The sequence below is a fragment of the Diadema setosum genome, chromosome 5, assembly GCF_964275005.1.
Source record: "Diadema setosum chromosome 5, eeDiaSeto1, whole genome shotgun sequence".
NCBI classification, from domain to species: domain Eukaryota; kingdom Metazoa; phylum Echinodermata; class Echinoidea; order Diadematoida; family Diadematidae; genus Diadema; species Diadema setosum.
Window position 1 is genome coordinate 30,373,438 of NC_092689.1, and position 72,089 is coordinate 30,445,526.

General features: G+C 37.8%; 4 protein-coding genes and 1 non-coding gene across 5 annotated transcripts; 2 read left to right on the plus strand and 3 right to left on the minus strand.

Annotated features, from left to right (window-relative positions):
- Positions 1-22,217: 22,217 nt before the first annotated feature.
- On the minus strand, positions 22,218-23,991 carry LOC140229277 (uncharacterized). The gene is made up of 2 exons (XM_072309553.1): positions 23,580-23,991; positions 22,218-22,771 (listed from the first exon to the last, which is right to left on the minus strand). The coding sequence occupies exons 1-2, from the start codon at positions 23,989-23,991 to the stop codon at positions 22,218-22,220; spliced, it is 966 nt and encodes a 321-aa protein (XP_072165654.1).
- Positions 23,992-28,426: 4,435 nt separating this feature from the next.
- On the plus strand, positions 28,427-36,514 carry LOC140228376 (uncharacterized; the record flags this gene model as incomplete). The annotated part of the gene is made up of 9 exons (XM_072308600.1): positions 28,427-28,515; positions 30,160-30,292; positions 30,824-30,993; positions 31,565-31,670; positions 32,263-32,433; positions 33,878-33,913; positions 34,480-34,597; positions 35,718-35,804; positions 36,390-36,514. Coding segments are annotated over 9 exons (1,035 nt in total), but the record flags the coding sequence as incomplete, so codon positions are not given.
- Positions 36,515-40,749: 4,235 nt separating this feature from the next.
- Positions 40,750-50,915, minus strand: LOC140229278 (uncharacterized). Its single transcript, XM_072309554.1, has 8 exons — positions 50,798-50,915; positions 49,620-49,796; positions 48,974-49,014; positions 46,559-46,687; positions 45,035-45,164; positions 44,086-44,262; positions 42,808-42,848; positions 40,750-40,896 (listed from the first exon to the last, which is right to left on the minus strand). Exons 1-8 carry the CDS (start codon positions 50,913-50,915, stop codon positions 40,750-40,752), a joined length of 960 nt encoding a protein of 319 aa, XP_072165655.1.
- A 1,462-nt stretch (positions 50,916-52,377) lies between these two features.
- On the plus strand, positions 52,378-52,451 carry Trnaa-agc (transfer RNA alanine (anticodon AGC)). The gene has a single exon. It is a non-coding gene; the product is annotated as a tRNA-Ala (tRNA).
- A 10,722-nt stretch (positions 52,452-63,173) lies between these two features.
- LOC140228831 (thialysine N-epsilon-acetyltransferase-like) lies at positions 63,174-65,432 on the minus strand. The gene is made up of 4 exons (XM_072309104.1): positions 65,385-65,432; positions 64,672-64,833; positions 64,139-64,265; positions 63,174-63,367 (listed from the first exon to the last, which is right to left on the minus strand). Exons 1-4 carry the CDS (start codon positions 65,430-65,432, stop codon positions 63,174-63,176), a joined length of 531 nt encoding a protein of 176 aa, XP_072165205.1.
- Between the last annotated feature and the right edge of the window lie 6,657 nt (positions 65,433-72,089).

Sequence of the window (72,089 nt, forward strand, 5' to 3'; positions counted from 1 at the left end):
GTGCTGCACATAGTACCGTGTTGGGAAAATCTCTTCATCATCAGGATGTTGTCTATGTTCTTGACAGAAGATATGAGCTGGATTTACTGCAAAAGACGAGCGAAAATCTGACTAGGTAAACAAATAGAATGTATACAGTCTATGATTGTCTATTCTCCTCGAATTTTGTGCAGGACGCTCGATAAGGAGTAATGCGCCCATTACACAGCATGACCCGATCAGTGACGTGTACAATGACGTGCAAAGTGACAATCTGTGTCTATATCTATAATGTTTTTTTTTTTTCAGGTGTCCTTTCAAGCTGCTTTCATCTTCGTTCGAAAAAAAAAGCAACAACAAGCAAACCGTAAACTTGCCTCACTGAAGATCTGTGGCGACGTGGCAAGATCATTGAAAATTGATGTCATGTTTGTTTGTTTGTTTTTGTTTTTGTTTTTGGCTGGAACGATTTCTATATATTGTTGATGAATTATTGTTCGTTTACAACAGCGAAACATTCGATGTCGCTAGGTGAGGTAGTACAATATTTCATCTTGTCCAGTAATGTAATTAGATCCATGTTGTTAAGTCTACCAAGGCCAGCGTTCACTTGACAGCCTCGATCTCAGTCCAGGGTGTTTTTTGATTGTTTGTTTGTTTGTCTTTTTATGAGGAAATTAAGTGCATACACATCACACCAGGTCAACGTACATTTTGTATCTCTGCGAATTGTGTCTGAACATGACTTTGTCAATTACATGTACATGTACAGTAGTATACATGCATCTCCCTGGGAAGTGTACTGTCCTATATGGTCACACGTTTCTTTCGCTCCATCAAAGTAATATCGCCTTTTTCAGCTAATAGAAGATAATTTCAAACACAGGAAGTAGCCAAAAAGAGTGCTGAATTATACTTAAAGGAAATCAAAGCCAAAGTATGAATGTTAATTGAGTGAATTAAAACAGCAATATTAGTAGAACACATCACGGAAAATTTGATGAAAATCAGACGATTATTTCAAGAATTATGAATTCGTCAAGTTCCAGTGCCGCCATTCCTGGATAAGAGGATTACTCCAGTTTATGACATTATTTTGAACAACAAAATAAAGAAATAGATACAAAGCTTATTTCACAAAATCTCATTTTTCATGAAAAGTACGCGTACATGTACATGTACACATTCTAGCGACTTGTATACTCACTTACAAATTGTATGTTAATGGTAATGATAACCTTATTCCCCTTGCGTTGTGAAAGAGGCAAGTCGAGTGCTCTGTCATTATGCTAGTAAAAAAGATCGTGAAAACTTAAAATGTGTTGAGTTTTCTTCATATTTTCTTTATATTTTTGGCATATAATGACGTCAAATATATATTATTGTATAAAATGACGTAAGACTGTACATTGTAGTCTCCGTATCCATCGATGATGGCACCGCAACTTGAGAAATTCATAATTACTGTCATAACTGTCGATTGCCCAATTTGCCCAACTTACTATGTATGTGTTCTTGAAATATTGATGCTTTCTTATATTCCTCATTTATATTTGGGCTTTGGTTTCCTTTAACCAATATTGCACTTGCAAGATACAATGTACAGGAAGGTACAAGGTACATGTACAATTGTATATACATGTCCTGCATGAACAGCTGTACATATGTGTAAATGTACATTATGTACACCAATGTGCAACCCTGTATATTAATATTTGTATATGTGCCTGTGTGTACAGCTGTATATGTGTGTTCATAAATTTCCTCATCAAAGCAGGTCAGGCATTCATTAACATGCGTGTAGGCCCTACACATTATTACACATTTTGAAAAGACATGAGCTCCATAAATGTTCACAATACAAATGAATACCTACAACTTGTATGTAACTATAAGAATGGCCCAAGCCAAAATTTGGCTGTATTGAGACCCACTTTCTACATGTACATACATGTAATGCAAATATTATGTAAATAGTCATTCAAATTACCATTTTTCTTTCAATTGGTATACAATGTCCATAAAATTTCCATAACTGAAATATTGCAAATGTTAAAGGCATAATTTACCATTTGCAGATGAAACAAAAACCCAGCATTAGTGCTTTAAAATGGTTCTAAAATGTAAGTTAGGGATAGAAACAACCACTGTAAAAATTTGAATCCATATAATCAACATTAAGTATTGTTAAATACACAAAATGTAAACAATATATATGATAAGAATGCTTCCACACTAAACCGTCTACAGTTATGGTTTATTGAGAAAAATACTGATATCTCCTTATATTTTAGGCTTTATTGCAAAAATTTTATATGGTAGGATGTTTTGTGATACAACAGACCTACACATGCACTGTATGCATCAAATGTGATATCTTGAACATTTTTAAAATCACTGCTCCCAAAGGTAAACTGGACCTTTAAGATGTCATTGGTAATTTTGTTCCATTTTCTCGAAATTCTCTGTAATGGACTTGAGTCTTTCTAAGTATTCAATAGTGATCCTCCATTGTCTTGCAATCATTTTTTCCTCTTCTTCCTCTCTCTATTGTTTTCTCTCTATATTCCTTTTCACACACACGCTCACATTCACCAATACACTATCTCTCTTTCTCATTTGAATTTTTCTGTATTTATTTTTTTAATTGGACGATTTAAACGAATTGCATTGAAACGAATTGCATTGAACTGAATTGAATTGAATTGAACACGTATACTGCACATTCACATGCATACTGTCTATACCATAATTATGTTTTCCTGGCATAACGTCGTTTCCTACACAGTATTTGTCCTTCCAATACCGGTATCTTTCTCTGCAGGCAAGATGAAGGTCTCAGCGCCGTCCAGGAATATGTTGAAGGTGAAGCGCTTCATTTTCTGGACTATCGCTGGCGCCGTGACGGGGGCCGTGTTTTTCTTCATGGTGGTACAACCTCCTCACCTGGGCACTATCAGCTACGAAGACACGGCCCACAGTCAATCTGTTGAGAGGGACTCCCCCGTCGCCGTCATCCAGCGGCAAGAGAAGTTCCTTGCTAAAGGAGCCTCCGGGGACCTGGAAATCGGGAACAACGATAAGGAGTTGACCAGTTGGCTGGAATCGACAGCAAAAGAGACTGACGAGTCGCCGTCCGGTTGGTTAGACATGAAAAAGGACGGAGAAGGTTCCGCCTTTTTTGATCACGTGCCAAAGCCAAAGCCACCTGCTGATCCCAAATTAAACCGACTAGAAAAGACAAAAGACAACGGGATGGCGAACAACGAAGCCATCAAGAACAGTGACGAAAGCGGACAAGCAAAACCCGGCCTGCAGAATGGGATGAATAACAATATCCTGCAACCAGACGGTGCTCGACAATTACCACAGAAAGGCCAGCCTGCGCAAGTGGTCCAAAAGCAATTGATCACGAACAGTTCAGGAACTGGTCCACGTGTTATCAACTCAAAAAACCCTGCTCAACCTCAGGTACAGCCCACGTTTCAATTGGCCTGCTCAATCAAACAAATTTTTAGATGTTCTATTGTTTGTCATATTTACAGTGGAAAAGATATTACAAGTACATGTTTGTTGATGAAGCATATCCAAAGTAAATCTTTTACGGAAAATTCTGGACCAGAAATAACTTGAATTCCCCCCCCCCCCAAAAAAAAAAAAAAAAGGAAGAAACAATTTACTAGCAAAATAATGACAATTAAAAATGTACCAAAATCATATTCAAAACAAGGAAATGAAAAAATGTTAAAGATGACTTTTTCGATAAAGTTCTAAAAAAAATTTATATGAATAGCTAATTGTTTGATAGAATATGTCATCACCTTACTATTTTCTATTGATTATGTACAAAAACTGACGAAGTTCAAGTTTTCTACTCTAAAAGTGTGAACAATAATGTCAGTCCTAGCTGAATGACTTTAGATTATGATCCGTCTGATATACAGCTGTACATGTACATTGTATTTGGATTCCATTCTGGGGCATAAAGTGTTAAAGATTCTTTTTTTTTTTAATTTCAAGATTTTGGTGTGCAAACTACACGTATTGTTGGGCGATGTCATCATCAACCCACTGATTTGCATATTCATATATACTCTTAGTTACTGATTTTTCCAAGATCTGTGTCGTGAAAATTAACGAAACTTCACAATTTACAGCGTCCCCTATTCTTATCCCATTTTGATCAAGGTTTCAGTATTGTGCTGTTAAGACTTTTCTCTTTCTTTTCAAACTAACCGACGTGGTATGGATTTTTTCATGTGTCTCATTGGCTACAAACAGCGCGGCAATGGGTGAAAGCGCGAGGCAGTTGAGATGCTATACACCCTTTTAAACTTTTTTGAACATTATTGAAAGAAAATGTATTTTGCCCCCGAGGGTATACAAATTGTGTAAAGGTTTAAACATACATGTGTAAAAAACAAAGAACAAGATATATATATATATATATATATATATATAATAGATAGCATGTATAGAAAAAAAATATTATAAAGACATCATTCGGCATGTAGGCCAGAAACAAAAGCATAAATAATCTTCTGTCATGTGTATAGATAATTACAAGAGGCAGTAAGGTAAACTCATACAGCGACTCAGGTGTATTTCAATCAAGGATTTTTTTTTCATCAAAATTATGGGAGGGATACAAGATGAGTGCGGGGGAGGTGAACCGAGGGAGGCTTTGAGCGTCTGAACTTTCCAATAGTAACATAATAAAAAGAGATGTTGATTATAATTTCTCTTTATTTTATTATTTAGCAGCTTATTCATTTTCAAATTGATTTGGGTGTCTGTAATGATTATTTGAATGACAAGCCCTGCTTCTGAATACTGAAGAAGATACCTTCAAACATGGTATCGAGGCGTCACCAATGTTATTTTGATTACCTAAATGTGCACTTTCTGTTGATAGCGTTCTTTTTGCTACAACTGAAAAATTTGATATCAATTTTTCTAGCCTAAATTTAGTAAATTTAATACCATGTTTGTCCAGAAGAATCCAAAGATTTTTTTTCAGATTCTTTAATCAACACATATGTTACTTCATGCAACCGTGCTGAACGAAGACTAAATACTGTAGATTGATAATAATCTATTCTTGACACGCTTTTGTTTCATCAAGACATACTGCATCTTTAAAATATCCAATCATAAGTAAAACCACTAATGCTTTCTGTGTAGCAGACAGCCAAGTGTGATTGAAAATCTTGCTTGTCCCGAAGAGATACGCAGCATCAGGATACAAGTACGAAACTTTTGTCATGGAGAGTATACAATGTAGGCTATTAAGGAACACTGTCGGTTAAGTCTGGTTTAAAACAAAACAAAACAAAAAAAAATACCGGAAGTTTGGAGTAGAGACATGCGTTGCAGGAAAGTTTTGGCCAGTAACACTTAGCTTGTAGTCCGGATGGTAGTACAATGTAGGTCCACTCTTGTTCCTATACTTCTATGCGGGAGGAGCATGCAATTCGTTTCTGGCACATTTGCAAATTGTGACGACAAAGGTTACTGCCACTTCAAAAGTACAGTTGTACGTTGTATGTCTTATCTTTCAAATTCTAGTCGAACATTAATAAACCCTTGTGCCATCTTGTACAAAGACTTTACTCTTCGTTTGTGGAACACTTCAGTCACTACGTACAGTACACGAATGTTCCGCTGACTATTAGGGAGAAAAAACAAACAAACAAACAAACAAACAGACAAAGCACGCATAGAAACACGTTCATTGAGTTGTTGGCTCCTTATCAGGCACATTATTTTAGACACAGTGGCCCGAATTCACGAAGGTGGTACAAATGAAACCATGGTTTAAACCATGGACAAAACCATGGAGCGCCTAGTGTCGCATGGAATATATTGTTACGAAATCAGTCATTTCGTCAATAAAATGATTATTTTGTAACGAAATGACAACATTTTGTAACTAAATGGGCATTTTGTGTTCGTTGACGAAACGGTCATTTTGTCAATGAAATGACCAATTTTGTAACGAAATATTCCTTGCGACACTTGGCGCTCCATGGTTTTTGTCCATGGTTTAAACCATGGTTTCATTTGTACCACCTTTGTGAATTCGGGCCTTTAGGTCTAATCATTGAATCTTCAATATGAAAGTCCTGCTTTACTGATTCAAGAAAAAAAATCCTTATGTTGCTTTCAGGGTTGGTCAAGACGTTCAGGCCTCAATCTGAAATCAGTGTATGCTTTGTGTATGCGTGCTATCGTTGGTTGGCACACTGACTTATTCTCAAGCGCCGTTGACCTGCTCTTCCCAAGTCTGGAAGAATGGTGGGGGAGATTTGCAGAGAGAATGGGCATCCAACTCAAGGCTAAGCGTTCTTTGTATTGTTCACACACCGGCCGTATTATATAGGGTGTGTCGTAGGTAGGATCAATCCGGGGTGTATACTGAATAGCTCTTGTCATTCATCCGCATCTTGCATGCTACGATGCATGACACGGCACATCACTTGCACCTGTATATAAACAGCTACCCTGTATCCATAATAAGACGTACAGAATGAGGAAATGCGTACACATCGGCTCGTCGCATCTATACAACGTATAAATTATATTGACACAGTGTGTATGACTGTACAGTGCAGGGTATTATAATCTCTGCAGTCGCACATAACCCTCAAATGAATGACTATACTAGCTTTCTTAAGTAGGCCTACATTTTAAGTAGCAATGGGATTGTGAGAAATCACACGAGCGAAGGGGTAAAAACAAATCAAGCCCACCTACAAATATGCTTATTTCGAGCGATCCGACGGTTCTGCACGAACAGTTTAGGGATAACAGCAGTTGTGGAATATGTACGCCTACAAGTATATTGCATGTCGTTTGATAGCAAGCGAGGTCGCTACATCATCTCGGAGGCTAAAATTCTGAATCGTTTTCTTCCGCCTTTTTGGAAATAAAGCTGGCTTGAATGTTACTAAAATATCTATTGAAAATATGTTTTGGAACTCGAACGTTTCCCGTGTTGAAGTGACACGTGTTTTTGCGAAGCATATGTCATGATGAAATGAAAAGGAAAATCATATATGACGATATACGTCTAAGATGTCTTTGCTGCTTTCCTTAAAGGACAAGTTCACCTTCATTAACATAAGGATTGAGAGAATGTAGCAATATTAGTAGAACACATCATTGAAAGTTTGAGGAAAATCGGACAATCCGTTCAAAAGTTATGAATTTTTGAAGTTTTTGTGCAGTCACCGCTGGATGAGAAGACTACTGCAGTGTATGATGTCACATGCGTACAACAATAATAAGGAAAATATAAAGAGAATTTCACAAAATTTAATCTTTTGAAAACAGTACACATTCCCTTGACTCGTTACTGACATATGTTATGGGTAATATTATTCCCATTGCCTTTAGAAAGAGGCAAGTCAAGTGCTCTTTTATTATGCGAAAAAAGTTAAAATATGTTGAATTTTCTTTACATTTTCTTTATACTGTTGTACTCATATGACATCACGAGCCTTAGTAGTCTCCTCATACAGCGGTTCCAACACAAAAGTTTTAAAAATTCATAACTTTTGCATCGATTGTCCAATTTCCCTCAAACTTTCACTGATGTGTTCTACTAATATTGCTGCATTCTCTTAATCCTTATGTTAATGAAGGTGAACTTGTCCTTTAAGGAAGATCACATGTGCACATAATAAACCGAATTTAAAGGGAGAGACGAACCCCAAACTTGAACCCTTTCTTCGTCTAACTAGACAGTAGTATTACACCAATTGAGTTGAAGCCAGTTCATGACAGGAATAATCTTGAACGATGACCCAAATGTTTCACTCATTGTTCATTCTCTGAAGGAAGAGATGTCTCAATGATAAAAATGAAGTTTTGTGGACAGAGTATTCAACTTCAAATTAATGTTAAATTATATACTGCACACATTGGTTTCAAAACTATTCTCACATAGTGATACATCTACTGAAGGGTTGTTTATAAATTCAGCTCAGATGGGAGTATAATCGAGGGTCATAATGAAGAAGTGCAAGTTGTGGTAACAACTTTGTAATCACAGCCTAAAATCAGAGGAATCAATATATCGATACAATTATATATATATTGAGATCGATATTTTTGTGCTGTATGTCAGCCCTACAATGTATGAGTACATTAATGTATCAACATGATTATTCAAGATGTACAAATATTGCGATAATATTGTACGTGCTGAACACAACATTTAAGCAACACTCGTGGAAGCTAGTACAATATACTACTACGACATTGTCTGTCGGATGTACGTCCGTTCATCATTCTTTTTGTAGTTGTAGCCTTGTTCCCCTGAGATCACAAGAAATTTATGACATTTTAAATTTTGTCAAGAAAAGTGCATGCTTGCTCACATATCGGAATTTTAGTATCGTGGTCAATTGAGTTAGGAATCGAGCTAGCTTGCAGAAAAAAAAAACAATGCCATATACTGTAATGTATCTCACGACCGTGAGAGCGTCATACATTGTATCTACACATAATGTTACTGTGATGACCTGATTATTATATAGAGAGATATTGTAAAGATACCAAATTCTCCCAAAACAAACAAACAAAATGTTCTAAGAATGAATTGAGAAATATTTATGGTCTAGCATATTTTTTTCTTGTTTCTCATATAATTATTATAACATCGCTTGTTCAGACAAGACATGTTGTCCTTGTATAGGGCTTCTCATGTACATCATATTCTACATTCTGCAGCCACTCAGTGACTCATTCATTCCACCATTATCGTGTCATTTTCCCATGCTGCAGGTCTCGCGGCCATTTACCTTCCTGGCCACAACCAACGAGGGATTTATCATCTTCGCCAAGAACTGGCTGGAGAGCCTCAAGCGAAGCGGCGTCAAGGAGAACATCACGCTCATCGCCGAGGACATTGCTTCGTACGAGGAACTGCGCAAGCGCAATGAGACCAATCTCCACGTCCGACTCGCGCCTCAGGCCAAGGCCAAGGAGAGCATTCTCAAGTTCGGCTCGACCGACTACAACAAGCTGGTCAACAAGCGGCCCGCCTACATTCTGGACTTCCTCGACCACGGGATCGACGTGCTCTTCTCCGACGTCGACATTGTGCTCCTCCAAAATCCGATGCCGTACTTCCGGGAGCGGTTCGACTTGTACCTCCAAGTGGACCGGTACGCGGCGGAAATGGTTGGCCGCGGGCGGGATATGATCTGCGCGGGTTTCGCCTACTACAGCGCCACCGATGCAACGCGAAGATTGGTCAGGCGCTGGATAAAGTGGATCGACAAACGCCCAAGCATCCCAGACCAGCAGCTGCTGAACATGATCCTCAAGGACCGGAAGACCTACCGATCCCTGAAGATCAGTAAGTTGCAAAGAACCCTGTTTGTGAACGGGCTGGATTATTTCAATGCCACGTGGAGGGGAAGTTATATCACACGGATGCCAGTGATGGTGCACAACAACTGGATTAAGGGTTACGACATTAAAATGGATCGCTTCAGAGGAGTGGGCATGTGGTACGTTGGTGAAGATTCCCCGAGAAATGTCTCTCAAGAACAAGATGACAGTAAACACTGATTTTTTCTTTAAAAGAACAGATTACCTCATTTTGTGCTACAGATACGTTAAACAGTTGGGATGTGACATATTCTACGCCAGGAAAGTTCTTCCAAACAGCTAATCTAAAAAATATGAAAGAAGCAATTGTGATCGTAAATTGTAGACATTTGCAGCAATGGATGGCTTAGATGTGTTCTAATGTTTTTTTTTTTTTTTCTGATATGAACGAAAGACATGTGTTTTTTACCATGTATTTTTATGGACAAGCATCTAGATGAAATGACCGATTCACTTTGCCTTTTACAATAATATTGTTCTCTTTAATTGCCTTGTGCCAATAATCTCCACCTATAGGCCTACGAAATGGTTTGTACACGATATCCGCCATTATTTGATGATGTTACAAATGTATAAAATTTATGCAGTCAAAAATGTTCATAGTCAATTGGCTGTTGTGACAATCTGCGATTATTGATTGTTATCTAGTGGTATATCATCAAAACAGTTGATGATGTAGGAAGAAATGACCAGTACATAAAATTTTAGTAATCACACCACCTAAAATTATAAATACCCATCACTGTCTTTCTTATCTCCTCGCTTTTCCTTCCGAGTGTCCATCTACTTCCAAAATTGAAAACAAATAGCATTCATGTTGTATAGGATTTGTAAATGTGTGGTCTAAAATCATATCTTGCCTCCATAACTGATGTGAAAATGATGTGATACAATTTCCAGTTCGAACAGAAAATGACATAAAAAAAAATCAAAACAGCATGCGTCACAAAGTTGCATGGACTAGGGCCGTACATACCGTCAGCTACGTAGACCCTACATGACACTGTAATTGCTAAAATGAAGAAGAATTGTTAATTTTTCATTTTCGCTCTGAAGTGATTTCTTCAGAATAGTACAAGACACGTAGTCCCCTCTTGTTTATACGCCTTGAAATGTCGAGATGCTTCCATTACTTGTTTTTGCATAGTGGCAACACGTTATGTCCTGTTGTTTGTCCAGTGTACTTCAATGTGATTATTATTTTGAGAGATAAAGATGTCTTTGGGTTCTTTTTATTCATATTATTAAAAGAGAACGATGTACACTTTTTATGATGCATAACTGTAAACCTAAAGAGGGGTCGTGCCAAACTTAGTCAATTGAGTTTATATTTCCCTCCTCTGTAACCCTGTGGAGATGTACTAATAATAATACGGATGAAATTTACTTCAGTACTTTGTGAATGTCTTATGAGCTGCTTATCAAAACACTTTCATTACAACAGTGTTATAACTATTCTGCACTAGATGCACAAGGGCGTTTCATAGTAGTAGTCCTGAGTCAGATAACAGGATTGTCACTGTTGTAGGTTGCAGGCGATTTGATTTAGACCCGAGGGATTTCGTCTTCAAGATGTGCATTGATGAACCGACCCTCGTAGAAGACCATGGACTCATCAAACTATACAAAGTCTGGTCGAATTTGAGTCACAACAGTACGAAGGACAAGACACTTCGCGCACATTACTCATCTCCAGGCCCGATCGTCATAACGGGTAAGCTATCATCTTTGTGCCTCCACCACGAATTGGCGCCTGAGGCATCACGTTTTAGGGTCGTCCATCAGTCCGAAATCGATTTTGTGGACGACTTACAACGTAATTTTGGAACCGTTTGAGGTATCCATGGGGAAATTGGCATATACATAAACAATGTATGAGTGGACGTGCGACACTGTGCCTATCAACTTTCGGGCGTACATTCTGAAGGTCAAATGTTAAAGGTCTAGGGTCAAATGCTAAATTTCACTACTTTCTCTTATCTATGTAATGCCTGAATGCATTTTATGAAACTTAATAGTCATGTACAGATGTACTAGTATTACCAGTTTAAGATTCTATGTGGAATATTCATTTGGGTCATAAGGTCAAAGGTTAAGTGAAAATGCTAAAATTTCACTTTTTTGTCCATATCTCAGGAAATGGCTCAGGGTATCCTGGTGAAACTTATAGTACATGATCATAATGAACATGTATTCCTTGAAAGCGATTCTCTTTGAAGTTTAGGTCATGAGCTCAAAGGTCAGGTAAATGGCTATTTTCATATGCTGAAATTCACCTTTTCTCTATTGTCATGGAAATGATTGATTGTATACTCATAGGCTGGCATGATATAGCAGTGTAATTAAACTTGGTGTATACAATTTTGCTCATGAATTACCGCACAGTGATTATGCAGGAAAAGTCAAGAGTGGGCCATGGGGTCAAAGGTCAAGTGAAAATACTAGATTTTCACCTGTTTTCCATACCTAAAAGTGTAGGCATAATCGACGCTGCTGGTATTAGACGATGACTCGACAAAACGATATTTTACATGTACAAGTCTAACATTGTTGAGTGACGTGGGTATATTGTGTGCATGGAATGTACATTGTCTAGTCTTTTCATACGAGCTCCAACATAAAATGCCATTTGTAATGAAGGAATGAGGGAACAGACAAACACGATTTTAGATTCATTTATATCAAACAGAACAATCACGATGAAACTACATAATCTCAGGAATCATTTCGTGATTCGTATTGCATGCGGTGGTAACATTTCTTTATGCCTCGAAGTCGCAGATAGAAGTTGGGAAATGAAATCTATTTCATTTTTCATGCCATTTATTTGAACATTTTGATTGTTACAATGCTATTTCCTATAGTCCATGATACGGGGGTCATAAATATTGGTCCGTTGACGAAATTCGAAAAATATCAACATTGACTTGAGAAATTCTTTCAGTAAAGCTACAGTACAGCGCATGTAATCACAAGTTCGTCAATATGTTTACACAGTAAGAAGTATCGTAATGTACTTTACATAAATGTGTGTGCTTTTTAGACCATTTTTTTTTCATTTGTTCAACTCTCGTTTGTTCTCAGTCTTACTTATGTAACTTCTGACAACTTTACATTCCTCTTTAAGGTATGTATTTACATAATGATACTTTTTATGGCAATAAAATTCTTTTATAACAAAAGAATAATATCTCGTGCTTATTTTCCTCTCACATATCTCGTTCATATTCTGTATGATATTCTATATCATACGGGTATATTTTTCATATTGAACTCTCCTCTGATCAAGATGATTACTACTTTTCTTAGTTTCTCTAAATATTTCCTTCGTCAAACAAAATTACCTTTTACAAACACTTGAGGGCGTGCGTCAGCTGAGAGCCTCGATAAACGAACCATCAATCATTGTGGCAACAAAAGTTGACCCATCAGTGTTTTAAAAAGAAACGGTGTGGAGTACAGATAAATTACAATGATTTTTATGCATAGGTCGCAAATTCCACCCGCCTTGTGTACAGTACGATACAATGTTCACGCTGCTAGTGCATGATCATTCAATATAGTCACTAAACAATGCTAAAGCTCAGTGTCGATTCAAATTGTTGGTTCAAAATAGAGGGAGATGGGGGCTCCAACTTTCGGAAAATAAAAAAGAGAGATGATATCATGCAGTCATACTATACATGCCATCAATTTCATTGGCCATCCCCTTTAGTTACAGGGTTTCCCCGGCCAATATCGTAAAAATTGTAATCCGTTTTCATTTTAAGCGCATTCAATTTTTCAAGCGATGGCGCGACTTTGGTCACACAATAACTTTATTGCACGTTTAGTGTTATCAATTTTTTTGAGGCACCCACCCGCATGGTGGCAAAGTTCAAATTCGGATGTAATCATTTAATATCATGTTGGGCATGAATTTCCAAGTTTGTGCATTCAAATTAGTGCGAAGGACTGGGTAAACACTTAAAAGCACTTTCAATTTCATTTTTATGCCTCCGCAACGAAGTGGCCGGAGGCATTATGTTTTCGGGTCGTCCTTCCGTCCGTCCTTCCGTCCGTCCGTCCGTCCGTCCGTCCGTCCGTCCGTACGTACGTCCGTCCGTCCGTATGTCCGTCCGTCCCGTTTTGTTTTTGTCGATATCTCAAGAACCGTGTGGTGGTTTTACATCAAACTTGGTATGAGGGTATATCCTTGGGGGATAATACTTTGTGTGGATTTTAGGGTCACAGGGTCAAAGGTAACAGGTTATTTTGTGAAAAAAAAACTGAAATTTCATGTTTTTCTCCATATCTCGCAAATGGTTCAAGGTATCTTCATGGAACTTAGTATATATGCTTGTATCGATGGGCAGTGATTATCTATAGAAGTTGTGGGTCATGGGTCAAAGGTCAGGGGGGTCAAAGGTCAAGGTCAACTTCTCAAAATATCACTACTTTCCTTATATTTATGCAATGAATGAAGGTTTTTTTTTTTAACTTGATGTATACATGTATTACCCAATATATATTCTGTGGGAGGTTTCTTGTCAAAAGGTCAAAGGTCAAAGGTCAAGTGAAAGTGCTGAATTGCACTTTTTCCTCCATATCTCAAAAGTAACTCAAGGTATCATCATGAAACTTACATATTTATGCATGTTCAACCTAACAGTGATTCTCTTTGGACCTGTGAGGTCAAAGGTCAAAGGCCAGGTTTAGATAATGCTATTTTCCCGTTTGATACTGAAATTATACTTTTTCTCAATACCTTGAAAAATTACTCGATGCATAAACTTATAAAAGGGTCAAAAGTCAAGTAAAAATCATCAGTTCCCCAAATACCTGCACTCTGACATTTTAATCATTCATCCAATTGAACCTAGTTAAAGTGAACATTCAGCACATTTGTGTCAAACCTGTCATTTTAATATTTTGCCAATTGTTTGAAACTGTCATCACACATTGTCAAGACATTGTACTATAGACCTATTAGGAGAACCATGCATTATGGCGGAGGCATATCAGTCGCCGTAGCGATATATCTAGTTTTATTTATCTATTTTTTTTTTGGGGGGGGGGATCGATATTCACAACTCAGCATTCTATTTCGTAATTGTATACATGCACACTGTAAGCAAGAGTGATTTTGTCCATTCACTCATGCAATGTGACATTTACTTCTTATCTTTGATATAATCATCATGATAAGTATTTTCTTACACAACATATTTCTTTTGCTTAACATAAAACGTGAACTTCCATATAAATCCTTCTTTTCATCATGACCATCACATTGTTTTTGTAATCTTTAATTCACATTTTCATTTCCATCACGATCATCATATTCATTGTGTTTATAATCTTCATTTGAAATCTTTATTTTTACTATGATTATCATATCGCTTTCGTGATTTTCATTTTACATATTTATTTCAGTCACTATGTGCAATGCGTTTAAAGACGTATTTTAACATTCACTTTAAAATACAGTACTATAGACTAGTATACTCATGTACGTTGTTAATGGATACCCTGCAGATTTTATTTGAGTTGTCATATGATGAACTTGTTTCCCTGTATGAAAATTTGAATATTCGGCATTCAATGAATTAGAACGCCGAAATGTGAAATCGGTTGCCACATTCGTTAATTTGAACGAATAAAAACGATTTTGAATGACGATATTTCGATGCATGAACATACTTCACGAAAACGAATGCTGACAGTAATTTATAATTGAATGACAAAATTACGAAATTGGTTGGAAAACCCTAAACTAGAAAAATTGTTTTCTATCCTCCGAATGTTCGGGAATGAGTCCTTGTAACTTCAAGCCCTGACTTAATGATATGATTAATGTTGATGTTGTATTCCTTGATATTTTCTCGCTGTTCACTTTACTTCTGACTTTGCCAGTAGTACAACGACATTTGACGGTGCTGCTTTACGTACGGTTGTATTATTTTCATGGACCACGCTTCATCAGTTTAACCAAACCGTCAATAAACGTCCGACTTCCACTGTAGAATCCGACGTCCAGTATCCTACAACATATTCCCCGACGTCTCCTATGATAACATTAGAAAAAAAAACAATAATGTCTAGTGGTACAGCTGCTTAGTAAGTTCGTTTCCTCTTCTCGATCACCCTGTGCACCCTTTGCTTTGCGGTAACATTAGCGGAAAGTGCGACATCAAAGAAAAAAAAAACAAAAACAGACAAGTACATGCGAATGCGTATGTAAATAATCCAAGTACTGTTTACACTGTTCAGAGACATTGCCCCACCAAGCACCAGATGAATTCATACTAGAGATGTTTGGGAGTTACTAAAGGAGAGAAGTTAATTGTTGGCTGTGTCTAAAATCCGGGCGCGAGTGTGACGTTCAGATTAAAAAGCCATGTTTGGATTCGGGAAAACGCCCTAAACCCGGCCATTCAGGAATCAGCCCATCTTACCTTTTCTGTTCGTATCGCCTAACAAAACTGCGATGATTGCATAGTAACCTCAAACCCCCCCCCCCCCCCACTATCGCAGATAGGCGACAAAGGTAATGAAATGTAAACCTCGTCATGCATTTTGTTGAAGTCCTTGCGGTGATCCCCTTTACAAAAGCATGGTGAGACCTGTATTCCACGCCCCATCATTAATCTTTCTCCGTCTGTTTTTCGTCTTATTTTTTTTCTCTATCTCTTTCTCTTTCTCTTTCTTATTAGTCATCATCAAAATTGCTTGTATCAAATTTCTTCACCTTTTCTTCTCCATATTTCGTCCTCTTTTCTTTCTCTAGCTTTTCTTCGGTATCTTCAACTTGTCCTTACTCCTCTTCTCAGTCCTACTTCCCTTTTTCTTCTTCTTCTTCTTCTTCTTATCCTTATCCTTCCGTCTATTGATATAATTTTCATCTTTTCCGCCTCCTTCCCTTTCTTCTCCTTTTCCTCTCCACACGCATATTTGTTTCTCTATTATAGCTTTACTTCACCTTCTTCATCTTCTTACTTTTCTTATCTCCTTTTTCGTCTCCTCCTTCTCTTTACTCTTTCCCTTCTTCTACTATTCTATACTACTTCTATACTACTACATGCATTATACTTCTACTACTACTACTATATTATTACTACTACTACTACTTCTACTATACTACTGCTACTACTACTACTACTACTACTACTACTACTACTACTACTACTACTACTACCACTACTACTACTATGGTACTATACTACTACTACTACTACTACTACTGCTGCTACTACTACTACTACTGCTACTACTACTACTACTATACTATTACTACTACTCTTACTACTTTTCTTCTTTCTTTTTCTTCTGTCTTCTTCTTCTTCATCTTCTTCTTCTTCTTCTTCTAATTCTTCTTCTTCTGCTGCTGCTGCTGCTACTACTGAGCCTTTTAGATCGAGTCCTGTAAACGCAATCAATCACAAACTCCAATGTGAAATCGCGGGCAAAACTGAAAAAAAAAAATCGCAACCTGTATTTTGAAGACATAGTATAGATAGGGCCTAACTTTTTATATTCACTCTTACACAGTTCTTTACACAATCGAATATTCCAAATTACAGTCGTCAATGCCCATCAGTAAATTATTTCAACTGAGGGACAGATTTCTTTGAAGAGGACTCAAATGGCATGTTTGATAAAGAGTTTATCTTTCTTTGCCTACATGCATACAAGGCGGTAAGAAAAAAGAGAACGCCCACACAAGGACATGTGCAGTGAATAACAACGACCTACACGTCCACGATGGAAAGTAAACCCAGTTTGCGTGACACAAGTTATTCCTCATGAATACTATCGCGACAGAGCCAATGTATACGTCTTAATGTGACCAGCGGCTTTTTTTTCTCTCTCTCTCTCTCTCTCTCTCTCTCTCTTTCTTTCTTCGTCGTCGTCTTCTTCTTCTTTATACGAAGAAATTACACAGACTCACACTGTTGCTCCGGCAGAATGAGTCCAGGCAAAGCACTGCATGAAGTGTGTGTGTGTGTGGGGGGGGGGGGGGGGGGGGGGGGAGCGAGCCACTTCTTCAAAATAATGATTGTTCGTTGAACGGCACCAGTTTTTGCGCCCCATTCTTGTTTTTGCTCGAAAAAAAAAATATGATGCTACGACCAGAAAAACTTTAATGAAGAAATCTAATAGATGCTGAAAATAACAAATACTGGCAAAAAAAAGAAAGAAAGAAAGAAAGATCCATTTAGTTTTCAGCCGAATTAATCAGTGGTGAGACAGATGCCACTGTTTCAAGTTTAAGCAATAACAGTTTGTAAACCCTAAAGACACGAAATGAAATAGCTATGTGTGTAGACAGGACAAACGATAAGAATGAACAAATAGGGTATGAAGACCTACTAACATGACAATTGTGAACACTCAATTCGTCTATTTGCCTGCATTTACAGGCTGATAGCAGTGAGTCTTTGGGCAAACTTAACGTTTGGAAGGACCTGTTTACATTGTAAACAGACTTTGTAGTTGAAGTGTCTTGCTATAAACTTCGAAAGTTTCTCCACTTGACAACATTAATTTCCTCCATTCCTGTTTTTCTGCTTTTTAAAAACAACATTATTTAAAATGTTAATGACGTCTTGACAAAAGACTCCGTTAACAAGTGGCTAACATTATTGCGCGCTAATTTTAACATTGCGTGGGACTCGCTCTAGTACAGACTTCAAAGGAACGCGATTTCACGGTAACACTCACAAAATGCTAATGCTCTGCTTAATCTCGAAAAGGTGGAAGGTCGTCCATAACTACCCCATTTTCATTTTATCGTGTTAAAAGCCAACGTTCATCGAAATGTAAATAATGACGTCTTGACTAGACTCCGTTAACAAATTGCGCGTGAATTCTAACGATGCGTGGGTACTCGCTGTGATGCAGACTCCGAAGGAACGAAATTTCAGACGCATTCACAAAATAAAAAATGCTTTGACTAATCCCGAAGACAAACTGAGGCGGAAGGTCATCCATAATGACTTCATTTCCCATGAATCTTGGAAACCGGAACTCAACAAAATACCTTCTCCTTTTCTAAAGATCTTGTTTTGTTTTATGTAGCTTTGGTAAGTGCTCGTAGAAAGAAAGAAAGAAAAACAAACAAACAAACAAACAAACAAACAAACAAACAAACAAACAAATAGACAATAATGAAAAATCCCGGATTCCCATCTTATGCTAAAGTATCTTATCAAAGTTGTTTTGCTTTGGTAATTTGTTCTGTTTCTTACTTGCGTTCTGTTTCATTCTTTCTTTTTCATCTGTCAGGCCTAAGTAAAAACTAGCAAGGTGTTCAAGCTGCACACTGCCCACAGAATGATAAATCATCTAAAATACAAAGCGTTCTGGATAGCACGCAAGAAACCTTCGTAATAAGTAGGTGCCTATTAAATGTGAAGGAGTAGAAAGAATGAACGGCTCGAAGGCCAGAGTTCAATTTTTGATGTACATGTACAATTTGGACGCCACTTACATTGGCACATACTTCAGTATTTCTTTCTTCTTGAAACTCATTTATAATTAGGAAAAAGGTCTGCACCATCAATAATCCATTCATCAGTTTCTCGGGGTGGGGTGGGGTGTTATACACTGGATTCAGGTTGTTTTCCCCATTGTTCACTTATTTATGAGGAGCACATTTTGTGAAAGCAGTTTTATTGTTATTGTGATTATAGTTGCGTACGTGTCTCCTGAACATGATTAGCATGTGTACCTGTATATTGGCGTCACAGAGTACAACATACCAAACACTAGTAAGTCGACTGTAATGCATTGTCTATTTCCATTTTTTCATAGGCCGTTATTCATAGGTTGTTTTTTTTTCCTTTATAGGTTTTCCAAGAGAAGTGAATTAATCAATGTCCTTGTTATCACTGCATACATCAATACTTTGAGTCTAGTTTGCATGCATTAGTTGCCATATATGTCAGGCAAACCTTGGGCAAGTTTCCTTTCTTTTTTATTTTTTTTTTTACAGGAACACTCACTATCCCCAAAGCTTTTCTCTCTTCATCTCTCACTGTATCTCTCTCCGCCCCTCCCCTCTCTCCTGAAAGTTACAACTAGTCTAGGCAGGATGTCTAGCTACTTTGAATATTGATGTTGAGGTTTACGTAATGATTATTCATGAAATCTGCACTCATCTACACTCCTTGAGCCCTCCTGTTGCAAGGACTTTAACACATAATGACAGATAAAGAAAAGTATATATGCATCTGAACTTTACTTCAGCATCTGACAAGATTTATTAGTCATTCTTTTTTACAGAATAAAAAATTACATGTAGATAAATTACAATTCAGCCGGAATAAGTTAATCTTTTAATACTGACCATAAATACATCAATGGTTTTGCAGTGATAAATTACTTAAATCTAATGCCATACAGCATAATATGCTGTGTACCCAAAATCATTTGATGCCCAAGTGCATTAATGAAAAATACAAGTACAAGTATAACATACAAATGGTATAAAAAGTTTAAGAAAGTAGAAAAATATGAATACAGTCAACCATGCTTAAGTCGACCCAGCTTAAGTCAAATAATTGTCTGAGTTAAAGGTCTTTTTAAGTGCTCTTCTCTTTATATTTTATTGATTTTAGTCCCTTATAAGTCAAATTTTCTTTGAGTTGAAGCTATTTCTTCAGTCCAGATAGATTCGACTTAGTTAAGGTTGACTGTATTTCACCCACAAACAGCAATTCTAAGCAGCCTCATTCATAAGTCACAAGCAGAAAATTGATGGTGCCAGCAGCACCAAGGTAATGTGCATGAAGACTGGTCCACGACACCCGATTGTCAAGTCTATGAAAAGTTTGACTTGCACATAAGCATACACACACACACAGACACACACATACACAATTTCCCCTTCCAACACCACATATTGCTAGTGTTTTTATCCTGACATTGGAAGCTACATGTAAGACAGCTTGGCATGAATCCATATCTCCATTGTCTATGACAGTCCCATGCTGAAGCATCACAAGGAAAACTTGATAACTATCATTTTAAGGCACAGTCGAAACTTTCTCCAATGACTGCTCAAGAGAAAATGTACTTATTGTACACTCGTTTTATGCAGTGGCCATTGTTACAGATATTTTCAAGTCTCATAATCATAATTTCATGGACACCACAATAAAACAAATGTATACACATACATAAAACCATTTATATAAACTAAAAAGCAACAAATGCCCAGTACATGTATTCAAAGACCACTTTTGTCTTTACACTGTCCTTCATAGACATGCTCACATTCAAAATACCTTGTATTCCAAATCTAGAAACATATCGCATGTGACATATATTTTTATAGATATGTTTAGCTATTGTGTGTTTGTCCTTGTTATTTGCTTCTTTTGTTTGCATTTGTGTGTGTGTGTTTTGTGTGTGTCACATGTCATGATGTTTTTCATTTCTGAGTTGACTGAGAATAAGTCAAATTGGATAAATGCATTACCGACACTACCATGGGGATGTTTCTCACGCAATATTTCATGTGAGTCCTGAAAGGGACCACTGGGTTTGCCAGCCCTGACAAGGACCAAATTAATTAGTTAAATGGCTCTAGAAAGGGTCGTCAGGGTTGAAAGGCACTAAAAAGTTTTGATGGGGTGATAGCCCTAAAAAGAGCAATTTGGGTTTTTTCTTATACTTTTTTGAAAAAAACAAAAAACAAAAAACAAAAAAACCCAAAAACAAATCTTACAGTGTAGACCAGGAGCAGATTGAGGAATTCCGTAAAGGGGAGGTGTCTTTACCCCCCCCCCCAAAAAAAAAGGGGGGGGGGAGACATGTGCCCCCATTTTTTTTTCTTTTTTTGTTTTAACAAAAAATAAAGAGGGGGCACGTGCCCGTTGCACCCCCCTTTGGATCTGCCACTGTTGACTGTCAGGCTGAATGGTGGTCCTTGAAGGACCGAGTGGTCATTGTACATACTGGTACTTTAAGATTATCCAGTGGATATCAAGCTGTGTTTCAAGTTGCATTAGGCAGATGGTCACTATACATAGATCCTAAACTATATTTTTTTTCCTGCAGGGTATTTTCCATGTGGTTGCAATACGCAGATGTAATTGTCAGCATCTTTGGCCTATTAACCCGTTGATGCCTAGTCGGGCAAGTGTCTATGGGAAATGTGTGTTGTAGCGAAATCAGCCTGTCCTCAACAGGTTAACGAGATGATTTATCTCTCATGATGCAAGCATAGCAAAATATACTGAGTATCAAGTGAACAACTCCCTATTCAAAATGAATACTAAAAGAAAAAACAAACAGTATTATCAAGGGAATCAATGGTTTCAATACTTCATGACATCAATGGTATAAATATACTTGTAGCCCCTTGTAAAACACAATTCTTGTCTGAATGCTTTGGGTCATTTCATCTTTCCATTAAGATGTTTACATTTATTGTAATTCCTAAATATTGCAGTTACCATTATGAATTTTACAGTGACAGCTGGCAAGTTGTTTTCCAACTATTGCAATAGGAACTGCAATTGGTGCATCGATAATAGCAGGTGCAAAAGCTGTTCACAAAATGGGACCTTGGTGGGATCATAACAAGCATTTTCAAAATGGACATATCAGGTATGTCTGGATCAGAGTACTTTCGATACAAAAGTCTTTCCCCGACTTTGTGTGTTATAATATAAACCTATCCACTTTCCTCAAGATTGGTTTTTCCACGTACAATGGCTCCATGTCTGGAACACATCCTTGATGAGCAGCATGATGGTAGGAAGACATTACCATGCAATTCAGATTGAAGAATGTATGAAACTGAGGTAGGCCAGTGCAGAAGTGCTGATATATAATCAATTTCCACCTTAAATTTGATTTTCAATACTTTTCTTTTCACTCTTGCTCAAAACTGGCCCTTTGTGAGAGTGTGTTGATCCGTCCACTTTCTCTACATATCTTGCATAAGTGTACCAGAGTGCTCCCGTGATGTTGAGCGAGGTGCCGAGCACGAAAAAAGTTGTCAGCGTCACCCCGCCAAACGTGAATATTCCAATGATGGTGGTGACCACACCCTTCATCACCCCAACGATGCTGGTCGTGAGCGCCGAGTTCATCGTCGTGCACAGGAACATGGAGTAGTTCAGGACACTGCCCGCAGACACGACGAAAGCAAACGTTGTGTAGAACTCCAACGACCCGCCGGCGAGATGGCTGGCACAATCGCGCAGTTCCAACGTACACAGCGAGTAGATTAAGAGAAATGGAATGCAGTTTAGGCTGTTCACGAAGAGGATCCCATTGGTCGACATGTCATCTTTGAGTTTCAGCCTCTCGACCATCGTGAGGTAGACGCCCTGGAGGAAGATGCTACTGATACCGCACAGATAAGCCCTGGGCTCAAAGGACAAGTCACCAAAACCTGGTATGGGGTACAAAAGGATGTCCACGCGTTATTGAATATCACATTCCATTTTCAGGACCACTCTGGCAGGTCACTGGAATTTTCATCACAATTTACTTTAAAAATTAGTATCTTTGAAACAGATGTATAAATTCTGTTGATGACAATACAGCTATCCTAACAAAAATGGCAAAGATTTCACTCCTATAGTAACATACAACTACTGATTTGATTATGTGAGCTGCTCTGGCTTTGAGATCAGAGGGTGACAAAATTAATATTTGAGAATAAGGAGATTTCATACCACTGAAGGCATTTGTGTGCCGAAATTTGATACAATCAACCAAGAAGACTTCAAAAAGGTGTACGGTGGGCATAGGGAGCCAATAGCAGCTTAATGAAACAATAAAGCTTTGTATGACATGAACATATCCGTTAAAACAGAAAACAGTGGCAAAACTTAACACCTGTTGTCATAGAAACCCATCACTTCCACTAGTCTTATTCTGTAGTCACTGTTAATGTTATAATCCCTCGTTTACAATCATTAATTTTCATTCATGAACAAACAGTACATATCATTGTAGCTCACAAAAGGTTCAAATCATCTGGAATTCAAGCGTTATCTTAATAAGGAAGTACACATACAACAAATATACAATATTTCTTCTTCATATATGACTTATTGATATATCAATATTACTGGTAATATGCAAAAAAAATATAAATGAACATAATTACATATGTTACATGAACATATAAACATATGCATAATATACTTCTTAATATTTGATAATCATGATTGAATTATTGTACGCTTATTCACCAGCAATGACGCAGCCCCCAGTTGTTAGTAAGACTGCACCTATCACCGACTTAGAAGGCCAGCCTTTCTTGAGCAGAAACACCGCCAGAAATATGAAGAAGAGAGGGCTCGTCCGCTTCAGCACGTTGTACATCGGGATGTTCATGCCGCTGAGGGCGCTAAGTGCAAAGGTGGAGTTGAGGATGTAGAAGAGGGACGGGAGAAGGCAGCGCCGCGCGTTCTCTCCGCCGTATCCAGGCAACTCCAACCGGCCGAGGACGTGGAGGAATTTCAGTATCGCCACGGTGAAGCTCATTTGGCAGAGCATGATGACCACGGGGTAGTTGAACTCGTATGTGTTCATGAGCAGCTTGTTGAAGAAGGACATGGAGCCAGAGCAGACCCCGTAGAACAGCGCCGCCGCAGCACTCATCGTTATAGCTGGTGGATGCACTTAATCTGTTGAACTGGACAGGGACACAAAGGAAAAGTAATGCATTGAAATACAAATATATAACAGTCCTTCTTTTGATGGTCTATTTCACTTTCTTTTGTTGACATATATGTTATAATGAGACCAGTATTTGGAAACTATTTCCACTGGCAGCCACAGCTACATAACATTGATTTTTTTTTTCTACATTCTGCCCCCGACAATGTGACATATATTCAGCATCAAGTGCTCTGCTCTGAGCTATTTGGTATTGTCATTTTGTTTTCAGACCTGGCAGACAAAAGGGACTATTCTCATCAAAACTTTTCAATTCCAACTAATTACCACTGAAGTTTGACCAGGAAATGAAATGATATTGCCAGGTTTCATAAATTAATGCTCTAGACTGCACTGTCCCAATGACAGTGAAAACTTAAGTTTTAAAGGGACTGTACAGTACTGGTTGAGGTAGGGTTTCATGTTTTGAACATTCCTAAGTGAGATAGTGAAAAGCCTCTTATGAAATATATATGAGAGAGCATGTAATTTTAAGAAGGTTTCAACGTTTATTTGATGAAAATTGGTTTTCAAATGGCTGAGATATCCAAAAAAGTGCTGATAATAAAAGGCGACATGCCCCAACTTTATTAGTATCTCTTTGTTTCACTTTGTTCTTGGATATCTCAGCCATTTCAAAACCGATTTTCATCGAATAAACTTTTGATACCCTTTAGAACTGCATGCTCCTTGACATCTCATAGAGTGGTTTCTGAATATCTCACAAAATGTTAAACGCTAAATCTTCACCTCGACCAGAACTGTACACACCCTTTAATAACTTCATTTACAAGTGCCATGTGAACTCATAATTGACAATAACCCAGGGGGTGGGGGTGGTGGAATTTCATGTCAAACCGCTAACAAGGATGGAGAACACTAAGTTCATACACAGCTACAACGATGCTAGTGTTGCTGTATCATGTTATCTATCACTACTTGCATACCAAACTGTAGAGGTAACTTATTGTATCAGTGTACACAGCTACATTGTATTTAATTGCTCCTTTTGATGCAGACTACCTGCATTTTAGAAAGCAAGAGACATATACATTAACAAGAATGTACATATATGCAAACTTGGCATTTTGTCAAACATGTTTGTAAATGGGCCAAGAGTATAGTGTGTACATCACACACTGAACTGTACAATAATGTGCCAATTGTATTATTCATATGATATCACTTGTCAATGTGTATACATTTAATCACTCATGACATCACTACTAATTAACCTACATGTATCCTTGTATACTTGGCACATGATGAGTTGCATTCCATTCAGCATTGCCAATAAATTTCAGAAATATCACCACCCAAGTCATATACTTTGGACAATAACTATTTTCTACATTCATAGGTCTACTCCCCTTCAGAAATCTGAGTGTTTCTGCCACAGGTTGATAAAATTACAAGCAACTACAGCAAATTTGTTGCCTATCAAATAAGATTTTGAGCAAAAAGTGACATTGATATGGCAGACTTTTTATACATCGACAAAACTCAGTACAGTTAATATTATCAAATGGTACACCTGCTATTTCAGCAAGTGCCAATATCTTTTCACAATAGACAAACTATTTTGTTTTCAAACTGTGTAGACATATTCATATGATGTATAGATCTATATCTTATCAGCAAAGGGATATCTTCTCTGCATCAATTTACATAGATATTTTAACAGAACAATGCTCCTTCCAGAAACACAAACATTTAAACAACAAGCAAAAGCAAATAAACTAACTAGGCCTAAATCTACCAGATATAATGATGTTTAGACACCTTTCTATGATCTAGTAGACACTGATCACATAGAAATATGTGTACATACAATCAGCACTTCAGCAAAATTGTACATTACTAGAATGTGCAATATCAAATATCAAATCACTCACAAATTATTTACTCCAGCATGAAAGTCGGTTTCACACAATCATCTCGATGGGACAAGCTCTTGATATCCCTTTGCAACCGGCGCAGAGGATTTCCTGTCAAAGTCCGGCGACTTTAAAGAACCGCTGGCGCTGTCAACCGACTACGTGGCAGCATTCATAAAATATTAACACAGGTGCGATGAAATCGAGCGAGTAACAAGCTGAATCTAAGTGGAGTTCCATTTCCTTCTGTCTCCTCTATTAAACAATCTCACGAGTTCCAAATGGCCAGGTTTATGACGTATTAATAGTATCATATTAATCAATACCCAAACATCAGCGAGGGACGATTGTAAATCAACTAGAAGCTAAACGAGGCATCCGGAGCGAGCAGTAGTCCGTCGATTGTCCCAGTCCCAGCCAGAATTCTGAACTAAGGTTCTTTTGAACTTCTACGATCTCACCGGCAGTTCTGGAGCTGGCTGGCGTGGCCACTGAATAAACACCTGTTGATTTTGCTGGCTACAATCGCCTTGAAGTGTCAAGTGCTGGCGAGATAAAAATAACCAACTGAAAAATGCAGCTCCATAACCACTTTTTCAGAGGCCTTGGCAGTGGTACACTACCGGGAGGCTTGCCCCGTACCTCCTTTGGCACACCTGCTCCTGTAATTTACTGTGCAACGGACGTCTAGCTCAGGAGCATAGAGGGTCTTTCGCCGTCGCCCACAAGTGCACATATTGGAACACCACACAAGTACACCGAAGCGGGGGCGCGCCGTACCTTTCATCAGGCTCTCTACAGTCACGTGATATTCGGGAAGTACCTGTCGAGTCCACATATACATGTGTCACATGGCTTCATTGGTTACCGGTGCACAACCATATTGTTATTGTTATCTCTCTCAGTGACAGTGGTTATCTCTCTCAGCGGAAGTACGTGTACGTACCTAGATCGCTCCCGCTAAAGCTACCGCCATTCCGGCCGCAGAGTACGAGTGGCTTTATCAGTCAGTGGGCTAGGCATTCAGAGAGACTTCAGTTCAGTCATGGAACTGTTGATGTAGAGCCTACTTTAGCTGTACCGCCGATGTTCGCGATGCCAATGGATTCTAAAGATGAGCAGAACTCAAGGTATGTTTTAACCGCGACCCCAATACGTTCGTGTTGCTGGTTACTAGCCCCCCCCCCCCCAACTCGAGGGCTCCTTAAGAGTATTAACCAACAAACATTTAGACAAATTGGTGTGTATGTTGGCACATAATTTAGACCAGTGGCAGTGCGTGCAGATGATCGACCATGACTCGGTAAGCGAAATGCATGTGTCCATCTAAACCAATCGTAAGTATTAATATTATACAAATAAACATGAGAAAGGATCGAGAGAGAGATGGAGAGAGAGAGAGAAAAAAAAAACACCTCTAGACACAAGAAATAATTATGTATAAATTTAATTGCTTCAAAATTGAAAACAATTCTCTTAATTGTTTCCTGTTTTCTTTTGTTCACAAGTGCAGTGCTATAGCTGGTGGAAACTGCCAATGGCTGATATATCCAAAACAGAGCAGTCCTAATAAAAAGTGGGTTCCACCTTTTAATACAATCGCTTTGTTACCTCCGCCAATTGGGAGGAGGTTATGTTTTCGTTACCGTTGGTTTGTTTGTTTGTAAGTTTGTCAGTGTGCAAAATAACTCAAAAAGTAGTGAACGGATTTAGATGAAACTTGCAGGAAAGGTTTAGAATGATACAAGTAACAGATAATTAAATTTTGGTAGTAATCCGAGAATTTTGGGAGAATTTATGAAGGATTTTTGATATTTTGGCAGGTAGGGTCAATGAACTTGTGAGTTCAGGCTTCGCATATTTGAGGTTTGCATGCGCGCACTAAAGTGCGTGCTCCACTTTTTGCTAGGGCGAGGCACGCCGTGCAGCTGAGGGTTTATGACGTAACAAAGGCTATTGGGGAAATCGGGTGATTTTTCAGCATGTATACCTATGGGTGGAAATCAGTGATCTCTATGGAAGAGCCCAAAGAACTTTTCCCCAGTGGTGGAGAGGAGAAAAATCTCTTTGGGAAAAGATCATCATTTGAAAGTAGCTGCTTGGCGGAGGTCTGCGCTCTCAGAGTGCTTTTCTAGTTTTACATTGTTTTTAGATGTCTCGGCCATTCCAAAACCGATTTTCATCAAATGAATGTTGAATTTCTCTTAGACTGGTATGCTCTGTGCTGTGTGGTTTCTAAGTATCTCGCAAAAAGGTTAGCAGCCCTCTTCATCTCCACCAATACTATACCATCCCTGCATGAACCAAAATATTTCTTTAAAAAAAAAAATAACTATATTTCAGTGTGTTTGATGCCTTGAAAATTTCCACACGTGATATGAGTATGATGGCAGTCACTTGAGTAGGCCCTATAACATGTAAGTGTGTATGATTTATAATTATGTTTGTTTTTTATGCAAATGCTATGGATTTTCTTGTCTATTTTGTGTTTTCTTGTGTGATCACTTCTATATAGTCCACGTAAAATAGCTGGATTCGGCATCCCACTGTTGGACTTCATTGCCGAGGTAGATGAAGACTTCCTAGCAAGGTTCGTTCACCCTACTATTGTTTTTGTGAATCCATTTCTCTTTTTGCAGACCTGTTGGGAAGAATTCCTATGTCCCCAAGACTCATACCCCCCATCCCCAGCCCCCAGCCCCCACTTGCAAATGTGTGTTGGACTGTGAGTGCATGCATCTGCGCATATAAGCTAGCAAGTTTATGGTATTGTAGAGTGGTATAAATGGAAAAATTAGTGGGGGTATAAGGAAATCTTTCCGATTTCCAATCTGTTTGCCTCTAATAAAATCACTTATGGTGCATGATCATGTGTGTGTGTGTGTGTGGATTTTTTTTTTATCTGTGTTTTTTTTTTCTTAAATTATATGTATGGATTATCAATCACTAGAGGTACAATGCAGGTAATCTGTGGTACAGAAGCCCTAATGTTGTAAGAGTATCTGTTGCTGATCGCAAGTCTGAAAACTGAGGAGAGTTTACCATGAATGGAGAGGGTCAGAGTGCTAGATAAATTGTGACTTGCCTTCCCAGTTCTTGCATATGTAATCTAACTGTGAAAGGCAATGATGAAATACGTGCTAGCTTTATTTTATTCTTTGTGCGACGCTTTCACAGGGAGTTCTGTTGGAAGAGGACTGATAGTGTGTATAGGAACATAGCATTTTGAGAATAGAAGGGTTAATGCTCAGTGCATGGGTGCAGGTACAGTGGGTGGGATTGAACCCAACACCAGATACTGTACAGTAGACACATATTAATTGATGGAAGCAGTGATGTTGGTATGAGGGCTTAGAACACACTGGCAGGTAAGAAATGTCAAAGTGTGGTGATGGTAGATTATTTAACCCATTGAGGACGAGTCCCGTGTATACTCTGGCAAATGGACGAGTCCTGAGTATACTGGGGCAGTGTCATAAAGCGTGGTGATGCTAGATTATTTAACCCATTGAGGATGAGTCCCGAGTATACTTGGGCAAGCGTCTATGGAAAATGGATGTCGTAGCAAAACCAGTCCATCCTCAATGGGTTAAAGGGGAAGGCTAGTAACTGATCAGTGGGAATCAGTGGAAATGCTGGGAGATGATTGTTCCAATCCTTATGGGATTCATTCAAGAGTTCATTGTATATCTATTGTTGTGTGAAAATGATTTGCTTCAGAACGGTCTCATATTCAAGTAATGTGCAGATTAATGCCCCGTCACTGACCAGGGACGCTAACCTGGAAGCATTAAACTGCACATTACTTGAATATGAGACCATTCTGAAGCAAATCATTTTCACACAACAATAGATGTACAATGAACTCTTGAATGAATCCCATAAGGATTGGAACAATAATCTGCCAGCATTTCCACTGATTCCCACTGATCAGTTACTAGCCTTCCCCTTTAAAATAGTTGAAATTGATCACATTGATTTAGAATGAGTTTTGACATTCACAGTAGAACACATTTTATGTAAAAAAAAAAGAAAAAAAAAGTAGATTTGCTGTAACTATGTGTTGTTGGTTTTTTTTTTGTGTGTGTGTGGGGGGGGGGGGATCTGCAAGTGATGGTGAACAAAGTTCTCATCTTTGTTTCCATTTGGAGCTAGAAGCTTCACAAAATAAAGCTGTAGTTGTATGTACCTCTGTTGTAGTTCATTTTACCATGGATTTTTTATGTATCAATAGATATCGTCTGGACAGCAACAACTCCACCCAGGCCACTGAGGACCAGCTGGGTCTCTATGAGGAGCTTGTGAAACATCCAGGGGTGCAGATTGTACCGGGTGGGGCAGTGCCAAATGCTCTCAGAATAGCCCAGGTATTTCAAACTCAAACTCCTGAACAAGAGATGGGGCATGGAAGATCACTGGAGGATGTACCCTCCAAACATTCTCTAATGATAAAAGCTACATGATGAGAGAAAAGGAAATGAAACACTATAGGTGGATAAAAAACTGCCACAAATCACATTTGTGCTTATTTGTTTTCTCCCAGGCGCAAACTTAGAATAGGTTTTGTAAAGGGGAGAGTACATGTATATATGTGTTCTGGTTTTGTGTTTTTCCCCACATTGACATCTGAAATATATGTTCAAGTTACAACTGATATAAAATGTTTGTTTTCAAATTCAAGATCTCAAGAAGAAGGGAAAAAAAAGAGCATTGCTTTCTCAGTGTTAATAGATGCATGCAATGTATGTTACTATAGACCTTTGGATTAAGTGACTTCTATGGGAATAAGATGTGTTATTGATATAACAATAATATTGGGTCACTAAGCACATGTTATTGTTATGTGGTTTTCCTGTGTGAACATATAATCTTGTTCCTTTTTTTTTTTTGGTGCTTAGTGGCTTCTGAGGATTCCAAAGCTCACCATTTCCTTTGGTTGCATCGGCGATGACAACTTTGGTCGTATACTCACCACCAGATCGGAGTCTGAAGGGGTGCATGTGCAGTACCAAGTCCACCCTACCGTCGGTACTGGATCCTGCGCTGTGCTGATCACCGGACAAAATAGGCAGGTAGACCTGGGAGAGGATGTAAGGATAAACCTTGGCGACTTCTCTCCTGATATTGTGTGTGACTGTGCAGCGGTACTAGTATTCTTCCTGATGCTTGGTAGCTTCTAGGGCAATTACCCCCAGGACGATTACCCCAGACCCTTCCCCTGACCCTAAACCTAACCCTAATCCTAATCCTGAACCTAATCCTTACCCTAATCCTAATCTTTACTCTAACCATATCACTAACCAGTATTTAGCTGGGGGGGGGGGGGGGGGGGAGGGTAATTGGTAATTGTCCTTGGTGGTAATTGGTGGTAAATATGACCTTGTCTGATAAGATTGTTGAACTGTTCAAGACTATCAGTTTTGTTGGTATCATATTACCTATCTTATGCAAAGCAATTTCCCCTGTAATGTGAAGTCTTGGTTTTCTACATCCTTCAGGAAATAAAAGAAATTTCTCGTAAGAAACACAAATTAGATTACCGTATCTGGATTTATTATCATTTAATTCCGAGAACTACTGTTTGATTCCAAGGACTTACTGTACATCAAGTGAAGAATCTTTTTTGTTTTGTCTTCCAGATGTTTATGTGCAAACTTTGCTGCAGCAAAGCAGCTGTCTCAGGAGTTCATTGAAAACCCAGAATCAGTCGAGCTCATTCAGAGTGCATCTTGTCTATATGTTGTCGTAAGTATTCACTGTGACCTTTAGACTATGCCGTTTGTGGATGCCATTATTTGGTATATATCTAACTGTTTTATCAAAGTCTTACATTTGATTCACTCGGGGTTTGTTTTTGCCGCTCACATTGTGCATGTCACCAGTATTTTCACTGGTAGTTGCACTGAAAATCAAATGCTGGTGTTTCAGTATGATTCATATGTACACTGGATTACCATTCTATTGTCTGCTGTTATCCTGTGATGAAAATGTTGATGAAGGCCTTCACATCTTGTAGGAATAAAGACCTTCATGGGTTGTACTCGTGTCAGATGTTTTGTTTCCAGTACTGGCACATAATTGCTTTCTGCAGAACTTGAAATGCATCATTGTTTTTTCTTTTGAATAAAATAAAACAAATATGGAGATTGGTTTTTCTTGATCCCACATTTACAGGAAAATCTCATTTCAGTTATCTTTTGTGTCTGTAATTTTGTGTCAATTTTAGTAGATGCAATACTTCAGTATAACAAACTATTTCATCCTGTCATTGGAAATGATCCAACTCTTGACGTCAGATTGCAATGTATAGTCCACGCATTTTCTTCTTCATCCGTAGGGCTATTTCATCCACACCTATCCAGAGATAGCCAGACATTTGACCAGCATTGCAGGGCGAGACGGAAAGACCCTCGTGGTGAACTTGTCGGCTGTGTACGTCTGCCAGCAGTCCACAGGCCTCATGCTGGAAATGATAGAACATGCGGACATCGTCTTTGGCAACAAAATGGTGAGCATGGACAACACTAAATTTCTATCACCAAAGAGTTATGGGAATGTAAACTTTTATGTGTTCAGTTATATCATATGTGACCCGCTACAACAAAATGATCCTAAAGTCGGGCAAGGTCGATTATTTGAAAATTGTATGATACAATCCCCTAATCTTTCTGCTTTAAATTGATATATAACACATTTTATAAAAATAATCGGCTGCTGAGATATCGATGTTTAAAAGAGAGCATGTTGAGACGTCTGGAAAATCACTGTTTCAAGAAAAGCGCCCTAAAAGTCTTCCTTTCGACGCAATCGCGATCAAGGTACACGCAAGTCAGTTTTCACCTCTGGACAATAGAAGGTAAGCCCTAGCAACCCCCGAAGAGTTCATTCAAGCACATCAGCGCCGGCGGTCTCCTCACCAACCAATCAGTGACCAGGATGTGAGAAACGGCTGAGCATAGCGCACCCCGCCCGCACGCACCAGTCGACTGGGCAGTGTGCAAGCTTCACGCTTCGGTTAGCAGCAAGCAGAAAACTGACCAATGAGATCACTCTGGTCGTTGTTAGGGGCGGAACCTATCTGTGGCGCTCAATCCAAATTTTCGAACCAGTTTCTGCTTCGTTGAAACGCCAAAAAACATGGCTCAGAAAAATGCTATTTTTTGGTCTTTCCTTTGATCATTTTGCTTCAAAATTTCGACAGATGATAGAAGACATGTTAGACTCCACTAATATATCAAAATCAGAAAATAGTAAATTTGGACTAATTTTAATGCTCTGACTTCAAACTCGATTTTCACGGCTTCGACCGTGCGCGACTTTAGGACCTTTTTGTTGAAGCGGGCCACATATCTTCTTGTCAGATGCTTACACAGAAAAGAGGGGAAATACAATGCAAATAGTATATTCTAAGAAGACAGAAATTGTATTCAATCTTGGGTGATGATGGTTGAGGTTTTCAATAAATGTCTTATATTTTTCAGTGTGCTTTGCCCCTTGAGATTGCATGTACATGATGGATGAAGGAGGTTTTGTTTAAACATTAATCTTATCTTTCAGAGTAGTATTGCCTAACCACAACCCTTTGCAGCTGTGATATATCTTGTGCATGCTTGGTAGTGGTCTATTAAATGGTGACAATGACAAAACACATGAATTATGTCAGGCTTATGCAAGGATTTTTTTTTTTTATAAGACCTAAACTGTGTTTCCACTTTTGTTTTGGAAAACATCTCCCCCCCCCCCCCAAAAAAAAAAAAAAAAAAAAAAAACGAAAAAAAAAATGAAGTGATTGCTGGTGATTACAGTCATCCCTTTTGATTTATGACATTTACAGCCTTGCATTATTTTGTACAGTTATACCTCTTCTTGTCAGACAGTGCATTTATTATTGTTTATTTACCATGATGTTGCCCTATCAATGTGTTTTTGTCTTAATTTTTTCCCCTGTGTAGGAATTTCAAGCATTGGTGGATGCCCTAGGATGGAAGGTGGGTATCCATTATCAATCAATTTATTCATCAATTCCTGACTTCATTAATTTGATAAATCTATGAATACTGGTACGATTATGCAATATCTGCGCACAAACAGCCAAGTTTTCTTTGAAGATTAGAGCTTCATCTTCTTCACTGTGAAGGGCTGACTTCACAGTTCAAAATGTTGTCCTGCCAGTCGATTTACAGGCCATATCAGGTGTGAGTGGAAACGATTTTAAGATGCATGTACAAGAGATGGAATTTTGCTGCATCATCCTGCAGTGTATGCCATTGCAGTTGGTGGTGATGCTGGTGTTGGTAGTGGTGGTGGTGGCAGATATGAAATATAGCACTCTATGTCACCCTGAGAATGTCTGCCTTGGAGTGTGTATGCCACTTCATAAATTAATGTATAGCAATAGTCAGCAAACGGTATCAACCAGACACATTGTGCCATATGCTTGAATGAATTACTGAGTTGAGAGAAATTATTCGTAAAAATAATAGAAAAAAAAATCATAGAAATAAGTGAATTATTCCTCAAAATCGTACTCATTCTCTTCATTTCCCTTCTGCAGGTATGTGATTCACATACAGCCATGCAGAAGCTGAGTAACATTCCCTCCAAATCATCTCCTTGCAAAGACAGGCACATCATCATTACCCACGGACCTCAACCTACTGTCTGGTGTCAGGGTATGTTGTCCCCCATTAATGTGGCTGGCTTGTAGATGTATAGAATGCTACCAGAAAAAAAGAGACTCCTTGGTAGAGATGGAATTCGAATGAAGGAAGGAAAGAGTTGGGGGGGGGGGGAGATGAGGCAGGCTCTCATGAGATGTGTGATTAACCGGCATATATCTGCAAGCACGATATTTTCAAGGCATTAAATTGTTGCGAATTGTAGCTGACGGCCTTTCTTGCATCATGAAATTTTTGCGAATTGTCACTAGCATTCAACACATCTAGTGTCGACAAGAAGTTTTGAGTGCATTTCAATTCTGCAAATCTTGGCTCTTGCGAAATTGTTGAAATTAAACTGCACGCAAACATTCCTCATTTTACAGTATCAAAATATAGTAGAATTTGAATGACATCTCTTGTAGAAGGAGAGAAAGAGATGGGGGGGGGGGGTCTGTGTTACTTCTTTATAAACAGAAAAACACACTCAAATATCAAGTATCAATCAAAAGAAGAGGAGAATAATAATCAGTATTTGAGTTCCCATCAGATATATCCAATACATCTATTGCATCAGTTTCAAATTAGAGATCTGTATTTTTGTGATAGATCACTATGGACAGGTAAAAATGAGTGGATACCTACATAGAGACTGGGGAAAAAAAAACCTCATAAAGGGCCCCTGTCTTAGCGATTGATTGTAAGTTTGTTGAAAGCAAGACAAGTCCATGTGTTGCTTATGGTATTTACCTTAAGTGTCAGTTTGTAATGTGTGATATACATCCATGTCATGATTTGGGGAAAATATGACAAATACAAGTGTAGAGGATTAAGCCTTTCATGTCACATAATTGTTGATATTTTTTTGAGCACATAGGGACATGTATATGCACTATGTGTTATGCGCTATATAAACTGTGGTAATTATTGATATTTATATAATTACTATTGTCAAGCAAGGCCGAAACAGCTCAAATAAGCTTATATATAATTTTGGCCCACAGAATGAGTAGATAGGGCTTATGATGCATATAATTGAAGGCATAAATAAGTGAAAATATGGCCCGAGAAGAAAATGAATGATCCACTTTATATTAGCTCACTTTATATCAAGAGTAAATCATTCTTCACTCAGGGAACCAGGTGAAAACATTTGAGGTGCCCCAAGTGGATGAGAAGAATGTAGTGGACACATGTGGAGCTGGTGATGCATTTGTGGGAGGTAAGTCTGTAAACTATTCTATAATTTAAACTATGTCATGTGTATTTTCCCCACTAGCTATCCACACAAAATATGTTCATTGTTAAAGAGATGGTATAGTTTTGGTTGAGAAGGGGATTCAGGTTTTTAATATTTGCAAGATGATTAGGAATCGCTTGTGTGAAATATTACAAAGCATCCAATTCCAAGAGGAATTCAATGTTTATTTGATAACAATCAGTTATGAAATGGCTTAAATGTGCTACTACAAAGCAAAATAAAGTGGTCCTAATAAAAGGTGGGTCCCACATTCCATTAGGACCACTTTTGTTTTACATGGTTTCTAACCATTTCAAAAGAGATTTTTATCAAATAAACTTTGAATTCCTCTTAAAATTGTATGCTCTTTAATATTTTGTATAGATGGTTTGTGATTGTCTCACAAAAAGTTAAAATCTGAATTCCCGTCTCACCCACAACTATAATATTGCTGAGCCTCATTGTAAATGATCTTGTTATAATAGGGTTTCCCTGTTGTATGAAATTCATCGATGCTCTAGTGTAAATTTGTTTTACGTAATTTCATGACTATATCACCCATTGCAGGATTTCTCTCCCAGCTGGTCAAGAACAAGGGCATAGAAGACTGTATCAGATGTGGTCACTATGCGGCCAGTCAGTCCATCCAGCAGAGGGGGATGACTATTGTTGGATCACCCGACTTCAGATGACCCCTGCGATGCTGCCCAGGAGTCATGATTTGGAGGGTAAACTTGCCATGGACTTTAACCCGTTCCTTACGGGAACCTGGTATACCAGGTTCCCAAGATGAAGACAAGAGTGCCTGCTTTTGTGGCCTAAATTCATGTTTCTTTGTGTTATAATGCCATGAAAAATGGGTGTGATAAAAAGATAAGAGTTTATTCTATCACCATATGTTTTCTTTCTATTGGAAAAATGCGAGTATCACAGTGTTTACTTTTTTTCTGAATTCTTTTCCGCTTGTTCTGCCATAAAACTTGTATGAACATGTACATAGCCATTGAAACTGAGCTCAGTAGATATCTGTGTTCGCTGACCCCAGTCATCCCATTCAAGTGCTCATGTAGAACAAAAGAGTTTATGAGCCCATCAGCACATGGTCTATTCATACCTCGCACCTGATATTATTTTCATTGTTTTATATGGCACATGTACCGCTTGACTGCTTTTGCAAGGGTGGATTACCAAGCTGTCTGTTCTCTGTCGACGGGCAAAAAGAATCTCGTTTCGGGGCATTTGAGGCGCTCAGAAAATTGCGGAAGAAACGGGTTAAGTTTGTCAGTTTCTAGATCTGATGTAATCCAAATCATAAAGAGGTGCTTGTGAGAGAATTAATTTGGCTCATCAGTATCCTTACACCAGTTGATCAGTGACACAATGGTTAGTAAGATAATTTAAAACTTAGGCAAATCATTCCAAAAACACAGCATGGTAATTATGATATTTGCTTGTTTCTCAAATACCATAAACATGATGTATTTCATGGTTTGTTTGTTTTTTTTTTTTCACAGTAGGCTAACAGTGCAATAATTTGTGCACCCTGTTTAAAACACTTTAATTCATAGCACTACTGAAAAGAAAAATGTGAGTCTCATCGTACGAGTTGACTCCAAAAATTCAATTTACACAAAATTTGCTAACTTTACAGTATGGCATCAGTTATGAATGGTGAAATATGCCATACAGTTGTAATTAAACTTAATCAATTTACTGAACAAGAACAGGGTTTAATTTCTTGTAAGTGTCTAATACACTATTTATACATGTAGCGGCAACATATGGCAGAAAGGAGCAAGTTTTCTGGGAAGAATGACTGTACCATGGTTTCGGTATAATTATCCTTAAAGGGGATGGCTAGTAACTGATCAGTGGGAATCAGTGGAAATGCTTGGAGATGATTGTTCCAATCCTTATGGGATTCATTCAAGAGTTCATTGTATATCTATTGTTGTGTGAAAATAATTTGCTTCAGAACGGTCTCATATTCAAGTAATGTGCAATTTAATGCTTCCAGGTTAGCGTCCCTGGTCAGTGACGGAGCATTAATCTGCACATTACTTGAATATGAGACCGTTCTGAAGCAAATCATTTTCACACAACAATAGATATACAATGAACTCTTGAATGAATCCCATAAGGATTGGAACAATCATCTCCCAGCATTTCCACTGATTCCCACTGATCAGTTACTAGCCTTCCCCTTTAACAACCACATGGTAAGGTATTGCTGGTAGCTTTGTGCAGGGTCAGAAAACATTTATCATGGGCATTATCTGTGTTTCTCTATTCCTGTAATACAACCAGCACAACTGGACACTCGTTCAGCATTGTCGAGTAGAGTTTTTATTTTTCACTCTGTTTTTGTCAAACAGCATACCGATAACTTACTTTCCATTTGGTATGTTATTGGTTCAACTTTGAGACATTAGCCCAAACAGGGACCATCATTGTTAGAGCCTGCTGCACACTATTTGACTCACGACTATATGACTGACAGATTTTGGATCTGAAATGAACAAGCGTGTTTATTCTGAGGCTATTGTGACCTATTTCGGATCCAAAGTGTGTCAGTCGTGTAGTCGTGAGTCGTATAGTGCGTGGCGGGCTTTATTCTAGATGGATATAGTTCTGATCTTGTATCATTACATATCTACATGCTATTAACAGAGATGCGAACAGCTACTGTCTATTTTGCAACATTTTGTACAATTCATTTATTATTATTATTATTATTATTATTATTATTATTATTATTATTATTATTATTATTATTATTATCATCATTATTGTTATTATTATTATTATTATTATTATTATTATTATTATTATTGTTATTATTGTTATTAATATTATTGTTGTTATTATTATTATCATTATTATTATTATTATTATTATTATTATTATTATTATTATTATTAGTTACAAACATACTGCAGGTATCATGGAAATACTGTTATTTCAAATTGTATGACTGTTATTTCAAATTGTATGACTGCAAGTATCTATTGCAGTAAGAGTACAAATGCTGGGTTTTTTTTCACCAAATGTGTGCCTTTCCAGCCCTCAGAATACCACAATGTTGTTTCATACAAGGTTTGTATCTCTGCATCAGATTGTCATATCTTAGCTCCAGACGTTTTATAGCATTAGGATTTTATTCAACACGCCATAACCCTGGATGCCATCATATTACCTGGGTTACAACAATTTGCAGTGCCACACTGGTGTACTGGTATCGTACTATGAAATTGGCCAAATTTTAGCAATCAGCAATGACGAATTCAATACTAGTACTTCTGTTACCTGTAATTACAATAATGATAAATCTTTTATGATTTTTTTTTCCATAAACATTATTATAATTTGATATCATTTCAATCAAGAAGCTCAGTACATTATTGTTTCTGTGCATGGACTGGTAGCGGTACTGCTTTGTGCAGTAGTACCACGCTACAGTGGCAGAACATTTTTCTTACTGTTTGGTACCATAATAACAGAGAGAAAAAAAGAACAGATTACAGGATATATTTTGTGCATAAATATTCCTTTAATGCTTTGCTAGATTGCTGAACACAACAAAATTTTCTAGCATAAACCACTAAAATCTACTTTCACACAATTTTCGGGTAACCCAGGATACAGTACTGGTGAATTTTCAGTTGGTACAGTGGGGTACCAATTACTGCATCGAATGGTGAGTGTGCCTCTCTGGGCCGAGTCTATGGAGAATGTGTGCTGCAACAAAAAGTGATGGGCTTTAATGAATAAAAGATGTTCTTTTCTTATTTTTATAGGGCTCTTCTCCTGCAGGCCATTTTTAAACCAGTTACCTGTTTGACTCTGGCAATAATTTCCATAGCAAAATGATTATCGCTGCACATTCCTGTCTGAGGTATGCATTTGGGAATAATAATGGAGCTGCCCCAAGTCTGTGGCATACATGGCAAGTCCAGTGCACATTGTGGTATTGAAAATGCATACATGCAGACACAGCAACAAAAGTTACAGAATTTTCTTGGGAATTTTAGTAATGAGGAATATAAAGTGCAGTCAATATATGTGATGCATCACAAAAGTCTAGAAAATATATACATATATTTCTTCTTTTTTTTCGCAGATATAAATTTGGGAGATGCTATGCTTTATTTTGTATATAATTGGCCTGCCAGTACACCTACCTCATTACAATGAAAATATTCAAAAGAATAAGATAAAAGTTAGAAAACTGTTATGGCTATACAAGTATTGCCAAAGTTGGCTTTATACACATTTTTTTTTCCTTTCATGGTCTCAGACTTTATACGGGTAATGTGATGATGCACGTCACATACACAAGTGTATGTACAATGTATTGTACTGCTATTAAGTGATGTTGAAAGGTTGACACCATGCATTGGACTAGTAGTAGTCCTTGTAATGCAGAAAAAGATCTTCAAATGAGGTTTCATCCTTGCAGGATATACAGTGTAAATTCATATGCTTCTGCAATACCTCTTGATATTTCAGTTGTATACATAATTGAGCTTTTTTAAAGATAAAAATGTCAACTGACATGAAATGAATGCCTTTGAAAAGCACACTGTGCTCTGACATGCGACTGTTTTTTGTACTGCCCAACTTATTTTAAAAACTTTGTAGACAATCATCGCCAATTGATTCTATCCAAGGAATTTCAGTCATTTTAAACATTAATACTATAGATATAATGTATGACATATATATATTCATATTATAGATTTTGTATGGTTTAACTGTATTTCACTGCATGCTCCTCACCCATGCTTGGGGGTGAAGTACAAGTAGTATAGTTATGTGACAAGTCTATATAGACGAAAGAGTGTTGCTGAATGGATGGATGCACATAACATCAATCCTTTTGCGGGGAAATTTTGAAGTATAGGATGTTCACTGGATTGCGTGCCGGCTAGATTTCATTAAAAAACATCCACGCCTCGCCCTTCTCTGATAGCGTCCTGTTGGTGGCGCCAAAGCGTTTGAAGAGGGCTTGGGATTGGGTGTTGCCTCGCTGGATCATGAACATGAACTCGTTCCCACCTTTTGCTTGGAAGATCTGCAATTATTAAGAACAAAATATGATTTAAAATGCGGTCAAGTTTATGCCTTCTACCTCACGTTGTTTCTTCTTTCATCTCAGTTGGTTTCATTCTTTCCCACCAGGTGTAATAATTTCAGTGATGTTGTGTGTAGAGGTGGCAGGGACGAATTATTATGATGAGAATGACACTGCTGACACTTCTGGGCCCTGTTTCACTAGCATAGGGAGTATATCGGGCCAAATGAGAAACCCAAAGTTGAGAGAGATTATGATCAGATCTAGTTGGGAAGAATGCATAGACATTTACGATCTATTCTAAAATGTGGCAAGAAGGACATGAAATATTGTTTCTAAATGGCTTATTAAAATGGCTCATTACCTTTGAGGACGGATTGATCTAAAAAAAATGTCCCCAAAATCAGTTGAATAGAAATTAGGATTGATTGTAGAGCTTTAGTAATGAAATAGCTCCTTGGTAACAGTGTAACCCCTATTTCTACTGCAACTATCAGTGGTTGCTTAGGGTGACATTGATAGTACTAATGATAAAAATGAAGATAACTTCAGCTAGGATCAGGTGAAATCAGTGATAGCGAAGAATAGTATAGTGAGGAGTGCAATATGAAACTGGGTTTTGGCACAAAGTTTGCCCTGATATTGGTCTCTTCCTTTTTCTTTTCTTTTTTTTTTGGGGGGGGGGGGGTGAGGGAGGGGGTTGTTATTATAATAGTGTATGACACAATAAAGGTACATTACTTGTTTTGACTTCAGCCCCAAATATTGCACTTTTCATTTATCAAAATTTAGAGCTCTGTGACCTTGTGTGGATGTGTTAATATTTTCAGTATCACACAAATGCTATCTGTCCATGTCAAATGACAGATCAAAAATGAATTGCAATTGATTTGAAACTACTTGTTTAAAGAAGAATTAACTTTGGCTTAACATTATACTAGCCATTGGAATTTGCACTGAAAGTACAGTACATTTGAAGATTAAACCTGTCCTATCCAAAGAGGATCAATAATTTGATTGTAATCTTTTGAATGATGAACAATTCATCTTAAACTTTAACAAATCTTTAGCAATTCAAAAATATCATTGGTGTTAGATTGTACACATGACAAAGAATCAGTTCTTTGAGGCATTCTCAGGCTAATAAAAACAGATCTATATATGTAACAAATGTGGGGATGTATCATGTGGTATCATGTTAATGTATCTACATGCATTATGCTTGTATGTATGCGTGTGTGTATGAAATTGTTTGTATGTTTATGTGTATGAGTGATTTTATGTTTGTTTGATGCCTCTTCAATGCATATATAATTTATAGATAGATGGGGAAAAAGGAAAACATTCAGAGATCACAGACCTCCGCTAGGCACATCTATGCTGAAAATGACACTATCTACCAATGAAAAAAAGAATCCTAGACCCAGACGGTGATCCGGGTCACCACCAAAATTCATCTGTTATTGTTTCACTATCAAACTTATCCTTGAAAATTTCATCCAGATCTATTCATAACTTTTTGTATTATTTTGCAAACAATAAAAGACAAGCAAGCCAACGCATGCAAAACCATAACCTTCTTGGCGGACGTAATTGAATGAATCTCCGGCATTAGGGCATGATCCAAGCAAGGAAGAGGCAGCAAAATCTGGAACATGGTTACAAAGGCATAAATGCATGCGTTCAATGTTTACCACAATCTCCGTATACACCATCATGATTCAGGGCTACTTATAATAGTTTTCATTGTCTACCATTTACAGTGCTGCATTGTTCACTCTGGAGTCGGGATGATTGTGGTGTGTGTGTGTGTGTGTGTGTGTGTGTGTGTGTGTGTGTGTGTGTGTCTGTGTCTGTGTGTCTGTGTCTGTGTGTGCGTGCGTGCGTGCGTGATTTCAGTGAAACTATTACCTTAAGAATAGACCGCACCATTCTGCTGCCATTTCCTTTGCCTGACAAAGATGAATAAACAGAGATTTAAAAAACAAAACAAAAAAACAAAACAAAAAAACAGAAGCAAGAACGAAAATATAAACACGCTAGAAAGTCACTGAATGTAAGCATTGTTGGACAGAAAGTACACACGTAAGTAGAAAGGAAAGGAATCAAGGGTTCACACAATATACAGTTTTCACTTACTCTTATAGGTACATGGCATAGAATAACATGGAAACAGCATATGCGGTATAGCAGTTCGGAATAAGACAAAACGAGCATTCCCTGAAGTCAACCAATTACATTGTGTCGCATTTTAATCATGTTATGCATTTAAAACGTTCATAAATCCGTGATAGCTTTACGATGCAGACCGCAGTATGAGATATCAGCCAGTCTGAGCAGAAAAAAAAAAAGGGCTACAATGTATAGTTCGGAACAGTAGTGTGGTCATTTCACATAATACTAGTATAATAATTTATGCAGTGCCTTGAAAGTTGTGACCCCATGTACATTGCAGTACTATTCACTGAGGGACGCAGCTCCGAAGTGAATGGTACTTTTGGAGGCGCCGCGGCGCTCCAGAGGACTATCGTTTTCACCAGAAACTCGATATTAGGCATTTTGTAAATAGTACGCCACAGTGTCAAGCGTGCCAACATTTTGACATGGCTGAAAATACCTATAATCACTTGAAGCTCTTTCAACCAATCATGAGAGAATAAATTTATGATCCGAAATATAATATCAGATAATTATATACGAATTTAGGACGGTGCCTCGAGGTCTAGCGTTCAAATTGGCGTTGATAGCAACCGAATTATAACTGTATAAGCGTCATTAAAGTTTGACTTAAAAAACGAAAGCTTAGGAAGTTTGGAGTTAACATATTTTCACGAAATAGTGAAAGCGCTCACGATTAAGCAACTTGGATGAAGCGATGATCTGATCGCATTTGGACTTTTCCATTGGCTTGTATATTAAAAGTAGTCACAATTGATACTCTTTATCAATAACATATACTGTATTACGCATTAAAATTGTTTCGGCTTGATCATCACAATATTTTATATATTGAAACTAAGTGAAAATAGGCAACCTATTTACGATTTCGTTTTAAAATTCGTTTCAAGCAGAATCTTAGTGAAGATCATTGCTGCATGCGAGAAAGAGGATTTGCTATGGAGACTGTACACATTAAAAAGAGATATAAAGGATGGAACAAAGGAACCAATTTAAAAGCCGTCTGCCCACCTCTGTAATTTGGCTGAATGTACAGACCCTGCAAGAAGTACGTCTCCCCCTTCAGGAAGTTGTAGAATCTGGAAACAACGATGCAGCCGACGATTTTTGGTGACTGATTGACCGATCGATACTCGAGCACGACCGTCCGAAAGAGGTATCGGTCATCATCTCCCGCTGCACAGAATTCTGGGAATATCACGTGTCACACGATTCATTTCTGGAACTACAAGATTGATATTACGTCAATCACCGCAGTATATTTCAGGCCATGGCATTTTGCATGAAGTGGTAATTTGCCATACACTATTGTGAAGGGCTCCCAATTTTACTTCTCAGTTCTCACCTCCTTTCACCTATATAGCTAATAGATGTTAGGCGTGACGGATGTTATCAAATTGACGGATTACTGCCGTGTTGAAAGTGCACACTATAGCATATTAGGAGGGTACAACTTAGATAATATTGTTGTATTGAAGTACACATAGTTTTAAGCCGCAGGAATCAATGCAGCTGGTAAATTAACACTAACTAATGGACGACCAAATCTTTGAAAGTAGAAACATTCGCAATTGTAGTACCAGCGTCGAAATACAGTGTAACTTCGGTATAACAAGGACCTTGGGACCATGAATATTACTTTGTTACAGCGGATTCCTTGTTATATCACTGGAAAATACACACACACATTTATGATATTTATGATTAGACCGACAGAATGATTTAATTGTTATGAAATGCTTTTGGTGTGCCCAAAATCTTCCTGACATATTAAGTGTTCCGTTGTACACTCACTTCCATCGTCAACTTCATTGACAAAATCCCCATTAGGCTGTTCTCGTTTGATTAGCTCTAATCCAGACTGAAGTTTTGCATCCACAAATGTGTTTGCTGGTTCGTTCGTCAGTTTGTTTGTTTGTTTGTTTGTATTTTACACAGACTAAAGTATTATGCGACTTACCGTCCTTACTCACAGTAAATTCGCCATCAATCTTCTCCATGACAGCCAGTTCTGTCAAGAGATCATGAATATCACTTAAATCTCCTTGGTTTCCTTCTCGAACCGCATAGTTGCCCGTACTCAGATCAGCCTACAATGAAAATATTAAATCAAATACCAACAATTCCTGCTTCGCTTATAAGCTACTGGATCTTTTATTTTTGTCGACTGAACATATACGTCGCAATTTTGTAATTGTCTTACTTTTCTAATACAAACGTTACACCCAGTTTTACGTATGCTCGCACTGTCTTCTTTTACCTTATGACGAGATATTTTGATAAACTTTGATACGTTAATATTTTACACTTTTATTCGCGTCGGTGTGTATGGCCCCGTATAATACGACTTAAAGCTGAATAGGGCTATCATATTCGTCACATGAATATAGATGATACAAATGACTTGGTATGTAAGTGAATACATAAATAGTGTAGAGATTTATTTTGAAGGGAATTTGAATAAACAAGTAAAGTGAATGCATGATGAATGTATGCAACTATTTTGCATTTTACCCTGCCTGCCATTAGATTCTGCCAGTAGCAAGTATCACAATATAACAACGTGTTTGATATTGTTAAACAAAATATATCTTCCAAAAGAGAAAGTCAGTACAATGTCTTTTATCAAAAATGATCTATAATAAGAACATAAATAGGCCTACGCATACATCGAAATCCGATTCAAAGACCGTTGCTGTATAGTAAACATCGCCTTGCTATACCCTACACTGATCTCATGTCCGACTGATGAGGCAGTATACGACCATTATAACGACGAGCAAGGTAATCAGTCACGGGTGCTCGAGCGTTTAAAGGGGAAATCCAGTCCAAATATAAATTATTCTGATAAATAGAATAAAATCTTACGAGTTAAATTGTAAAAAATTGACTGAAATCAAATGAAAAATAAGGAAATAATGACATTTTGAAGTTTTGCTAATTTCTGCAAAACGGTTCTTGTACAGTGGATATGAATATGCAAATGAGTGAGTTAACCATGTCATTTACCCTCACAATTTTCCATTGATCGTGTACACACACACACAAAAAAAAAATGACGAAAAATGAATGTTTCTGTCATTGAAGTCTGAAACATGATGTTATTCCTGGTTGAATATCTTCAGAATATAATATAGTGATCAGTAAGATATACGAGGATTGGAGCCTCGGGCATAATTGCGATTGGATGAAAAAAAAAATTTAAAATGTAAAAAAAAAAAAATATGTACAAACTATAATTATGGTAAGTTGTGAGGGGATGTCATGCTCACTTTGCCATTTGCATATTCATACTGACTGTTTAGGAACTATTTCCCTCCAAAATAACGAAACTTCAAAATGTCATAACTTCCTTATTTTTCATCCGATTTCGATCAAAGTTGGACTCATCCTATTTCACTCTTTTTTATCAGACTAACTTATATTTGGACTGGATTTCCCCTTTAAGGTCGTCACATAGCCGCGAAAATGGGTCTCAACTCACCGTCCCTTGGACTTTGGCCGGATCGAAGGTCATGCCGAACACATCGTGTGCCACCAGGACAGTCATTGGTGGTGCACTGCCCGTAGAAGTGAAGGTCAGCAAATTTTTGACTCTAGCATCCGACGCCACCTTATTAGTTCACACATGCAACAAAAGAGTTGATTCGGGAGGAGCAGGTACATAGAATAGTTTGCATGATCAAAGTGCAGCATTTATCTTTCTCGAAAAAAAGAACCCAGCCATAGATTAAAAGAAGTTACACAGAAACGAGCAAAGTTTGCGGGTTAAATAGAAAAAAAAAGCAATTTGATTCTTTTTCAGAAGTTCACGCCTATGATTTCTGCGCCATTACACAATACCTACATTGTTTGATAGACGTATAATGCGATGTCGATAATTTCTTCAACATATTAGGAATCTACAACAGACTTCCCAAAAATTATTATTCACAGAACTCAAGCTACACGATAGTCGTGTCCAGGAGTGAAATTTTCAATTGCAGCATAATGTTGCTGTATTTAATTCTCGTTGTGTTAAGTTATCGGTGGAGATGATTGAAACCGAATGATTGTGCCGTGACACTGACAATATCTACTTTGCTTTAATCATTTCGTTTTAGGTAGGTATAATGACGTTGCTCTCTGTCAAAACCCGCAGGCAAGCACGACACTCGGTTATGACAGTAAAGTTCATGGTGATGAGCCATGCAGTATTGACTTCCATGAGCGAAATTTAACGCATAAAATAGTAACAATGATACAACCGTTATAGCTATCCGCGACGGATGGACAAAAAGAACTTTCGCCTCGCGGCATTATAGAGATTTTTGTCATTTTTTTTTTTTTTTTTTTGTAGCACAATTCAAATTTTGGTATAAAATTGCTGATGTACCATTTCTAGAACTGTTCTTGGCTAAAAAGAACGTTTTTGCTCTGCCCTGTACTTCAGTTAAACTTTTGGCACAGGTCGGTCTTTAGGTCGATTGCGAATAAAATAAAGTCACAAGAAAAGACAAGAAAAAAGTGAGAGTTATAGATGAGAGGGTATTAAAGATGGAGAAAATATGCACCTGTATCTGGTAAAGTGGAGGTTTACTTTTCAATCATAATCTGAAACGACAACTTTCTGTTTCGTTGGTGCGGTCCTTTCGATGTCCACACCGAATTAGAGGAGGAACATAATTTATTAATGAAAGATCTGCACGTTAGCATAGGGTCCAGTCTGAATTACAGACACCACCAGACACTTTAAAGGCATAACAGATTACCATTTGCAGATGAAACAAAAACCTAGCATTAGTGCTTCAAAATAGTTCTAAAATATGAGTTAGGGATAAAAACAACCAATGTAAAAATTTGAACCAGTATAATCGATGTCAAGTATTGTTAAATACAATTTACAAAATGTGAACAATAGTTATAATAGAAATGTTTTCAGACTAAACCGTCGACAGTTATGGTTTAATGGGTAAAATAGTGATACGTCTCCTAATATTTTAGGCTTTATTGCAAACATTTTATATGGCAGGATGTTTTGTGATACATCTGACCTACACATATGCATCAAAAGTGATATCTTGAACATTTTTTTTTTTTAAATCACTGCTCCCAAAGGTAAACAGGACCTTTAAAGCGTACAGCAAGTATAAATAACGATGACAGATCTCTTCAGTGGAAAGGAAAGAACACCCTGGGGTGCAGATCGGTATACATAAGTTTTTAATAATCACAAGACCAGTGATATAAAAGCAGTAAACGGATGGTATACTTTTGGTTGAGATGGGCTTCAGGTTTCCAACTTTGTGTGTGTGTGTGTGTGTGTGTGTGTGTGTGTGTGTGTGTGTGTCTGTGTGTGTGTGAGACAATGAAAAACCTCTTATGAAATATGAAAGAGCATACAATTCTAAGAGGAATTCAAAATTTATTCGATGAAAATTGGTTTTGAAATGGCTGACATATCCAGAAACAACGAGGTCTTATGAGGGCGAGACCCATGCACCTTTTATTATGACCATTTTGTTTTACTTAGTTGTTGTTTTTTTATACATGTATCTCAGCCATTTCAAAACCGATTTTTATCAAAATTAAGCTTCAAATACCTTTTAGAATTGTATGCTCTTTCATATAGCAATAATCTTTTTCAAGAGATTTCAAATCATCTCGCACAAAGTAAAAATCTGAATTTCCCATCTCAACCAAAACTATACACCTCTTTCATAATCTATAATCTCCAGACAGATTACTGTTTGTAGAATGTTAAAGGAAAATTCTCATCTGTGTATGTACCACTTGCCGTCGTTAAGACAATAAAGACAAACACAAACACAGAAACAAAAACAAACAAGCCAAAGACTGCTGTACACTGTACTAAATCGTTTGATAAAGGGTTTCTTCAAGTTTTCAAAAGCTGACTTACCCTTCTTGCTTCGCTAATCAAATCCTTCTCAACATCAGTACCTTGTAAAGAAGAGAGAGTGATTTGGATATGAGTTCTGTGCATTTCTACATTTTTTTCTTTTCAAACAGCAAACATGAAAACATACGTCGCGTGACCAGCACTTGCATTTCAATGCACATACTACCACTTTGTATAGTGGATATATTTCTCGTGGCACTTATCTCACCTTTTGCTCCTGTTACGGTGACGACTGAGCGTGAGCTTGAATTTTGAAGAGCGTATATTACTTTTGGCTGATAGGTTTTGGTGTTGAGACGTCATTGATAACCGATTTTTAGATGTTTCTTTATTCTTAATTCTTTATTGATGTAAGATTGCATAATATAGGTACAGACCCGAGTCTATACATTATTGTGAAGACGTCAGATCAAAACTTATATGTTGGACGTGAAGATGATGATAAATGAAAATAAGAAAAAAAAATGTTAGATAAGAGAACAAAAAGATAGATAAGCTCTGACATATTCCTCTTTTACAGTAAGATATTTTCGCGATATATTTTATATATTTGTTAAATTTTCTCTCATTTATTGCTTCTTCTTTTTTACGTTTACGGGCCTAAGTTATAATATCGCGTTTTTCATATCGATGTGATAATGATTACCCCTATAGTCGGCCTTCAGATAACGCTGGAAGAAAATCGTCGGTCCAACCACGTACTCGTAAGTGATTGAGTACAACATGCATCCTATTGGTACTTTCCCTGAGTCGACTTGCTCGGTGGACGTGACCTCAACTATGAGAAAGTTATAATGTCCGCTGATGAAATCATCCCGCAGGCCTGTAGAGAAAAGATGATAAACGTATGTAATTATAGGCATACATACAGACATCCATACATACATACATACATACAAACTGATACATGCATATAATGTAAACATGCATACATACAGTATACGTACGCATAGTACATAATGATGAAGATGTGTATGTAGTATGTATTTACTATGATGGAGGGGTGGGGTTCCAGTGATGCTTCAGATTCCTTTAAAAAACATTAAAAAGAATGTGTATTTCTATCTGCTAATCGCCTTTTCTATCTCCTTCAATGCAATCCGTGGGATAAACAATGCAACAAGTGTAAGATTGCCAAAACATATAAAAAAAGTTATTTTCTAATCATGGATGCAACATAATGATTATGTAAAACATGTTAAACAACAGCAAATTTGTTTATTTTCATTCATTGTACAGACGTCCTGATGACTCTCTCTATAAGTCCCAACCATAATTGTTCCTGTTGCTTGAAATTGAGTCAATTATTAATTGTGTTCAAAACGTGCACATCTATAGCTTGTCTTATATTTCATGAGGGGAAAGAGGGCGTTGATAACCCCTCTACCTCACCATGAGTGCTTCTTCTACCCCCCCCCCACACACACACAACACACACACACACACTCTCTCTCTCTCTCTCTCTCTCTCTCTCTCTCTCTCTCTCTCTCTCATATACGCGCAGGCGCGCGCACACAAATAAAAAGATAAATCGATCAATCAATCAATCAATCAATAAAAAAACCCAACCCAAGAACCATGAGGCCCTGCATGCATGTGGCGTGATTAAGGATTCGATTTGTCCTTTATCATTACTATATCAAGTCTGTAATAGATAACTCACATCAACACCAGATCCACGAAAGGTAGTGTGATAAACAGACTCGTACTATGGACTATATATAGGCCAAACTAAACTAATTCCGGAAATTTCAATTGCCCCTATATAATTTCAGGTGCGGCCTTTTGGGATTATCACTTATACTTGGTATATATAGGACCTACCGTTTTCGGAGTTCGTGAAATCTCCTTGCAGGTGTTCTTCTGACACCATATCTTGCAACAGACGGAACATGGACGAAAAATCCGCCACCGTTCCCTTGCGAATTGCGTATGGTTCCATGCTTGAGCTACGGCAACGTCTTGTTCTGAACTACCGTCCGTCATCTCATTCTACCAGTAGACAATGCACATCGGAGTAAAGCCTGTTCGTCAACTTACTTTTGGATTTTTTTTTTTTTTTTGGGGGGGGGGATGGGGCGTCAATGTCCGATCGCCGTGTTGGACTTTGTATTCTATTCGCTAACGCAATCTCGTAAGACACTGTAGATATAGAAAGGGAGAGAGAGAGGTAGATTATAAAACAAACAAAAAGATCTTGAACTTTGCCACATGCATGAAGTCGGAAAGATATAGCAAGTACATAGTTTACTCCTGGTCCTCAAAATTTATTAAGAACGATCGAGTCCTATTGTTGATATGAGCCCAAAATGAAAAACTTCGTGCAGGTTGTAGTAACATCCTGAAAGCAGGGAAGGCGACCTTTCACCTCATCGCAGACTAATGTAACTGTGACCCTTTTTACAACGACTCAGCGTTATCATTGGAAGGCTGGGTGCGTGGCGGAAACTTCTTTGCAAGGAACAAGACGTAGAGCGACAGCTGGTATAATTTTTGTGCCGTTGAAGAGTGTCAACACACACACACGCGCGCACACACCCACACACACACACACGCACGCACACAAACACACAAACACACACACAATCACAACCTTCTCCACAAAACGCACAGTATACAGAAGAATCACTTTCGTGTCGGGTTTGGGGAGGATAAGTATTTAATGCAGTGTCAGGAATATAATAGGATGACCTACACAGATGCGGAAATATTACATAATTTACAGTGTATACACATATTATTCAAAGAAAGAAGAGAGAAGTCGACGTTACTGTTCGCTTTCCAATCAGCAGGGACCGAAACTTATTTCTAAACCGATCGGATCGATGTAAAAAGAATACACAGCAACAGCACCCTCCCCCAACAGTACTCACACACGCATACACACTCACACGCTAACACACCCAGGAGGGGGAAGACCCCTCTTGACACTTGCACCGTACAAAAAAAAGTAATAATAATAAATAAATAAATAAAATAAATAAATAAAAAATGTGTTCTATCATTTATGATTTCTAGTGGAAAAGTGACCCGAGCATTGAGAATTAAGGGTTTCTGGGACGAACACTGTACTAGGGCTTTCTATAGCTCAGTCGGTAGAGTCGGTCTATAGCAATCCGGAGGTCTCGGGTTCGACTCCCGATGGAATCCCATTTTCTTTGCTCACTTTTCCACTAATAATTTATATTCTTTCTGGTCAGTTTATTCTGTCTTTATTTGTTACAAACTAAAAAAGCTGCATCACTTCGGTGATCCCTCGCATTTATCCCCAAGTTGAATCATCCTTCGGGTTTATGCCAGGTTTCGGAGTGTGTGCGTGTGTGTCACACACAAACACACTGCTATAGCTTCTGACCACCCGAGCATTGAGAATTAAGGGTTTCTGGGACGAACTCTGTACTAGGGCTTTCTATAGCTCAGTCGGTAGAGCACCGGTCTAGCAATCCGGAGGTCTCGGGTTCGACTCCCGATGGAAACCCATTTTCTTTGCTCACTTTTCAACTAACATTTTATATTCTTTCTGGTCAGTTTATTCTGTCTTTATTTATGATTGCTAAGAACGGACTGGAGTCTTATTATAACATAATCGACATTCTTACCATGTCAGCAAATTTATTTCATCTATGAAACGAAATAAAAAGGAAACACACCTCCTCAACAAATTTAATATGTATGTATAAGGGTTAAACTCTGTCGGAGTAATTCGGTTAATGATCAACGGGTACACGTCATGAATTCGACACCAATGAATCATACATCCCTCGAGTGATACAGCCCACGAGTCATACAGCCCATGAGTTTGACACTTAAGTTAACAAGTCCCAAAAAATGTCGATCTCGTGGGCTGTTTTTATAGTATCGTATTCACTGGCTGTATGACTCGTAGGTGTCGGTCCCGTGGGATGACCAATAACTAGTATCTCGTACAGTGCACGGTTTTAGCAAGATTCCGGTTACAACAAATTAAAAATTCAAGCCGCAACATTATCCGCTCTGTAGTTGTAGTTGTTGTTTTTTGTTTGTTTATTTGTTCGGTTATAACGAAATTTCGATGTAACGAAAGAAAACTGCCGGTCCCGAGAACTTATATAACGAGTGTCCGCCTTATTTCACTTCCGAGGGTGAGCATCTTCAGAAATCCTTCACAAATTGACAGTCAATACAAGGAATAGCGTGCCCGCATTGATGGGTGATGTTAGTTAATCCGATGTTCGTTATGTTGAAGCTTCGTTATTCCGAAAGTCACAATTTCAGTATACCTTTTAATGTTCGTTAGTCCGAAAATGAAATAGGGTTCGTTAATTCGAACATGTTGCGGCGTTATTCCGAAGGTTCGTTATTCCGAATAGTTCGTTAATCCGAAAAAAAAAAAATGACATTAAAAGGGGGGGGGGTACAAACGAACCTTTGGAGTTTTGAACCTTATTTCTTTTGCGGATTAATGAATCCTCGGAATAACGAACCTTTATGATAGAATAACGAACTGTTACCACACATATTAGCGGTCCAAGTAAGACCTCGTAAAATCTTATTCACGATGAAAGCGCTTCCCGTTTGCGGTTTTTGACTGGACTACATCTCAGGGCCTTGAAGAATAAGACGTTATACTTAGATTCTCAGCGCACATATTTTGTCATTACTATTGGTCAATCGAAATGTATTGATCCTTTTGATTGGCAGTGGATTGCTGCTTTTACGTTATGAGACCCTTATCGTCATCATTCTGCTGTGAAACAGACGAATATCCAGAAAGGAATTTTCCTGCTGGATAGAACACGGTGACCCACAGTGTGTTCACTTTGTGTTTACAGTATTATAGTCGACTATGTGAAAACGCTCAAATTTAAAAGCGTGAAGATGATTCCACACTGTGGTGTGGTTTCTACACAGAATATTCACATAGTAATGTTTTGTTTCACAGAGTGAATTGATGGTTCACAATGCGTTCGCAATGATAAAACGAGCGAATTTACTTATGTGAAGAGATTTCACACTGTGTTCACTGTATTGTGTTCCCACTGTGTTTCACATTGTGTACCACATTGTGTTTCGCACTGTGGGACACTGTGTTCTTTACAGCAGGCTATATTGTTCGTACATGACATCAGTCTTAACAATAACTACAGCCACATTGTACAAGTGCTAAAGATATTTCATTGGCAAGTGTTTTCAACGCAGAAACAGACATACAAAAGTCTTTCTTTATGGCCGGACAGTCCCTTTTAAACGCCCGTGAAAGCCATGCACACCATACGGTTTTCTGACGTAGTTATGTTGATGGCGCCGAATCGTTTAAAAAGAGCCTGAGATTTCCCGTTGCCTCGCTGCACCATCAGCAAGAGCTCATCCACACCTTGTTTGTGAGAGATCTGCGGTAGCAAAAAACAGAACGAAGAAACGATCAATCTTTTACACCACTGACGGTCACACATGCAGGCGCATGCGTGGTATACCTATTTCTGTTTTTTTTTTTCATTCTTTTATTTCTCTTTTCTTGTATTGTCTTATCCCTATACACTTTTGTTGAATTGAGCAAATTGTCGTTCCTGCAATGATACAGAATTATATCGACCAAATGAGCATGAAAACAATATCAATATTTCTTAAGTGAAAGACACACACACGCACACACAAAATGGATGGAAATGGACTTGAAATCAGCTAAAATGAGCGATTGGCGGCCGTGATAAACCCAATGATTAGTAAGAGCGCTTTGAAAAAGATAGATCTAAAGGCAAACCACACTTCCTGTGCTAGAAACATATTTTGCAATTTGAATGATTTTCATACTGAAATAACTGATAAAAACTGATAAAATAACTGATAACTGATAAAATAACTGATAAAAACTGATAAATAACTGATAAAATAACTGATAACTGATAACTGATAAAAACTGATAAAATAACTGATAACTGATAAAATAACTGATAAATAACAGATAAATAACTGATAAAATAACTGATAACTGATAAAATACTGAAATTTGCCATACTTCTTCTCTCCTTTTATATATTTTTGTCTCTTTGAAAGTAAAGTAACAAGAAAGTAATCCACAAATAAATCCCCCTCTCCCCCCCCCCATAGTATCTATATACGCATTTTAATTTTGATATATGTTCGCTCACCTCAAGAATAGTTCGGACGAGCCTTTTGCCGTTTCCATTTCCTGAAAAAAATAAAAAGAAACAGAGATGTAAGTTTTCTTACAGAATTTTACATTAAAAAGGGGATAAATTATATTTGCAGCAAGGGTTCACAGTCATATATAATGATTGTTTCAAAGAAAGTTATTGTGATTTTATGCGTAATATGATAATCAATATATCAATACTAATCGAGCGCCACGAATTTTACACTCAATGTTTTATTAATGAGTATGATTCAATGATGATTCAATGATTGTTATTTCAGGCAGTCTGAGCTATATAGATAATGTATTATATACTCGTATATATATGTATATATATATATATATATATATATATATATATATATATATATATATACATATGTGTGTGTGGGTGTGTGTTTGTGTGTTCGTTCTAGTATAGCAATGCATTCTCTTTCTCTAACCTGCTTGGTGTTATACGTTGCTTCAAAAAAGAATCGATTGTTTGAATTCCTGAAATTGGTGCATCCCTTCAGAGACAATGTGAACTTTCGCTGATCATTACCTTTTTCTTTTCTTTTTTTTCTCGAAGGACTAATTGAAAAAAAAAATGAGTCAAAGGTTCCCCTGTCTCATTTTCCTTTCATGCGACTCAGGTTAGTGAAAACGATATGTGTATCAAAGTCAGAGCAGGACGAAAGCGTAATCAGAATTAAGGACCATCGTCTTTTGAATGAGCTGTAATGAGCCCATTGGGTGCCCATGATACATGTATAACATTATGTACCATGCGGACCATGACGTATAGTACTATAACAGGGTCACTAGTGGCCGTTGTCGTTCGATCGAGCATTAATGAACCCCTTTGGGTATATTTTATACAGATCATTTGGACCTTTTTTTTTCTCCTGCAGCGAAGATTTAATTTCCTACATTACTATCATGGGACATCAGTATCTCATTTCTATGAGTCGGGTTCTTTATAATAGTGCTGCGGTGCATTGTATAGTTTGCCCCTATACCCCCGTACAGAATGCGTCATTATATTTTTCAGTGTTTTTGAGTGGAAGGATCACCCTTTAGAACAATGTGAAAACATAAAGATTATTCTATGAGTGCGCTCGTCTTCTGCATAACATTCCCCTGGGATAAATACAAAGTACCTCTCTGAATCTTAAGAGGAACTGTGTTAAATTCAGCCCCATAAGGTCGCACAAACTAATCGAGTTACAACAGACTTGGAGAGTTCGGGAAATCAGGTATGTATGTAGCTGATACTGTAAACTTTTCGTGAAAAGAATAATATAGGGACAAGATATCGAGTTAATATCTAGAACTGAGCTGGGGTTGCGGCCGGTAAGTGAGTTGACACATGATTACTTTATATATCATATTATACTTCTATCTTGTAAATTAATGCTACACGATATGTTTTTCTCATCTGTTCGGGATTATGTAAAATTGTTTTCTGCTACTGGCTACATACAATCTCCGAAGATATGACTGTATGATATTGTATGCTATAGGCCTACTGTGTACTTGTTTTCCCCAGTCGGCAATATTAATGCTTGTTTTTCTTGAGAATAAATGTTACTCATAGCTTAAGCTGTGCAACTAGCTGATGATCAAACACTTCTCAATCTGCCATCAGAAGAATTGCATGACATACATTCTAAAGCCCGGGTTTTGTTTCAAAATTACTTCACCTGAGGAATATTATATTATAGATCCAAAGTTAAATTCTAAAACAAATTCAAAGTTTACAAAGCGCTCAAAATGACTTAAACCCATAATCCATTTTTTTTTTTTTTGGGGGGGGGGGGGGGGGTTTACATACAAGTACGGTTACATTTTGTTATTCCGAAGGTTAGTTATTCCTAAAATCACAAAGAGTTTGTTATTCCGAAGGTTCGTTGACCCGAACATGAAATCATTAATAAAATTATGTTATTCAGAAGGCTCTTTCATGCGAAAATGAAAAAGGTTCGTTATTTTGAAGGTTTGGTAATACAAAAACAATATAGGATTCGTGATTCCGAAGCTTCATTAGGATGCACCGTTTTCATTTTCGGATTAAGAAATCATTTTCGTATCAATAAACCTTCGAAATAATGAATTTCATTTCATTTTCGGATTAATGGAACTTTGGAATAACGACACAAATGTTCGGATTAACGAACTCTATTTCAATTTCAGATTAATACAGCTATAGGTATATGGAATGTAGGCCTATGTGTTTCGGAACAGCAAACCTTTGGAACAACAAGTAGCATCTCCCAGGTCTTATTCAACGAAATGTTTCAAGAGTTGGTACTAGTTATTCCAGAATTGTGATATTTGATATCAGTTGCAATAATACCATAATTTAGTGAGATTTTACCCTTCTCCTCTTCTGTAACAAGCCGTTGCCATTTTATCTTCCTTTGTCGAGTATTATAAGCAGATGAAGAATGTGGCATATTCCCTGATCGTGAGCATATCAATACTGGTTACACTCTTTTGTTAGTATAAGTTATGCTTGCATTTCCAAATTTTGAATGATACGGCTTTAGAGATAGACATCAAATAGGAAACGAAAATACTAAAAAACATGGATATTTCATGATAAAGGCAATAAATAAACCACGCTGGAAGTAAGCATTCATTATTTTATAAAGAAAATAAAAAACAACAACACCAGCAACACCAAAAGCAGCAGCTAGCAACAGCAGCAACAAGAACAACAGCAATGCCATTTTTGTCATACAATTTACGTATTGGTGCTGATTTTCATTATGTTGTGGTTATCAAGTGCACATAGGTATTACCAATTACGATATACTAAAGAGTTGTGTGTGTGTGTGTGTGTGTGTGTGTGTGTGTGTGTGTTTGTGTCATTCCTTTCATCGGTTATAGATACACACAATCGGTTCTCTGCGCCATTGAAGGATGGAGAACTCCACCAGCACCGTACAAGCAGATGATATTTCTAGCTCTATTAATCAAAACCAGATCATCAGTACGTGCATCTTGTCGCTGTCTTTCCTGATTAACCTGCTCGTTGGTCTCTTCACGCTGTACGTTCTTGGGACGGTGAGGGATTTCTTCGAGACCCCTCGCATCTTCTTCGTGACCCTGACGCTCAGCGTGCTGCTGTTGATCGCCACCGTCCCGGTAATGGGTCTGCCCATCATCTACCCGCATGTGAGACTCGGTCAAGCCCTCTGCATGGCAGACAACTTCTTCATGTCTTTCACTGTGTATCTCTTCGCCATAATCGTCTGCACGATGAATGTGGATCGACTCTTGATGGTGAAACGACCCCTCCGCTACCACTTGCTCGTCACGCCGTTCCGCGCCAAGCTCTTTGTCTCCGCGGCATTTCTCTTGTCCGCAGTCTTGGCAGTGCTCCTCAACCGACACCGCTCCACGCGTCTGGCGCTGTCGGCGGGCAAGACAAGCTTGTCAGTCTCCTGGATGCTTTCCCTGAAAACATCGATGTCGCCATTTTCATCCTGCTGATGAGTCCGATCATTCTGACTGTGTCCGTCACCACAATCTCCTATGTTGGTCTCGTGAAGACGCTGTTCCGCCAAGTGCGGGCAATCCGAGATAACGTCGTCCACGTTGCGCAGGAACCCAAAGAGCGCAGAGGGGAAGATAGACCCTCGGGCCACAAGGGAGTGAAGACCGTCGTGGCGCTTACCAGCGTCTACGCAGTGGCTGTCATTAAATGGGGCATCGCTATGGTGCTGGTGTACTCCGTAAAGAATGACACGGCGACCCTTTATAGCTTGATTTGCGGAATGTACATCGTGACCGCAAATTGCATTGTGTTCCTAAGTACAAGCAAGATTCTTCGTGTTCATGCTTTTTCTCTGTTTAACTGCGCGCGTCATTGCTCATTCCGTGGATAATTATTAGTCCTACACAAGATTTAAAGAATTTGAACTAATTACCAATGTGGATTATAAGGTTATCGCCATGGTCAGGAGAAGGATCTGGGGTGATTGTCCAGGGGATAATTTGTCCTATAAGAACCGGTTTGAGCATGTGCCACTGATCCACTCATTCATTTTTGCTTCAATTCAACTCCTTTAAGACACCCTGAATTCACGCCAATCTAAAACATCCCATTGAAGAAAAAAAAAAACCAACAAAAAAACCCGCACACTTACCAAGACGTGACATGGGCTTCTAGACCAGGCGTCCACTAGGGCGCGGACAAGATGCGGACAAGAAGCGGAAAACAAAATATAATTGTAATTCCGCACTCATTCGGCAACCTTTCCGCACGTTCTTGAAAGAGTCCGTTCACTGTCCTAAACATGTCCGGGCGTTTCCGCACGTTCGGGAGAGAGAAAAATTTCCGCGTCCAAATTTTGATCGAGACCAAAGTTTGGGCGCGGAAATGAACTTCCTGACACCTTCGGCACCTGGTCGTGAGGACATCGTCAGGACATTCCGCCTGTCCGTAACCCTTCCGCTCCTTCCGCAAACGCTCCTGAAAGAATCCCGCGGTGTGTGGTGTGCAGACGTTTCGCGAATGAAAGCGGAAAAACCAGGAATGTTTTAGGACAGAGCGGAGCCGATGCGGTTCTATTATGCAAGTGTCCGGAGCCGATGTGGACATTTTGTGATGAAGATATGAAAGAGTCAACACATTCCACGAGCGAAAGGATTTTGAAAGTTAAAAAAAAAAAATAGATCAATTGAGCATCATGTCAATGAAACGCAAAAAGACCAATAAGAGAAGCGATGTCCCCATGCTAGCCCCACAGCCAAACCTCTCTTCCACTGATTAGGAACAGGTAAATATCAGCATTTCCCAGTCCCAAATGAAGAAAGCAAAGCAGGAGGCAGTGGATATTTTGAAAACAGTAACTAGGAAAAAGAGGAAGCAGCACTCTCCGCTCCGAGTTAACTTTTTTTTTTTTTGGCGTTCTTTTCAGAAATCCTTTTAATTGGAGGGATTTTGATAGTTGTCATTACATCGCATACATAGTGCATCGTTTTGTTCGCTTTAAATGAGACCGCCCATCTCAAAACCCACAAGATAATAAGATAGATAACAAAACTTGAACAAAGTTCATGCTGTATTCACCAACAGTTTATTTCTGCACTCAAATTTTCGAGCGATTCGCTCTTTCTCAATAGAACAATAACAATTGTTATTCTCTCGGTATCAACAATTGAGAAAGAGCGAATAGCTCGAAAATTTGTGTGCAGAAATAAACTGTTGGTGAATACAGCATGAACTTTGTTCCAGTTTTGTTTTTTATCTTATAAATATATATATATATATATATATATATATATATATATATATATATATATCATATATATATCATATATATATATATATATATACTTATGTTAAAGTACTATGTTATAAGCTTGAAAAATTATTTAAGTTGTTTGATAATGACCATCCTCACACATTCAAAGGGGACCAGGGCCAGTGCTATCTCAGCACCTCTCTGGTATTTGAAGCAATAGGGCAAAGTGAATTTCGGCAGGTTTGACCTCCATGACGGCTAGCAGCCAAAATGAGAAATATCGAAAATCGGCTCCCAATTTATAACCTTGCCCTATTTCCTCATATTGTCCGCATATCTAACTCTTGTTGTCCGCAAGTCAACCTGGTTGTCCCCGTTCATGATTTTGCTACTCCTGGTGTAATCCTAGATGTGTCCGCGCTGTTCGGATACGATTAGCATATTTCGGGGCATTTCGCGCTCTTCCTGAGGGATTCCTAGGACATTCCTAGGACATTCCTAGGTATGTCTACAGTCAGTCCGCAGAGATTCCTAGGAATGTCCAAGGACAAGCCGAATCGCACACCTTTTCCGCGTGTGAGGCGGACAGGATGCCGAAATGACAGAATTTGCTTCCGCAACCCTTCCTAGACTTGTCCGCGCCCTAGTGGACATCAGCCCTTATGCAGAATTAACGCACGAAAATACATATTCCAGCATGGCTGAAAAAGTCCTTCACAAACTTAGTGTTTAGCGAGATTTGCAGATAAAAACATTAGTTTGGTCTAACAAGAGCTAATTTCAAAATCCTATCCCCCTGCCACACCAGTCTTGCAAAAAGTGCAATTTTACTATTTAGTTTATAATCGTATAGCAACAGAACTTCAACCTTATCAAGGACTTTCAAAAATGAATGAATTATGCCAGGACAAAAGTACCGTATAACCCATCATTAACAACTGACACTTATACACAGAATTGATCGCCAAAGCAACAGCAAAACGGAAAATTTGCGGCTTATTTCAGACTGCTGGTCTGACTTTCAGACAATAGATTTGTCGTAGAGTGTCTAAATCTTTGTCTTTACCATGTTATGAGAATCGTCCAGTTATTGCCTAGAGTGATTAATATACTCTCCAATGACTGAGATTTAAGTTGTGGTTGTTTTTTCTTCTTTTCAAAGTACGTTGCATTTTGTGGTTCATGTATAGTTGCTTTTCTAAGACAGCTCAATCAATAAATGATAAAGACAGAAACGAATTAAACGGATACAACCACCTCGCGGTGGATGAATTATTATCAGTAAAATTAAAGTGATAGTGATTAATTTTAGCAAAACTACATCTGAATTGGTGCAATACATTGTTTCGACAGAGCAATAAGTTATTATTTTAACAGACATCCATGATTTCAGCGCCATAGGCATGCCTAATGAAATGAGTAAGAAAGGACTCCTTCCGAACATGTTTTAAGGTGACTCATCCGATTGAAGAGTCTGCTTGCATTTTATGTGGGAAATCTGGAAATCAATCTCTCACGGCAGAGTGTGAAATAAAATTAATACAAATTTAGTAGACATGGGTGACGGCTGTCGACAGTAAATGACTTTTAGGGATTTTGACACAATGAAATTTCGCTACATTGAGGTGTGCTTTCAATATCAAGTACATTCCTCAAATTTTAACGCGGAATGCATTTGTTGAAGACACAGATTATACAATGTGCAATTCATGAAGTAGAGAGGTGGCGTTTAAAGAAAAAAAAATCCAACTACTCTTGATTTGATCATTTTATCTTGATGAAAAGAGCAGATAGTGCCAGATTGCCAGTGATCATTTCATAGCATACCCGAGACACAGATGTAAAAAAAAAAAAAAAAAAAAAAATGAATTCCGTACGGGAGAGGGGGATTATTAAACAAAGATCTAAAAAATCGTATATAGGAAAAGAATGCCATCAGCCAGCCCAGTAATCGCATTGAATACATTTTGAACTTTTGGTTAAGGCAGAAGGATGTGAATTTATGTACTGAAAGTTATGATATCGTTACTCTCACTGTAAACGGCATTCTTGGGCTGCAGTTGACAGGGAGTTGTTTTCCGATGATGTATAATTTTCATGAGCCTCCTCGGTTTTCATTGTGATCATCTTTGTTCAACTGAGCACAAATTTTATAACGCATATTTTATATGAGCTGATTTATATTTAGCTATTATTCACACACACACACACACACACACACACACACACGTATATATATGTATATGTATATACATATATATAATCAAATGAAATTTTATTTCCAATAACACATGTTTGCTGTCGTACAAATTCAATGAAAACAAAACGTACAACGTATTACAAAAAAAAATGCATAATTCCATTATGGAACTACTTGTTCAAAATAATATATATATATATATATATATATATATATATATATATATATATGGTATAATATAATGTAATATAATATAATATAATATAATATAATATAATATAATATAATATAATATGATATAATATGATATGATATAATATAATATAATATAATATAACATATTATATATCTTTCCACAACTTGCCATTCATTGTGAACATTTTTTTTTTTGCTTTTTTTATACTCCCCTAATGAAAGTTTGATATCATAATTTTTTTGTGTGTGTGTGTGTATGTGTGAGGCGCTGTGATACATGTTAACATGTTTTAAGAGCGCTATATAAGTACCTGTATTGTATTGTATTGTACGGAACTGTCGAATTGTATAAAGGTGTTACATTCGATTCAATTCCTATGGAAGCGTTTCTCTTGAAAGAGATCGATATTATAGGGAGATGGGCTACAAGCAAATCTAGCCGAACTCCTCCTCACCTCTGTAATTGGGTCGAATATATAATCCCTGGATATAGTGCACCGTGCCTTTGAGGTAGTTGTAGAACTTCGAGATGATGGCACATCCGATAATTTCAGGCCGTCGCTCTGGAGGGCAGTGCTCGACGACGACCGTCTGAAACAGATCACTGACGCCGCTCGCTTCACAGAATTCTGTGTATACGATAACATGGGCACAGAATCTGTTAGAACATGCACAACCTCTATCTGTTTGTCTGCCTGCCTGTCCATCTGTCTTCTTAATCATATTCTTGTTTATTCTTTGCACATTCATACATCACGAATACTTACAAAGAGCATAGTCTAGAATGTCAGACAATTGCCCACTCCATTCACTTTGACAGGTGTTTGTGTTTCTTTCCATCGTCTTATACAAAAAGTATAGATATTCACTGATAAAAAGAAACAAAAAAATCACTGAATATCAGGACTTCGGCTGAAAGGACTAGTTGAGATTAATCAACAAGCACCACCAATGCATTGTTTACAGACAACAGGTACACAGACATATATACGGGAATATGAAACAGGAATGATAGCTGATGCATGTGATATAACAGACAATATTTTTAGTCGATTGTGTTCATTTTTTTCACAAAATAGTCCTTATATATCAATGCCATATTAAGAGGAGCATTGTTACGAATGTTAATAACCACGTACTAGACATTTTTTTTTAATACCAGCTATATACGTATATGATCAGTCTCTTTATATCTAAGATCCCAGCAACTGTACAGTAATCATTTTTTATTTCGATTAGAAATCATTTCCACTTTGTGTTAACAAAAAAAAAAATCAACTAAAGAAAACCAAAACTAAATTGCAATGATTACAACAATACAATGTTGTTGGGTTTGTTTTTTTTTTAAACTAAAAAAAAAAAAAAAAAAAGATTTTTCAGCAAGAAAACATGGCGTATACCTTCTCTACTGGCGACGAAAACGTGATCCATACCCTCCACGACTGTGAGCTCTTTCAAAAGGTCATAAATTGCGCTCATATCACCTTTGTTCCCTTCTCGAGCTTTGACAGTTTCAGAGTGGTCATCCTGTCGACAAACAAGACACTTGTGACTTTTTGAGGCACTCATCAGTATGTAAGAGAGATAATAATATTTATCTACGAAGAGATGATAACATACGATATTTCTCTCAAGATTATCGCTACGATCCTTTTCAACACACAAGTCAGAAAAAGAGGGTCTCATCAGAAAATCAGTGTTATTTCGCACTCATGTAGAAATATGTAACGTAAGTTTGGGTAGTTAATTTTCTATTTGCATTATATATTTATGAGATTATGGTAATGCGTGAACGTTTATCATTATAGGCCTACATGCAGTGGCAACTATACGATTTTATACTGTATCATTAAAGGGATCAAATGGATGGAGAAAACAATTTCACTTCCTAGACTGTTTGGCTTGAATCATTCTGAAGGGGTTAAACTCTTACGAATGCTGTCGTTGTCACTGGGTTGTACGTCAAGAAGAATACATCATGACCCAGGTTAGCGTCCAGATCTTTCGCACCTTCATCAACGAGAATCTTCATGGGCGAGGCCCTGTCGGTTGTGGTGAAAGTGATCATCGTCTTAATCCTAGCTTCTGAAGCCAACTGTGTATGCAGTAAAATAATTCGACAGTGAGTGGATGTATAGACAATGACTCATGGTTGTATACAGTATGTGCACATATTCCAAAATAAAGATAATACATCATTAATTTCATATCCCTGTAACGTACAATTGTTTACATTTTGTTTGTTGTTTGTGTGCCTCCTTGTTCGTGTGTTTAACGTATTCAAAGACATTATACAGCGAAATCATTCAACCAGGCACTTGTTTTATATGATATTTTTTATAATGTTTAAGCCTTTTAGATTTGAGCTCATATTTCTGCAGTCAATATTAACTTGTAAATGCCTTAAAAGCCTGCATGAAGCTTCAAAACTGCAACTGTATTACAAATAAGGTGTCTAAACTCGTGCGCTTAGTGGTTGCTAATAGACTTCAAAACGTTTAGGGTCATGTTGAACATTACAGGGCAATATAAAATAAGGAAAATATTTATAGTTTCCACCTAAACACTACATGCCCTAAATCCTAGAGCAGAGTAGGGATCTTCTGCCGAGAGGGGAAAACACCAAACAACTTAAAACAAACTTACCCGTTTTGCTTCCAGGATCAGGTCTTTTTCAAGCCTGTGACCTGACATACAATAAGAAATGATTGTTGGAGAAACGCAGTTTTCCCTTTTGTTATGCTTTATGGAATTTCTTTTCTTATCATCGAACCCTTCTTCACTCTGTTTTCTGCAATACATCCCAAAGTAATGATATCATTAACTCAAATCAAATATGATATCCTATACAGTGATATGAGAGCAAGCACTTCGATTCATGCTTTTGCAGAAATATATTTCAGTACTTTGAATCAAATTTGCATGTATTAATCACGATTATGTCAATTGAGCTCTAATAGACAAACTTTATGGCTGTCAGACATCTCCTCTCTCTCCCTCCCTCCCCTTTCTCTCTCTGCACCTGTAATCCGAGTTATCCTGTATCCATCTGCTCCTCCTGAACAAGAAATTCACTTTGGCGTTAATCATAGCTTGTTGGGCAAGCTTTGGGTAATTCCTCTTCCCATAAGGTCGGAAACATCTGCCACGAAAAAAAAATAACAGAATTCGAATTGTGTTGATATTGGTGAATTAAATCGACGCTCACCTCTATATTCAGCTGTTACGTAACAGCCTTGGAAGAACATGGTCGCTCCAACCATGTACTCGTAAGCCACGGAATACAACAAGCATCCGAGCACGACTTTGCTGGAGGAACTGCCAACTTTGCTTACCCCCTCAGCGACGAGAAATTCAAAACGCCCGCTATTGAAATCGTCTCGCAATCCTACGGAAGAAGGAAATTGATGGAACTCGGTGGTCATAGACAGCTCCTATTATGAACCATATCCTGATTTGTAAGATGGCAAGGTTCGAGGAACAATATATGATCCTCATCCTTATTCATATACAGTGCTATATCTAAAAGTTATTTCCCCCTCGTTTTTCCGTTTTTCCTATAGGGATTTGGCGACAGTATGATTTTCTGCGTGTTGCATGTGTGAGTGATGTCAATACCCATGGTATTTCCATAATAAAATGATCTCTATCATTATCATAGTAAATAGTGTATTCATAACAAGATTTGTGATTGGTCGAAGTGGCAACACGTGACAGTATATTCATTGGTTTTGTTATGGTTCACTGTCGTGAATACTTTTTGATTCTTGCACTTCTATAGTTTATCATTTCTGTATCCGATATTTATTTTTTCTTTCTGCAATTAATGAGCTGTATGTTGGAAATGTTGTGCATATATCAATAAGCTGTTTATTTACTAAAAGCGCAGAAATGAAGTCCTTCCTGAAATAAGGAAACAAATCACACACATTCAAGATCGTGTACAATACATGTATATAGGTATAATATAGAAAGGGAGATGACGAAGAACTATTAATAAACACTAACACGAGACGTCAGAGATTCAAATTTCTTACGTAGCCAAAAAAAAAAAAAAAAAAAATCAGTATCCTATAGATTCAATCAGCACTAGGCGAGTACCTTTTTCTGAATTCAAGAATTTATTTTCCAAGTTCTCTTCAACGATCATCTCTTGTAGAATATGGAAAACAGGAGTTAAATCCGACAGCGTCCCCCTGCGAATCACACATGGTTCCATTGTAAAACAGCTTGAAGTACGGCGTGGTCACCGAGTTCCGACAATGTTTTATGAGAATGTACAGCCTACGGAATGGGATGAGTTATCTACACAAGTGTTGTGCCGTGTCGACACGTGAACTATAACATACCTATATAATCGAAGGATCACTTTGACACTACGTTCAGCATGTGCATTAATACATAATGCATATTTGTACTCATGAAACGTGCATTTTGGTGTTCCTGCCATTTCGTTGACCTGAATAAACTCCGCAATACGTATATCACAGAGCAAACAGAGATAAAAATAGATGAATAATGGTCATTCCAAGGTCCAATCTCCGTGAGAGAATGTAATTTCCTGTACAAAACCTCTGGTACCATGGTGTGCATGATGGTCTCCTTTGCGAGACTTGACTCGCTAACGCCTTCACTGTGTTATCAGGTGTAAGGAATACAAGAATTGACCCGGAGTAGTGGAGCACTAGAAGATTTTCGGCATCAAAATGCCAATTTTGATGTCCTTTTTTGTATAATGCCTTGCATAAGTAAACGTCGAAAAAGTGCACAAACGTTCGACAACAACAAAAAACAGAAATGAAATTGCTATACTTGACGACGAGCCCTCATTTTAAATAATTACATAGGATTAACGAATCTATGTGTCTAAAAGATGTGTGTATATAATACAAGTGTGTGTTGCTCGAGTGGAGTGCATGTGACTGAGTATGTATGTATGTGTGTGCGTGTGTGTGTGTGTGTATGTATGTGAAAAAGGTGGGAAAGGGAGTGAAAGTTGGCCTTAATAAGAATTTCGAGATATACGTACCATGATAATACACATCACAGGGGCGGATCCAGGAATTCCTTAAAGAGGGGGCGTGTTTACAAAATTAAAGGGGGCGCACGCACCCCTCCCCTTATTTTTTTCTTTTTATTTCTTTTGTTTCAACAAAAAATAAGGGGGGGGGGCATGCGCCGGTTGCGGTCCTCCCTGGATCCGCCCCTGCATCATCAAGTCTCGTAACCACTTGTATTAAAGACGTAATGAGCACCTGTGAAAAATACATAGAATAGATTTACACGATAACAGTACTACTTAAAATTTTATGAAATCATTCACAACAAAGGTTGTTCTTTAGTGGTTGTTTTTGAGAACCAGATCCAAAGCGTTTGCCCGTTAATTGCCCGACCGAATATACATCAGAAACCGTTATACGCAAAAGAGAATCCAGGGGATGAAGAGCATTGGGTATACTCAGTAGGAAGATGAATATTATAATAGCTTTTGATTATATCTCTAGAAGAAAAGATCAATGTGAGTTTGTGTACATTAATGAAGCAAACCATAGGAGATTTATTCCCCACGGAAGGGGAGAAAAGGAACAATCTGACATTCTCTCACCAGCTGTAAACGACGCACATTTTGTGTGACTGTTGTATTCTTTTTGATCATATTATATCAGAGAGAGATATCATGTATGATTAATTTGTACTCGTGTCATTTTGCATTACTCCCTTTTTTATGCTTACTCTATAAATAAGTTCCCCTATTAATTCTATCTCAAGTTCTATTTTCTCTTCACTACATCCTGTTTATGGGCTGGTACTATTATTAATTTACCTAACTCATTATTACCTCGACAGCACAAATTATAAAATGTCTTGTTTCATAATCGATCGGACACCAACAGTCTTTCATATTTATATTGTAAAATATTGCGCAAGCAACATCATTTCAAATATTTCTAAGTACATGCTTTTGCGATGAGATGTTATTTTGAGGGGGATCAACACCCACTTATACCAACGCGATCACTTAGAAACAAAATTCTCTTTGACTAGAAAGTGTATTCAAGCTGGTGTAAATGTAAATTTGTCAGATTTCATGACCATAGGAACGCAAAAGATACAAGTGACTTTCCCGTAGAAATTAGTTAGAGCTCATTAAAAAAAAAAAAAAAAAAAAAAAAAAAAACTTGTGTAGAGCAGCTTGATTCCATTGAGTACTCAATCTGTAAAAGCAAGGCGGTGGTTTGCTATCGCCCTCTACGGATAGATATGTTGCATTCTGCTCCTTCAATTTGTTCTGTTTTTTTTTTTTTTCTCTCCCTCTCGATTTCGATGTACTGCCCATATTTTCGTCTATTCATGCAATAAAGACAAAGGTAAATTATATATGTACAGTACGAGTGTAGGGCCTATGTCTGTCTATAATTTACGTGTACCGGACGAGAGAGGGAGAGAGGGAGGGAGAGGGAGAGAGAGGGAGAGAGAGAAAGGGGGGTGATCGAGATACTGTCCTTGGCTCCAATCCATGCTATTTGCTCATTTGCCGTAACTGCACATTTGCAAATTAATTCATCTACTCATGTCTTTATTGCAATTCGCTTCTCCCCCCTCCCCCCCCCCCCCCATTTAATGTTGTGCTGAAACAACATACCAGTAGAAGACAGGGTCAGGAGCAATTTTTATGATACCAGTTTGTGTATGGAGCTGGCCAAAGTGTAGAATGGTAATGATGACGATAATATACATAGTATCTTAGTAGTACAGTATGTAGTAATATACTAGTAGTAAGACAGAAAATCCATCTGTCCGGAGGAGTTTCTTTCAATCATTTTTTATTTTTTCTCTTTTTATTCTTATTTTATTTTTTTACATTTACGGCTCTCCTCCGAGAGGATTCCATGAAGCAAGACGTAGACGTCTAGTCTCGATCCGCGGAACATATTCCCGACGAACAGAAACAGACCGATCTTTTGGTCAAACTAGTGGTAAGCAGTAGTAGCAATGAATGATGATGAAGGCGATGATTATGATGATAATGATGATGATGATGATGATGATAATAATGATAATAATAATAATAATAATAATAATAATAATAATAATAATAATAATAATAATAATAATAATAATAATAATAATAATAATAATGATTATAATAATAATAATAATAATAATAATAATAATAACAATAATGGTAATAAGAACAATAATGATAATAATAATGATGATAATAATATACTACTACTACTAATGATAATAATAATAATAACAATAATAATTATAATAATAATAATGAAAATAACGTCAATAATGGTAATAACAATCATGACAATAACAATTAAGGTGAGGCCTTCATACAATGCAACAGGATATGTAAGGACTGAGCGCTGCAATTCAAAAGGTGACGAACACGACGTTTCTTCTTTTGGCTTGAAGTTTGGCTTGAAGTTTTGACGATTACATGCTACCATAGCATTGCCAGTCGCGGGAGTACTACAAAATTGAACGGAGCGCGATCATCAGACCCAGGACCAACAAATTCTTGCAATTTCTTTTCTGCCATTCTGAACTCGGAGATTTGGCGTGACTACGTCGCATGGATCCCTCGATCTGAACCTCTGCAGCTCTTCCAGTACGAGTGTAACTTCAAAGCGACAGAAGAGGAGCCCTGAGGTAGGTTATAAGTTTGGATTAAAGTTGTTCATTGAAACTGCCGAGACCAACCGGTTGTTTCGTCCAGAGCAGTGGTGGCGGAAACACACGTACAAATATGTATTGTTCAGTAAAGTTACCTGTACCTGTGCTAGTAGGGTTGCCTATGTAATATACAGTGCAGTGTAGGCTAGACCTAGTCTTTATCCTATTTTATTTGTTAGACTTCTATTCAGTTCTAACACTAGAACAGCTATGTAATGTAACTGCACGAGGTTTTCCGGGCGTAGACGCCTGCACTACTGGTTGGTTTGTGTGGTTGTGACTAGATCTAACATTCAAATTAGATCTATGTCATGAGAGTCTAGATATTGCATGAATATTATGAGATGATACAATAATAATTTCATCTAACGTTACAATGACATCAGCCCAGACATAGGATTATCGATTATTAGGTTCAAGTTAAAGTAATTAATGGGTACAAATCCCCCCTGAATGTTTATTTCAGCTTCTGCGTGTAGGCAACTAGACATCCAGCTACCATGGCTGCTTTTTTTTTCTTACAAAATAAGCCAAAGAAAGTGTGGCGTTCAGTAGTCGTCTAATTTGCACAGTTTGGTTTAGGAATCAGACATTGACCCGACATATCCTTAAAGAGTCAGACCAGGGAGTTTGAGATGTAAAATGCCAGTGGTCTATGAGTATGAGTAACGTTACTCGTTAGAGATCTACAATGTAGTAATAGACTAGTATGACACTATGTTGTAGTTTATTGTTGAGTAGCCCGACCAGACGCTGTTAATACGCTACGCGAGAAGTCGCGCTACGTATGTACAGCGGCGACTGGGCTGTGTATAGTTAATTATTGAGATACCATATGATTGTAATGGATTGCCCTTTTTAACTAAACTCATCGTGTATACAATGTAAATTTATAATAGCTCTACTTCAAAAAAGTTCTAGTCAATCAATAGACTCTACTAGGGTCTAGCAAAAACCTGCAATAAAAAATATGTTATTTTTGTAATGTGTGACCCCTTCCTAACCTTAACTTGCTTTTATCTCCCCATTCCCAATTCTATCAAGTTAACATTTAGGCCCCTGAGATGTCCAGAATTTATTTGTTTATTATCATTTTTTTTTTTTTTTTTCAGGCAGGATGAATTCTCACTCTAAAATACTTTGCAGAGTTGTTGTAGTCTTTGTACTCCGTTTTCATTAGCACTCTAGACATAACATTGTCATACTCCCTGGAGACACTGGCAAGTGTAATGGCCGACACTGAGCGTCATTTGTCTTGATTGCTCTCGCCCACGCAAACTTGTCACATGCAGACCTCTGCGATGCCTCTTCTTCTCTCCCTATGACTGATGGCCACGCTGTCTTTTGGCCGTAAATTATTCAGCGCCATGTCACATTCGCTATTGACGTAGGCTGGAACCAATTTCACCAAAAAACAGCTCAGTTTGCTTTCTACATTAGCTGGTGCATATTTGCATTCTGGTACACTCGCCTGATGAAGTAGGTACATCATAGTGAAAACAGCATTTTGTTTTTTTAATGTGGAGTTTATACAAAGACATGGAATAATGCAAATTGTACAAAAAAGAAAGAAAGAAAGAAAGAAAAGAAACATGAAGCACTTTATGTCTCAAGGAATAAAAATTTAAAGCCCAATGATTAAGGTATGGTTTATCAAAGGTC

Coding starts and splice junctions, on each gene's coding strand:
- LOC140229278 (XM_072309554.1), bottom strand. CDS start 50,915: ATGGAACCATACGCAATTCGCAAGGGAACGGTGGCGGATTTTTCGTCC. Junction 49,015..49,619: donor TCTGAAGGCCGACTATAGGG/GTAATCATTATC, acceptor CTTCTTTACAAG/GTACTGATGTTGAGAAGGAT. Junction 42,849..44,085: donor CATTCAGCCAAATTACAGAG/GTGGGCAGACGG, acceptor CATCTTTGTCAG/GCAAAGGAAATGGCAGCAGA.
- LOC140229277 (XM_072309553.1), bottom strand. CDS start 23,991: ATGAGTGCTGCGGCGGCGCTGTTCTACGGGGTCTGCTCTGGCTCCATG. Junction 22,772..23,579: donor TGGGGGCTGCGTCATTGCTG/GTGAATAAGCGT, acceptor ACCCCATACCAG/GTTTTGGTGACTTGTCCTTT.
- LOC140228831 (XM_072309104.1), bottom strand. CDS start 65,432: ATGTCAGGTCACAGGCTTGAAAAAGACCTGATCCTGGAAGCAAAACGG. Junction 64,834..65,384: donor TGATCCTGGAAGCAAAACGG/GTAAGTTTGTTT, acceptor CTGCATACACAG/TTGGCTTCAGAAGCTAGGAT. Junction 64,266..64,671: donor CAGTGACAACGACAGCATTC/GTAAGAGTTTAA, acceptor GTTTGTCGACAG/GATGACCACTCTGAAACTGT.